Raw genomic sequence first — 72,089 nt, forward strand, 5'->3', positions numbered from 1 at the left:
CCCAATTTTAATAAACTACATAACTCATCTGAAAATCACTTGTTCGTAATTATTCTTCAGAAATGACTTGCTAGGGTATGCAATATTTTCACTATATAAAAAAGTATGTGATATTTATCTCGTAGTAGACAATCGCTTTTCTATAAAAAAAAGCAAACAGCCCCTCCTTTTCTTCTCATCTTAAAAAAGAAGTTCACTCTGTGACTCACAACATATGACACAACGCTCACACTCACATCTCATTACCCCGGCCTGCTCTCCTCGCCATGTCGTCGTCGTTGCCATCTCTCCCATCCACGGCATCTCATTGCCGCCTCCCCTCGACACCATGCCATTCAGTCCGCACCTTCTTTTCACCGTTGTCGTTTCTTCCCTCCACGGCATTGACTGCCCCTCCTCATCTCCCCACAGCATCCTAGGCTGACTCCCGATGCAAAGGAATGAACAGTATCATAGCTGAGGGCAACCACCACAATGTGCTTTTGCTGCCAGGATATGCGAAATGATATATATCATGCGTCGAGGTATGTGCCCGTGAGTTGCCATGAGGCCAAACTTTATTGGGGCAAATCCTGTAAAAAAATCAAATAACTGACAGAATATTATCTTTTGGTTATGAAGCATAAACGGGCACTAGTAGAAAATAGGGCTTTGGTTGGAGCCTGCCAAGCACATTAGTCCCGGTTCAGTCAAGAACCGAGACCCATGGGGGCATACCTCCCGGTTCGTGCGCCCAGGGGCCCGGCCGGGCCTCGAGAGGCATTTGTCTCGGTTTATGTGGACCCATTTGTCCCGGTTCTAGGCACGAACCGGGACCAATGGGCCTCACTCCTGGCGCACAGCCATTGGTCCCGGTTTGTGCCTAGAACCGGGATAGAAGGGGGGCCTTTATTCCCGGTTTCAGCCACGAACCGGAACCAATGAGGTGGCTATATATACCCCTCGCTCGCGAGCAGAGCACTCCACACTGCTCTATTTTTCTGGCCGGCGAGGGGAGAGCTTTGTGGTGATCTAAAACCCCCGCCGGCTCTCGCCCTGGCTATGACTCGGATGTGGTATATATTATATTTTATAACTATTTTGTTCATTTATTGTTTATGACAATTATGCCCATCAAGTTGACATAGATTTTATTTATCTAGGAGGTAGTTGAACCAGAAATTCCAACCGACCCTATTGTCGAGAGGTTAAATTTAGTTGAAGAAGAAAACAATTATTTGAAGGAAAAAATAAAAAAATCGAGGAGGATAAAATGATATTGGAGTTGCATGTTGCGGATGTCGTCGATGATCACAAGATCAAGATGGATGCAATGTGGTTGAAGATTAGAAAGATTAGAAAATATGCCATTCATACCGAGGCTTGGTATCATTATGCCATTGGATCAATTGTTACCTTGGTTGTATTATGATCGCATTTGTTGTTGCATTGAAAGGTTTTACATAGTTTCAATGTATGGTTTAACTAGATGCTCTGGAGAGCTATATGTTGTTAAGAACTATGTATGTACTTTCGTTTTAATGTGATGATGAACTTCTATTAATTTGGTCACTTGTCTATCCATGTGAATCTGTAATGGTTTTTGACACACATAATTATATATAATGCACGCAGATGAACCGGCAATGGATGTACGGTGATAGACACACCTCCGAGTACATTAAGGGCCTGCATAATTTTCTCAAAGTGGCTGACGCAAATAAGCATAATGGTTTATGTGTTGTCCATGCCCTAAGTGTGGGAATACGAAGTCTTACTTTTATAGAAAAATCCTTCACATCCACCTGCTTTATAAGGGTTTCATGCCACACTATAATGTTTGAACGGAGCATGGAGAAATAGAGGTTACGATGGAAGACAACAAAGAAGAAGAGGACAATGACAACTATGTGCTGTTGGGGAATATAGTAATTTAAAAAGAATTCCTACGCACACGCAAGATCATGGTGATGCATAACAACGAGAGGGGAGAGTATCGTCTACGTACCCTCATAGACCGTAAGCGGAAGCGTTATGACAACGCAGTCGATGTAGTCGTACGTCTTCACGATCGGCCGATCCTAGTACCGAACGTACGGCACCTCCGCGATCTGCACAAGTTCAGCTCGATGACGTCCCGTGAACTCACGATCCAGTAGAGCTTCGAGGGAGAGTTTCGTCAGCATGACGGCATGATGATGGTGATGATGTTGCTACTGGAACAGGGCTTCGCCTAAGCACCGCTACGATATAACCGAGGTGGATTATGGTGGAGGCGGCACCGCACACGGCTAAAAGATCAATGATCAACTTGTGTGTCCATGGGGTGCCCCCCTCCCCCGTATATAAAGGAGTGGAGGAGGGCGAGGGCCGGCCCTCTCTATGGCGCACCCTAGGGGAGTCCTAGTCCCTCTGGGAGTAGGATTCCCCCCTTCCAAGTAGGAGTAGGAGAGGAAGAAAGGAGGAGAGAGTGAGGAAGGAAAGGGGGTCCGACACCCCTCCCAATTCGGATTGGGCTTGGGGGCGTGTCTCCCTCTTTTCCCTTCCCTCTCCTCTATTCCACTAAGGCCCAATAAGGCCCATATACTCCAGGGGGGTTCCGGTAACCTCCCTGTACTCCGGAAAAATGCCCGAACCACTCGGAACCATTCCGATGTCCAAACATAGGCTTCCAATATATCAATCTTTATGTCTCGACCATTCCGAGACTCCACGTCATGTCCGTGATCAAATCCGGGACTCCGAACTACCTTCGGTACATCAAAACACATAAACTCATAATACCGATCGTCACCGAACGTTAAGCATGCGGACCCTACGGGTTCGAGAACTATGTAGACATGACCGAGACTCACTTCGGGGTCAATAACCAATAGCGGAACCTGGATGCTCATATTGGTTCCTACATATTCTACGAAGATCTTTATCGGTCAAACCGCATAACGGTATACGTTGTTCCCTTTGTCATGGGTATGTTACTTGCCCGAGATTTGATCGTCGGTATCTCAATACCTAGTTGAATCTCGTTAGCGGCAAGTCTCTTTACTCATTCTGTAATTCTACTTCCCGTAACCAACTCATTAGCTACATTGCTTGCAAGGCTTATCGTGATGTACATTACCGAGAGGGCCCAGAGATACCTCTCTGACAATCGGAGTGAAAAGTCCTAATCTTGATCGGTGCCAACTCAACAAACACCATCGGAGACACCTGTAGAGCACCTTTATAATCACCTAGTTACATTGTGACGTTTGGTAACACACAAAGTGTTCCTCCGGTATTCAGGAGTTGCATGATCTCATAGTCATAGGAACATGTATAGTTATGAAGAAAGCAATATCAACAAACTAAACGATCATCGTGCTAAGCTAACAGATGGTTCAAGTCAATCACATCATTCTCTAATGATGTGATCCCTTTAATAAAATGACAACTCATGTCTATGGTTAGGAAACATAACCATCATTGATTCAACGAGCTAGTCAAGTAGAGGCAAACTAGTGACACTCTGTTTGTCTATGTACACTAGTAGAAAAAAGTTCAAATCTGAGACACATTAGTCCCGGTTTGAATTTGAGCCGGCACTAATGTGTCCATCAGTGCCGGTTCCAAAGGCTAGGCGGGAGGAGATCTTTAGTACCGGTTCATGCCACGAACCGGTACTAAAGAGGCAGTGGCTGGCTGTTGTTGGGCTGGGGCCTGGCCAGCACCTTTAGTACTGGTTCGTGGCATGAACCGGTAGTAAAGAGGTAGTGGCAGGCTGTTTTTAGTCCCACCTCACTCCCCTAGAAGGATTTTTACCACCTTGAATATGTTACTTCTCAAACTATCACAAGCACATGGTCTTCATTGAAGTCTATGTGTAGAATTTGTGGTCGCAATATGAGTCTTCACCGGTTTCTAACCGTTGAGGACTCATATTGACAATTCATATTGTACACAAAAAGATCATTGATAATCAATGTATTTTTGATGTATATTTTTATATGTTTAAGCCCTCACTTTCTCCTCTCTCATCTCACACTCACACTCACTTGGTCTCCCCCTCAATCCCCCCGCGCCGGTCCTCCCCCGCCGGTCGCCCCAGCTAAATTACCGTGAAATTGAAAATCACTACAAAATGAACTCTGAAAAATGTTGAAACTTGTCATGGTATCATCATTTCACCCACATAGCATGTGCAAAAGAGTAGAGAGGGTTACGACAAAAACTGGACGCACTTCGTGTACAAACTGGACAATCTCTTTCGGAGTATCAGGGTTTCGGACAAGAACTCATCTGTGGCACGGGCACTTCATTTTCTAAAACTTATTTGAACTCTAGACTTTTTTTGCGTTCCATATGCACCATTCAAAGCGACGTCATCAATTTTCAACACGTTCTGACATCATTAGCTATTTTTCAGTCATTTACCGATTTGTTTAGAGAGCTAAATGACCGTGAAACCGAAAATCACTACAAAATGGACTCTAAAAATGTTGAAACTTGGCACGGTATCATAATTTCACCCACATAGCATGTGCAAAAGAGTAGACAGGGTTACGGCAAAAACTGGACGCACTTTGTATACAAACTGGACAATCTCTTTAGGAGTATCAGGGACTCGGACAAGAATTCATTTGTTACACGGGCACTTCATTTTTTTAAACTTATTTGAACTGTAGACTTTTTTTGTGTTCCGTATGCACCATTCAAAGCGACGTCACCATTTTTCAACACGTTCTGACATCCTTTGCTATTTTGAGTCATTTACCGATTTCTTTAGAGAGCTAAATGACCGTGAAATTGAAAATCACTACAAAATAAACTCTGAAAATGTTGAAACTTGGAATGGTATCATCATTTCACCCAGATAGCATGTGCGAAAGAGTAGAGAGGGTTATGGCAAAAACAGGATGCACTTCGTGTACAAACTGGACAATCTCTTTCGGAGTATCAGTGTTTCAGACAAGAACACATCTGTTACACATGCACTTCATTTTTTTAACTTATTGGAACTCCAGACTTTTTTGTGTTCCGTATGCACCATTCATAGCGAAGTCATAAATTTTCACCATGTTCTGACATCATTTGCTATTTTTCAGTCATTTACCGATTTGTTTAGAGAGCTAAATGACCGTGAAATTGAAAATCACTACCACATGAACTCTGAAAATGTAGAAACTTGGCATGGTATCATCATTTCACCCACATAGCATGTGCAAAAGAGTAGAGAGGGTTACGGCAAAAACTGGACGCACTTCGTGTACAAACTGGACAATCTCGATTTCGGACGAGAACTCATCTATTACACGACCACTTCATTTTTTAAACTTATTTGAACTCCAGACATTTTTGCATTCCGTATACACCATTCAAAGTGACGACATCATTTTTCAACATGTTCTAACATCATTTGCTATTTTTTAGTCATTTACCGATTTGTTTAGAGACCTAAATGACCGTGAAATTGAGAATCACTACAAAATGAACTCTGAAAATGTTGAAACTTGGCATGATATCACCATTTCACCCATATAGCATGTGCAAAAGAGTAGAGAGGGTCACGGCAAAAATTGGATGCACTTTGTGTACAAATTAGACAATCTCTTTCGGAGTATCAGGGTTTCGGACGAGAACTCATCTATTACACGGGCACTTCATTTTTTAAAACTTATTTGAACTCCAGACTTTTTTGCGTTCCGTATGCACCATTCAAAGCGACATCATCAATTTTCAACACTTTCTAACATAATTTGCTATTTTCAGTCATTTACCGATTTGTTTAGACAGCTAAATGACCGTGAAATTTAAAATCACTACAAAATGAACTCTGAAAATGTTGAAACTTGGCATGGTATCATCATTTCACCCACATAGCATGTGCAAAAGAGTAGAGAGAGTTACGGCAAAAACTGGACGCACTTCGTGTACAAACTGGCTAATCTCTTTCGGAGTATCAGGGTTTCGGACGAGAACTCATCTTTTACATGGGCAATTCATTTTGTAAAACTTATTTGGACTCCAGACTTTTTTGTGTTCCGTATGCACCATTCAAAGCGACATCATCAATTTTTAACACTTTCTAACATCATTTGCTATTTTTCAGCCATTTATCGATTTGTTTAGAGAGCTAAATGACCGTGAAATTCAAAATCACTACAAAATGAACCCTGAAAATGTGGAAACTTGGCATGGTATCATCATTTCACCCACATAGCATCTGCGAAAGAGTAGAGAGGGTTATGGCAAAAACTGGGCGCACTTCGTGTGCAAACTGGACAATCTTTTCGGAGTATCAGGGTTTCGGACAAGAGCTCATCTCTTAAACGGGCACTTCATTTTTTTAAACTTATTTGAACTCCAGACTTTTTCCGTTCCATATGCACCATTCAAAGTGATGTCATCAATTTCCAACATGTTCTGACATCTTTTGCTATTTTTCAGTCATTTACCAATTTGTTTAGAGAGCTAAATGACTGTGAAATTGAAAATCACTACAAAATGACCTCTGGAAATGTTGAAACTTGGAATGGTATCATCATTTCACCCACATAGCATGTGCAAAAGAGTAGAGAGGGTTACGGCAAAAACTGGACGCACTTCATGTACAAACTGGACAATCTCTTTCGGAGTATCAGGGTTTCAGACGAGAATTCATCTGTTACACGTGCTCTTCATTATTCTAAACTTATTTGAACTCTAGACTTTTTTGCGTTCCGTATGCACCATTCAAAGAGAAGTCATCAATTTTCAACACTTTCTAATATCATTTGCTATTTTTCAGCCATTTACCGATTTGTTTAGAGAGCTAAATGACCGTGAAATTGAAAATCACTACAAAATGAACCCTGAAAATGTGGAAACTTGGCATGGTATCATCATTTCACCCACATAGCATCTGCGAAAGAGTAGAGAGGGTTACGGCAAAAACTGGACACACTTCGGGTGCAAACTGGACAATCTCTTTCGGAGTATCAGGGTTTCGGACAAGAACTCATCTCTTACACGGGAACTTCATTTTTTTAAACTTATTTGAACTCCAGACTTTTTTGCGTTCCATATGCACCATTCAAAGCGATGTCATCAATTTTCAACATGTTCTGACATCTTTTGCTATTTTTCAGTCATTCACCAATTTGTTTAGAGAGCTAAATGAGAGTGAAATTGAAAATCACTACAAAATGAACTATGAAAATGTTGAAACTTGGAATGGTATCATCATTTCACCCACATAGCATGTGCAAAAGAGTAGAGAGGGTTACAGCAAAAACTGGACGCACTTCATGTACAAACTGGACAATCTCTTTCGGAGTATCAGGGTTTCAGACGAGAATTCATCTGTTACACGGGCACTTCATTATTTTAAACTTATTTGAACTCCAACCTTTTTTGCGTTCCGTATGCACCATTCAAAGCGAAGTAATCAATTTTCAACACGTTCTGACATTATTTGCTATTTCTCAGTCATTTACCGATTTGTTTAGAGAGCTAAATGACCGTGAATGAAAATCACTACCAAATGAACTCTGAAAATGTTGAAACTTGGCATGGTATATTTTCACCCACATAGCATGTGCAAAAGAGTTAGAGAGGTACGGCAAAAACTGGACGCACTTCGTGTACAAACTGGACAATCTCTTTCGGAGTTATTCAAGGTCGGACGAGAACTCATCTGTTACACGGGCACTTCATTTTTTAAACTTATTTGAACTCCAGACTTTTTTGCGTTCCGTAAGCAACCATTTCAAGCGACGTCATCAATTTTCAACACTTTCTAACATCATTTGCTATTTTTCAGTCATTTACCGATTTGTTTAGAGAGCTAAATGACCGTGAAATTGAAAATCTCTACAAAATGAACTCTGAAAATGTTGAAACTTGGCATGGTATCATCATTTCACCGACATAGCATGTGCAAAAGAGTAGAGAGGGTTACAGCAAAAACTGGACGTACTTCGTGTACAAACTAGACAATCTCTTTCGGAGTATCAGGGTTTCGGACGAGAACTCATCTATTACACGGGCACTTTTTTTTAAACTTATTTGAACTCCAGACTTTTTTTGCGTTCCTATGCACCATCAAAGCGACGTCATCAAGTTTCAACACTTTCTAACATCATTTGCTATTTTTCAGTCATTTACAATTTGTTTAGAGAGCTAAATGACCGTGAAATTGAAAATCACTACAAAATGAACTCTGAAAATGCGTTGAAACTTGGCATGGTATCATCGTTTCACCCACATAGCATGTGCAAAAGAGTAGAGAGGGTTATGACGAAAACTGGACGCACTTCGTGTACAATCTGGACAATCTCTTTCGGAGTATCAGGGTTTCGGACGAGAATTCAACTATTACACGGGCACTTCATTCTTTTAAATTTGTTTGAACTCCAGACTTTTTTGCATTCCGTATGCACCATTCAAAGCGATGTCATCATTTTTCAACACGTTCTGACATCATTTGCTATTTTCCAGTCATTTACTGATTTGTTTAGAGAGCTAAATGACCGTGAAATTGAAAATCACTACAAAATGAACTCTGAAAATGTTGAAACTTGGCATGGTATCATCATTTCACCCACATAGCATGTGCAACAGAGTAGAGAGGGTTACGGCAAAAACTGGACGCACTTAGTGTACAAACTGGCTAATCTCTTTCGGAGTATCAGGGTTTCGGACGAGAACTCATCTGTTACATGGGCACTTCGTTTTTGAAACTTATTTGAAATGTAGATTTTTTTGCGTTCCGTATGCACCATTCAAAGCGACGTCATCAATTTTCAACACTTTCTAACATCATTTGCTATTTTCAGTCATTTACCGATTTGTTTAGAGAGCTAAATGACCGTGAAACTGAAAATCACTACAAAATGAATGGTATCATCATTTCACCCACATAGCATGTGCAAAAGAGTATAGAGGGATACGGCAAAAACTGGACGCACTTAGTGTACAAACTGGCTAATCTCTTTCGGAGTATCAGAGTTTCAGACGAGTACTCATCTATTACACGGGCACTTCATTTTTGAAATTTATTTGAACTCCAGACCTTTTTTGCATTCCGTATGCACCATTCAAAGTGACGTCATCATTTTTCAACACGTTCTGACATCATTTGCTATTTTTCAGTCATTTACCGATTTGTTTAGAGAGCTAAATGACTGTGAAATTGAAAATCACTACAAAATTAACCCTGAAAATGTTCAAACTTGGCATGGTATCATCATTTCACCCACATAGCATGTGCAAAAGAGTAGAGAGGGTTACGGCAAAAACTGGACGCACTTCGTGTATAAACTGGACAATCTTTTTCGGAGTATCAGAGTTTCGGACGAGAACTCGTCTGTTACACGGGCACTTCATTTTTTTAAACTTATTTGAACTCTAGGCTTTTTTTGCGTTCCGTATGCACCATTCAAAGCGATGTCATCATTTTTCAACACGTACTGACATCATTTGCTATTTTTCAGTCATTTACCGATTTGTTTAGACAGCTAAATGACCGTGAAATTGAAAATCACTACAAAATGAACTCTTAAAATGTTGAAACTTGGCATGGTATCATCATTTCACCCACAAAGCATGTGCAAAAGAGTAGGGAGGATTACGGCAAAAACTGGTCACACTTCATGTACAAACTGGACAATCTCTTTCGGAGTATCAGGGTTTCGGACGGGAACTCATCTGTTACACGGGCACTTCATTTTTTTAAATTATTTGAACTCCAGACTTTTTTGTGTTCCGTATGCACCTTTCAAAGCGAAGTCATAAATTTTCAACATGTTCTGACATCATTTGCTATTTTTCAGTCATTTACTGATTTGTTTAGAGAGCTAAATGACCATGAAATTGAAAATCACTACAAAATGAACTCTGAAAATGTTGAAACTTGGCATGGTATCATCATTTCACCCACATAGCATGTGCAAAAGAGTAGAGAGGGTTACGGTGAAAACTGGACACACTTCGTGTACAAACTGGACAATCTCTTTCGGAGTATCAGGGTTTCGGACGAGAACTCATCTGTTACACGGGAACTTCATTTTTTTAAACTTATTTGAACTCCATACTTTTTTTGGGTTCCGTATGCACCATTCAAAGCAATGTCATCAATTTTCAACATGTTCTGACATCATTTGCTATTCTTCAGTCATTTACCGATTTGTTCAGAGAGCTAAATGACCGTGAAATTGAAAATCACTACAAAATGATCTCTGAAAATGTTGAAACTTGGCATGGTATCATAATTTCAGCCACATAGCATGTGCAAAAGAGTAGAGAGGGTTGCGGCAAAAACTGGACGCACTTTGTGTACAAACTGGACAATCTGTTTCGGAGTATCAGGGTTTCAGACGAGAACTCATCTGTTACACGGGCACTTCATTTTTTTAACTTATTTGAACTGCAGACATTTTTTGTGCTCCGTATGCGCCTTTCAAAGTGAAGTCATCAATTTTCAACACGTTCTGACATCATTTGCTATTTTTCAGTCATTTACCGATTTGTTTAGAGAGCTAAATGACCGTGAAATTGAAAATCACTACAAAGTGAACTCTGAAAATGTTGAAACTTGGCATGGTGTCATCATTTCACCCACATAGCATGTGCAAAAGAGTAGAGAGGGTTACGGCAAAAACTTGGGGGACAAAAAATATCATCTTCATCAAACATAGCTTCCCTAATCTTGTGGCTTTGCATATCAAGGGGCACCGTGCCGGGGGGAGACAGTCCCGGAGGCGCCTCAAGGCGACCTTCCGGACTCCAGGAGCAAAGGGAGCAAGGCTCCCGGGGGTGATGTCCACTACACAACCTTCTTCTTGTAGATGTTGTTGGGACTCCAAGTGCAGAGGTTTGTAGGACAGTAGCAAATTTCCCTCAAGTGGATGACCTAAGGTTTATCAATCCGTAGGAGGCGTAGGATGAAGATGGTCTCTCTCAAGCAACCCTGCAACCAAATAACAAAGAGTCTCTTGTGTCCCCAACACACACAATACAATGGTAAATTGTATAGGTGCACTAGTTCGGCAAAGAGATGGGGATACAAGCGCAATATGGATGGTAGATAAAGGTATTTGGAATCTGAAAATATAAAAACAGCAAGGTAACTAATGATAAAAGTGAGCATAAATGGTATTGCAATGCTAGGAAACAAGGCCTAGGGTTCATACTTTCACTAGTGTAAGTCCTCTCAACAATACTAACATAATTGGATCATAAAACTATCCCTCAACATGCAACAAAGAGTCACTCCAAACTCACTAATAGTGTAGAACGAATGAAGAGATTATGGTAGGGTACGAAACCACCTCAAAGTTATTCTTTCCAATCAATCCGTTGGGCTATTCCTATAAGTGTCACAAGCAGCCCTAGAGTTCGTACTAGAATAACACCTTAAGACACAAATCAACCAAAACCATAATGTCACCTAGATACTCCAATGTCACCTCAAGTATCCATGGGTATGATTATACGATATGCGTCACACAATCTCAGATTCATCTATTCAACCCACACAAAGGACCTCAAAGAGTGCCCCAAAGTTCTACCGGAGAATCACGACGAAAACGTGTGCCAACCCCTATGCATAGGTTCATGGGCGGAACCCGCAAGTTGATCACCAAAACATACATCAAGTGAATCACGTGATATCCCATTGTCACCACAGATATCCACGGCAAGACATACATCAAGTGTTCTCAAATATTTAAAGACTCAATCCGATAAGATAACTTCAAAGGGGAAACTCAATTCATTACAAGAGAGTAGAGGAGGGAAGAAATATCATAGGGTCCAAATATAATAGCAAATCTCGCGATACATCAAGATCGTATCACCTCAAGAACACGAGAGAGAGAGAGATCAAACATATAGCTACTGGTACATACCCTCAGCCCCGAGGGAGAACTACTCCCTCCTCGTCATGGAGAGCACCGGGATGATGAAGATGGCCATCGGAGAAGGATTGCCCCCTCCGGCAGGGTGCCGGAACGGGTCTAGATTGGTTTTTGGTGGCTACGGAGGCTTCTGGCGGCGGAACTCCTGATCTATTGTCTGTTCTGGAAGTTTTAGGTTACGTAGGTATATATGGGTGCAGGAGGTACGTCGGAGGAGCTACGGGGGTCCCACGAGGCAGGGGGCGCGCCCTAGGGGGGCGCCCCCCACCCTCGTGAGCACCTCCCGTATCTCCTGACGTGGAGTCCAAGTCTATCCGGTGGCTTTCGTTCCAAAAATAACTTCTCCAGTTGATTTCATTCCGTTTCGACTCCGTTTGATATTCCTTTTCTTCGAACACTGAAATAGGCATAAAACAACAAATCGGGGCTGGGCCTCTGGTTAATAGGTTAGTCCCAAAAATAATATAAAAGTGGAAAATAAAGCCCAATATTTCCTAAAATAGTAGATAATATAGCATGGAGCAATCAAAAATTATAGATACGTTGGAGACGTATCAATCACCAACTACCTGCAACTTGGACTGCCTATTTCAGTATGCGTCAGGAGATCCGAGAACCACAGTGTAACACCCACGATGCGGCTATATCTCCCATGTGTCGGAGCACGACTTAGAGGCATAACCGCATTGTAGGCATGTCGCAAGAGGGGTAATCTTTACACATCCCATGTACTGAATAAGAAAGAGGTACAGAATTGTCTTACAATCGCCACTTCACACAATTCATGAATAAAGCATTACATCATTCAGATACAATCAAGGTCCAACTACGGAACCAAAATGAAAGAAGACTACCCCTAATGCAAAAGATCCCCGATCGCCCCGACGGGGCTCCACTACTAATCAACTGGAAACGAAACAACAAAATGAACGAGATCTTCATCAAGCTCCTCCTTGAGCTCGGTTGGGTCACCTGCACGGTAACATCGGCACCTGCAAACTGGTTTTTGGAGTAATCTGTGAGTCATGGGGACTCAGCAATCTCACACCCTCGTGATCAAGACTATTTAAGCTTATGGGTAGGAAAAAAGGTATGTGAGGTGGAGCTGCAGCAAGCACTAGCATATATGGTGGCTAACTTACGTAAATGAGAGCGAGGAGAGAAGGCAAAGCACGGTCGTGAACTAGAGATGATCAAGAAGTGATCCTGAAACTACTTACGTTCAAGCATAACTCCAACACCGTGTTCACTTCCCGGACTCTGCCGGAAAGAGACCATCACGGCTACACATGCGGTTGATGCGTTTTAATTAACATAAGTTTCAGGTTTTCTACAATCGAACATTAACAAATTCCCATATGCCCATAACCGTGGACACGGCTTTCGAAAGTTCAAAACCTTGCAGGGGTGTCCCAACTTAGCCCATCATAAGATCTCACGGTCAACGAAGGATATTCCTTCTCCCAGGAAGACCCGATCAGGCTCGGAATCCCTGTTACAAGACATTTCTACAATGGTAAAACAAGACCAGCAAAGCCGCCCGGATGTGCCGACAAATCCCGATAGGAGCTGCACATATCTCGTTCTCAGGGCACACCGGATGAGCAATCCGTACAACTAAAACCAACCCTGAAGTTTCCCCAAGGTGGCGCTGCAAGGGGCTCTAGTTTGTACCAACACTCAGAGGAGCACTGGACCGGGGGGGGTTAAATAAAGATGACCCTCGGGCTCCGGAAACCCAAGGGAAAAAGGCTAGGTTTTTAGTGCAAATGGTAAAACCAAGGTTGGGCCTTGCTGGAGGAGTTTTATTCAAGGCAAACTATCAAGGGGTTCCCATTATAACCCAACCGCGTAACGAACGCAAAATCAAGGAACATAACACCGGTTTGACGGAAACTAGGGCGGCAAGAGTGGAATAAAACACCAGGCATAAGGCCGAGCCTTCCACCCTTTACCAAGTATATAGATGCATTAGTTAAATAAGAGATATTGTGATATCCCAACAATAACCATGTTCCAACATGGAACAATCTCCAATCTTCACCTACAACTAGCAACACTATAAGAGGGGCTGAGCAAAGCGGTAACATAGCCAAACAACGGTTTGCTAGGACAAGGTGGGTTAGAGGCTTGGCATGGCAATATGGGAGGCATGATAAAGCATGTAGTAGGTATCGTAGCATAGGCATAGCAAAAGAGCGAGCAACTAGCAAGCAAAGATAGAAGTGATTTCGAGGGTATGGTCATCTTGCCTGCAAAGTTCTTCGAGAAGACGAAAGCTTGATCCTCGTAAACGTACTCAACGGGTACCTCAAACACGAACTCGTCTCCCGGCTCTACCCAAAGCAAGAACACAATAAAAAGGGAGACACAATCAACCACGGTGCAATGCGCAAGCAACATGACGCAAAACATGGCACGATATGCGGGATGTGATATGCGATGCATATGCATGCTTCGGAAAGGAAATATTGAACCTGGCCTCAACTTGGAAAACCAAGAGTGCCGCTGGAAAGATGAGATGATTTCGGTCGAAATTGATATAAAGATCACCGGAATCGGATGCATGGTTTGCAAATGGCAAGCAAAACAATAATGGCACAAAGCTGCGATTAACAGCACGAGGCAATCTAAATGCATCAAGAACAACAAGCTACTGCACTCTAACATAATGACAAAGCACATTGCAGTGATCCACTCAACATGCTTGACAAAAGATGAACACTGAGCTACGGCTAAATCACACAATAGCAGGTTCAAACAAGCATGGCAAAAGTGCAAAAGATAACAGTTTACAGACTTAGTGAAAATAACATGGCAGGATTTGACATCAGGAAGCAATGTTTAGAGCAAGGTAACAACATGCTACAGGAACATATCATGGAAAAGCATGGCATGGCATGAAGCTACTCAAAGCATACAGCAAAAGTCTCTAACTGACCATAAGCCAAAAGGGATCAGAAAATACAATGGCAACCATGTGAACGTGGCAACTTTCGTTAACAGATTCAGACTTTGAAGAAATCTGGAACATGGCAAAACAAATTTACGTAGGCATGATTACGAGCTCGATGCACTCACCACAAGGCATTGCATGACAAACTAAGCATACACCCAGCAAGTAGACATGGCATAGAAGCTAAACATGGAAAGAACAACCTCAAAGCATGCATGGAAAAACAACAACAACCTCGGCAAAATTGATTAACACGTAAACAATCTGCCAGGAACATTTTATAGCAAAAGTTGAGCAAGATTGAGTCATGCTAGGGCACTCCATAATTGCAAACAAAGACATGGATGGATAGAGCATAACAATATCTCCAAATGATCCTTACTGAACATACTCAAACAAGGTATGGATCACTCTGTAGCAACATGAATACATGGCATAAAAATATCAGCAGGAAAAGGACTTAGTGAAATTCTAGGTCCCTGAAATCAGCAACATCACGAGAGCTACTTTGCATGCTTGTGCTAGTCACCACAGAGATCACAAAAATACATGGCATACACCCCTGTAAAGATGGCATGGCATACTTCAAAACACATGTAGGGCTCAAGTTCATAGGAGGCACACATTAATCATGGCAAAAATGACAAATGTCCAATTACTGATAAGAATCTAAAACTAACATTACATATCACTCTTGCAACAACATTTAGGGCATCAAGATGAACTCAAATGAACATGGTGCAATGGAATGAAATGAAGTACACGCCGAAACGAACAATCTGATATGCTACACGACCAAAACGGAGCCACGGGTGCAAAGTTATGATGCGATGAAAAATGCTAAAAATGCTGGGGACTTAGTCGAAATTATACCCCTCCGAGAAGTCAACGGGATGGAGCGGAGCGGGACGACGAGATCCGGGACGGAGGGTGCCGTTTGGTTGGACGAACTGGTGGCCTCGGCGTGGGGCGATGGCCGGCTGCGGGCGTGGCCGGGAGGGGAGGCGGCCGGCAGCGCGCGAAGCTCTGGCGGCGGGGCAGGCGGCGCAGGCGGCGGGGCAGGGCGCGCCGGCGACTCGGGCGGCGTGGTTGCCCGCGGGCGGCGGCGGCAGGGAGACGGGCCGCGGGGGCCGGCCTCGGGCTCGGGCGGGCCGGTGGTGCGGGCGCGGAGGCGCGGACGTGGCGGTGTCCGATTGGGCGAGGAGGCGGCGGTGGACACGTCCGGCGGGCGCGGACATGTCCGGCGGCGTGGAGGGAGAGGAGGTTAGGGTTTCATCCGAGATTTATAGGTAGAGGGAGCTAGGAGAGTCCAACTGAGGAGCTGTTTTCGGCCACGCGATCGTGATCAAACGACCGAGATGATGGAGAGGGTTTAGGTGGGTTTTGGGCCACTTTGGAGAGGTGTTGGGCTACAACACACACGAGGTCTTCACGGTTCCTCGGTTAACCGTTGGAGTATCAAACGAAGTCCAAATGGCACGAAACTTGACAGGCGGTCTACCGGTACTAAACCAAGACTGCTTGGCAAGTCTCGGTCCAATCCGAGAACGTTTAACACCCGCACACGAAAAGAGGCAAAAGAGGACGCCGGAGGACATAGGAGCGCCGGATTGCAAAACGGACAACGGGGAAAATGCTCGGATGCATGAGACGAACATGTATGCAAATGCGATGCACATGATGACATGATATGAAATGCATGGCACACAACCTACTGACGAGGCAACAACAGCGAATAACTGGACGACACCTGGCACATCGGTCTCGGGGCATTACACACAGGTGCATCATCAACTGCAGCAAGATCTGATAGAGCACCTATGGAGGCTCAACGGCGATGCCGGGCGCGACGTGTGATGAAATCTGAGTTTTTATTTGTTGAACTATATAATGTGTATTGAACTATTTGTTGTTGTACTATTTTGTTGAAGTATTTGATTTTTCTGTGATGAAATATGTTATAAAAAAATTATGTTGATAATTGGACGCCGAGCAACGGCGAACCACGCCGAATATGGGCCTATTCTCGCCCATATGGGCCCTTTATTCGCCGAAATGGGGATGAAAAGTGGGCCAATATCGGCGCCTGGGGGCGAGGTGGGGGCGACGACTGGGCGCAAAGCCACCCCCAGCACCGATTGTATCGCCGGCTCGCCCCCACGGGGCGATTTTTATGCGTCCTAGAGGGCCAACGGCTGGAGATGCCCTAAGCGATCGCCAATGGGAGATGCCGAAAGTGTTGCATCCCATGTTATTGGGAGTGAAACACCATCCTAAGCAACCAGATGAGATTAAGTCCCACATTTACTCCTTCTATAAGGGGCTCTTTACGGCGGAACCCCGGCCCGGGGTTTCTTTGGCAGTGAACTTCTGGCCGCCTTTGGATAGGGTCTCTAGCAACAACAATGCGGAATTGACTCTCCCATTCTCGCCCACCGACGTGGGTAGGGCTATCGCATCTATGAAGGCGGGGTGATCATGCCAATGTTCCATGAATTTTACACTGGTGCTTTTGACATGTCGCCAATAAATTTTGGTGTCATTACCTTGATCTCCAAAGTAGTTGGGGCTACAGATATTAGACATTTCAGGCCTATCACAGTGGTCAACGTACTCAAACACATATTCTCTAAAGTCCGTGTGACTCAACTAGCCCCTATAGCAGAGCAGCTGGATCACCCCTTCAAACGACATTTCTGAAGGGACGTTGGTTTCATGACGGGATCCTTGCCCTTCACGAGATTGTTCATGAGGTCCGGGCCCGGGCAGAGGGGCATTTTCCTCGAGCTGGAATTCCACAAAGCATATGATCGTCTGGACTGATCCTTCTTGCAGTTAGTCATGCAGCATCGGGGCTTTGATGAAAGATGGTGCTCATGGATCATGCAGTTGGTTCAGTCTAGGAAGACCTCGGTCTAGCAAGACAACAACCAATATTAATGGCGAGGTGGGACCATTCTTTACGTCTTCGATGGGGGTGAACCAAGGGGACCTGGTATCTCCTCTCCTCTTCAACCTAGCCGGTGATGCACTAGCTGGCATCCTAGATAAAGCTTGGTTGGCAGGTCACCTCTCGAGGGTAGTTGGGCACCTCATCCCTGGCGAAGGTATCACCCACCTACAGTATGCAGACGACACCATGATTATGGTGGAAGGCTCCAACTTGGACATCGTGAATCCGAACTTCCCGCTCCTCTGTTTCGAGGCGATGTCCAGACTCAAGATTAACTTTGATAAGAACGAGGTGGTTGTCTTGGGATTCCTTCCAGAGGCACAACAGCGGATTGCAGACAACCGGAACTGTAAATTGGCCTCATTCCCCATTACGTACTTGGGAATGCTGATGGCTGACTCGAAGATCTTGTTGAGTGCTTTCGACCCGTTGATGGGACGAGTGGCATCTCAGGCTAAGCCTTGGCATGGGCGATTTACTTCCAAGAGGAGCAAATTGATCCTCATTAGTGCTAATCTAACGAGCCAGCAAGGTTTTGGGCGGTGGAACATCCAATTCCGTTGCACCTTTGGTCTAGATGAAGCGATTAATGGACTAGACCACGGAACGCCTTACCACTAGTTCTACCAGAATATTCGGACATGTGAAGTTGTGGCTTACCCCAATAGCGGAGTACTCGGTGGGCACGGCATTCCATGCACTTTGCGAGTCCCCTCCCGCTCCTTGGCTTTCACACCTATGGAAATCCCCCTGACCACTCATGATTAAGATCTTTGTGTGGCAGTTATTACGTAACCACATCCCTTCGAGGACCGAGGTACTTAAGAGGTACGACCCGGGCAATTGCATGTGTCCCCTGTGCATGGTACTGGAGACCGGGACTCATATCCTATTCTCTTGTATGGCGGCGTGGGTTCTATGGACGTTCGTCCGGGAGGCTTCGGGGCCCGACTAGGTGGCCCTGGATCTCGCGGAGTTCCTCCAATATAGGGCTACACAACATATACAACATTGTTGGTTGTTCTGGCTTGTCTTTGTGGCATTGTCTTGGACACTTTGGACAAAGCATAATAAAATGGTGATTGAGAAGGGTTTTGCGAGGAATGCCTCTGACTCCTCCAAATTCCATGATTTTCTGCAACACTTGCACTGATTCTCAAAGCAGCGTGATCGGGATCGCTTCGGTCTCATAATGGATGCGCTTCTGGCTACAGCGCGTCGGCTAGCCTCATCGTAGTGCCGCGTAGCGGCTGCCACTAGGTGGGTTTTTTTTCCCTATTTATCCTATGTTTTCCTGGGCATGACTGTGTTGTTACCCCAACCGTTGATTCTCGTACTTTGTCCGGATGTTGTGTGTGTGGACCGCTGCTTTATCTATAAAGCGGGGCGAAAGCCTATTTCAAGAGGAATCGCGAGAGAATGAAAAAAATTCTCCAAGAATGTTAGGCATCCTAGCTAGGACTAAACTTCAACAATCGCTCTCACGTGTGCTTATCATCACGTTAATTAGTCCTGCCTACATAAAAAGTTAGGACCGGGATAACGATCTGATGTTGGATCTGGTAGCTATATATATATATATATATATATATATATATATATATATATATATATATATATATATATATATATATATATATATATACCTAGCGAACCTTTTGTTGGCGCTAAAGGGCGACCAGATGGAATTCGCTGGACGTTGCCATTTCTAATTCTGATGATATATTCAGCTATGTGGCACTAAAGTACTGAATCAGTCGGCTTCTTTTCACGCAGCTTGATCCACGCCAATACCATCTAATTGGGCATAGATCACTTCAAATAAAGTTCAAGTGATGAATCGGTGCGTTCTGGAAGTCGAAGTGTCGGCTCCTGATCTTCTTGTCATGGAGCGGTGTCGACATTGGTCACTTGGGGCCAACATGGATGTCATAGCAACGGCTCCGGAGATGGTTGTAGGGTGTCCGCTCTAGTCGCTCGGGTGACCGAGTTGACAGCTCTCCTGGTGCGCAGCGTCGGGGTTGGCATGTGTTGTTTACATTGTAAGTTAGAGCGGCGGCTCCGGAGATGGTTGTAGGGTGTCGATTCTGGTTGCTCGAGCGACAGAGGAGATGACTCGCTTGGTGCATTAACTTAGGGTTGGAGTGGATATTGCAGTGGCGGCTTTGGAACTGTTTGTCGGCTTTGTTTTGCTCAAGCGACAAAGGTGGCCACTCGCATGGGGTACGAAGCCTCGGGGACTGGTGCGCAAGTATGATTATAACAATTAACTTAGTGGTTGAATATATTATCAAGAATGCTACATCTACAGGCAGGTGGTTACTGAATCCCACCTATGGACGTAATTCCTCCTTATCCTCCCATTAAATTTTCTTTGTGGGGCCTGTGATATCCAACCAAATAGTGATATGTCATTCATGTAAGGTAATTCCATAAGCAAATTCCAAAGGTGTAGCAAATCTCTTACATTATTTTACTTGGTTTAATCAACTTGAATAAAAGCTCCAATCATCATCTAAGTGTTATTCATAGAATATTAATGATTAATTTTCCTAGTGGATATTTTCATTTGCTAAAAGAACAAATAAAGTGAGTTCGAAAAGTTTCTTTGCTGAATTTGATTTCAGGTCTAGGTAAACTCAAGAAAAGAACATTGTACGATATGCAAAAAGTTGAGCCGCTTGCTAACGTAAAGATTTTCAAACAAACAAAACTATTTCGTCATGTGTAAGGCTAATGCTTTCATACGCTTATGTGACGTCTCTGATCCTATGTATTGTACGACCAACTGTTCAAAAATAACATGTGAGAAAACCATTATCTCAAGGAGGACGCCATTAATGGGATGGAAGAGATGACCGGGATTGTATTGTAGGCGAGTGAAGAGTCATGCTTTCATCATTCATGATGTAAAGATCATATCGTGTAGGCCCGAGGCAGCAGATCGGACACACTCCCTTGCGAGAATTAGATCAAAAGTTGGATGTGTAACGGACCTAGAAGAATAACTAGCTGAATACCCGTGCATTGCCATAGAATAAAAAGAAAAGATTAAGAGCGATTCATAAGTTGAAATGTCGGTTTCATGAATGTTTGTCTCAAGGGAAATGTGTATCTGATATTCAACATACAGGTTTATTATTTACATTCCGGAAGCCAATATGGCTATAGGGATAAAAATGTTTATGTTCTAATATACTGCAAGTGTCAAAAAAATTGTAAAAAAATTGGATGTGTTCATTGTCACACTAAAATGCTACATGCAAATTTTTAGGGGGAAAACTTGAGAATTTTGACCTGTACAAAAAATAACATGTCAAACAACAAATGTTACCTCCAAAATTTTACATTTGATTATGTTCTTTCATCGACAAAGCATCGTTCTTCTGTTTCGCATGAGAATTGTCAAACATGCTTGTTACACCAACATAAACATCTACATCAAAAAATAGATTTTTTTTATACAAAATTACTTCTTATTTTCAATTTACTGTTCATCCAAAACGGCACTCCCTTTACATGCAAATTTCACAAGATTCAGCATCGGTAAGAGGAGCAATTGGAGTGCTAAGGAAATCACTATTATTGGTATTGGTGAAGTCACACAATTTGATAGTATCTTGAGCCATCGCAACAAGCAAGCAATCTAACACACGAGCAAACAAAAAGGCAAACGGGCAAAAAGAGGCAAATAGAGAGGGAGGATAGGGATAGAGAGTGCGAATAAAACGGTAAGGGTGAATTGGGGGGAGAGGAAAACAAGAGGCAAATGGCAAATAATGTAATGCGAGAGATAGGGATTGTGATGGGTACTTGGTATATTGAATTTTTGCGTAGACTCCCCGGCAACGGCGCCAGAAATCCTTCTTGCTACGTCTTGAGCTTGCGTTGGTTTTCCCCGAAGAGAAAGGGATGATGCAGCAGAGTAGCGTAAGTATTTACCTCAGTTTTTGAGAACCAAGGTATCAATCCAGTAGGAGGCCACGCTCAAGTCCCTTGTACCTGCACAAAACAATAGCTACTCGCAACCAATGCGATTAGGGGTTGTCAAGCCCTTCACGGTCACTTACGAGAGTGAGATCTGATAGATAGAATATTTTTGGTATTTTTGATATAAAGATGCAAAGTAAAAAGTAAAGGCAAAGTAAATAGCAAAACAATATAAAGGTGATGGAGATTGATATGATGAGAATAGACCCGGGGGCCATAGGTTTCACTAGTGGCTTCTCTCAAGAGCATAAGTATTCTACAGTGGGTGAACAAATTATTGTTGAGCAATTGATAGAATTGTGCATAATTATGAGAATATCGCATGATCATGTATATAGGCATCACGTCCATGACAAGTAGATCGAAACGATTCTGCATCTACTACTATTACTCCACTCATCGACCGCTACACAGCATGCATCTAGAGTATTAAGTTAAAAACAGAGTAACTACTTAAGCAAGATGACATGATGTAGAGAGATAAATTCATGCAATATGAAATAAACCCCATCTTGTTATCCTCGATGGCAACGATACAATACGTGCCTTGCTGCCCCTTCTGTCACTGGGTAAGGACACCGCAAGATCAAACACAAAGCTAAACACTTCTCCCATGGCAAGAACTACCAATCTAGTTGGCCAAACCAAACGGATAATTCGAAGAGACTTGCAAAGATAACCAATCATACATAAAAGAACTCAGAGAAGATTCAAATATTATTCATAGATAGACTTGATCATCAACCCACAATTCATCGATCTCAACAAACACACCGCAAAAAGAAGATTACATCGAATAGATCTCCACAAGAGAGGGGGAGAACTTTGTATTGAGATTCAAAGAGAGAGAAAAAGCCATTTAGCTACTAACTATGGACCCGAAGGTCTGAGGTAAACTACTCACACTTCATCGGAGAGGCTATGATTATGTAGAAGCCCTCCGTGATGACGGCCCTATTCCGACCGAGCTCTGGAATAGGCCCCAAGATGGGATCTCGTGGATACAGAAAGTTGCGGCGGTGGAATTAGGTTTTTGGCTCCTCTTCTGATCGTTTGGGGGTACGTGTGTATATATAGGAGGAAGGAGTACGTCGGTGGAGCACCAAGGGGCCCACGAGGCAGGGGGCGCGCCCTAGGGGGGCGCCCCCTACCCTCATGAGCACCTCTTTGCTTCCTTGCAGTAGGGTCCAAGTCTCCTGGATCACGTTCGGTGAGAAAATCACGTTCCCGAAGATTTTATTCCGTTTGGACTCCGTTTGATATTCCGTTTATCTGAAACACTGAAATAGGCAAAAAAAACAGCAATTCTGGACTGGGCCTCCGGTTAATAGGTTAGTCCCAAAATAATATAAAAGTGGAAAATAAAGCCCAATATAGTCCAAAACAGTAGATAATATTGCATGGAGCAATCAAAAATTATAGATACATTGGAGACGTATCAAAGGTCTGCAATCAAACAAGACAACACTGATTAGTACAATCACTAGGTAGTGTTGATTTTTAATTCCGTAAAGGAGAAATTACCCAAAACCGACGGAACACAATGTCAGCCACAGTCTCGCACAAGACACCGTCGACCCTCTCCTCTGGCGGGGCCGGGGCAACCGAGTGCAACTCCTAGGTCAGTGCTAGCTGTGGAACCTGACCCTCACCGGGCAACGTGACCCACCCAGGGAAGTGCTGCCGGCAAAGCACACCAAGGAGCTGGTTGGGCCTACAGGCACCACGGGGGCGTACCCAGCCCCTGCAGTATGACAAGGCCAACACATTAGATCTTAATTTGGAGGAACATGAAGGCAAAAGGTTAAAAAATAGTAAATGCACTTACTTCAACCCTTTAGGCGCAATCAACCAGCTCTGGTCGAGGGTTGTCGGCACGGGCGGGAGCTTTGACCAGCCACACTTGTAGACCTTCTTGCCCTTCTCAACCAGCTCGTCGTCGCTGTAACTATCATCTGAAAAGGTGTCCTCGGTACCATCCTCCGGGCCACTAGCCTCCGGAGTCTCGTGGAACGAAGACCCCGTGACCGGAGTCTTCTGGGACAAAGACTCTGGGACCGGACTCACGTGGGGCGAAGGATCGGCGACCCGAGTCTGGTGGGGGGAAGGATCAGCGACCGGAGGCTCATGGACCGGAGTCCGAGACGGGTCCACGTCAGACGGAGCACTCCTGTGGTCGGGTGAATCAGCTGAGGGTGGCGGCGAGGAAGGTGTAACAGCCTTCCTACCTCTCCCGCTGCCACGTCCACCTCTAGCAGGCTTCTTCGTCCTCCCCCGACCTCTCCCAGCCGAAGAAGAAGCGCTCGCTGCAGTTGTCTGCATACTTTCTAGCAGCGCTCTCCGGAGGGGCTGGGCTGGAATAATGGAACCACCCCTCCCAGTAGCGCTCGCAGGATGATCGGCACACTCTGGACCCTTGCCCACCATCCTGTCAACACCTGCAATGACAAAAAGTAAACGAAATTAGTACAACATAAAAAATTTGGATACCTGACATGAACATAATAATATGTATATAATTTAAGTGTATCATAATCATGAACATAATAAAAATACACCCGATCAACACAAATATATATATGGGGTCGGGGTGTGGTGTCAGGGTGTAGGGGTGTCGGGCTTGGGGTGCCATGTCGGGGTGTCATATCGGGGTCGGGGTGTGGTGTCTGGGTGTCAGGCTCGGGGTGTCATGTTGGGGTGTCATGTCGGGGTCGGGGTGCCAGGTCGGGGTTGGGGTGTGGGTCGGGGTGTGGTGTCAGGGTGTCGGGGTCGGGGTGTCATGTTGGGGTCGGGGTGTCAGGGTGTCGGGCTCGGGGTCGGGGTCGGAGTCGGGGTCGGGGTGTGGATCGGGGTGTGGTGTCAAGGTGTCGGTTGGTCGGGGTCGGGGTCGGGGTGTTGTGTCAGGATGTCGGGGTTTGGGGTCGGGGTGTCGTGCCGAGGTGTCGGGTGTCGATCGGGTGTCGGGGGTCGGGTCGGGGTCTCTTTTTTCCTTTTCTTCTTCTTCTCCTCCTCTCCTCTCTTTTCTTCTTCTTCTTCTTCTTCTTCTTCTTCTTCTTCTTCTCTCTTCTTCCTCTCCTCCTCCTCCTCCTCCTCCTCCTCTTCTTCTTCTTCTTCTTCTTCTTCTTTTTCTCCTTTTTCCTCTTCTTCTTCTTTTCTTCTTTCTTCTTCTCCCTCCTCCTGTCCCTCCCTCCTCCTTCTACTTCTTCTTCTAAACTAAAAGTAAAACTAATCTAAAATAAACTAAACTAAAATAAACTAAAACTAATCTAAAATAAACTAATCTAAAATAAATAAACTAAAATAAACTAAAACTAATATAAAATACACTAAAGTAAAACTAAACTAAAACTATAACTAAAACAGAAACTAAACTAAAAGAAACAAAAAGAAACTAATTAAACAAAAAATGGGGGAGGAGCTCACCTGGTGGAGGGTGAGGCCGGACGGCTGCGGCGGCCGCTGGAGGAGGCGGCGACCCGGTGGATGGGAGGCCGGACGACCGCAGCGGGACGGGGCGGGGACGACCACGGCGCGGCTGCCCGACGTGGAAGAGGCGGTGGGGCTACGGTGGAGGTCGAGGAGGGGTGCGGGGAGGCGGGGCGGCCGGCTACGCCGGACGGGGTCGGCGGCGGCGGCGCGGGCTGGTGTGGGTGGGGGATGGCGACGGAGGGGAGGGGGCAGGGGGACGGGGCGACATGGAAGGGCAGCGGGGGTGCGGTGGAGGTCGGGGGGCGCAGGGGAGGGGTGCAGGGCGGCGGGGCGGCCGGCTACGACAGACAGGGTCGATGGCGGTGGCGCGGGTGTTGGTGGGGAGGAATGGGAGAGTGGAGAGAAGAGACAGAGGACGGGGGCGGGACGGCCGTTAACGTACCCGCCTCTTTGCCGTCAGCCAACGGTCGACAAAGATTTTTTGTCGTCCGCTTGCGGACGGCAAAGAGGTGTGGCCGATGGGTTTGAGTTGGTTAAAAAATAACTGGACCCACCCACCTCTTTATCGTCTGCTAGCGGACGGCAAAGATTCTTTGCCGTCAGCCAGCGGATGGCAAAAAACTGGCTGATGGCAAAGACCTTGTTTGCCATCAGCCTTATATTTGCCGTGCATTTTCTTGTGGCTGACGGCAAAGACTTTCTTTGCCGTCAGCAAGTGGACGGCAAAGAGTCGGCAGATAGCAAATAAGCTAATTCCAATAGTGTATGCAAAGGGGATTGTGATGTCTACTACTATAATCATGACATGAATCAAACTAATGTTTAGTCTTGATTCTAAATATAGTTAGTACTCCCTCCGTCCAGGTGCATAGGGCACCTAAGAAAATCCTAAAATTCCAAAAGTGTTAGGCATAAGTCAATTAAATGCTTCTCGTTGTTCGCTCCACCAGGACGTGCTCCTTCTACTAATCTCCCACCGGTCCACCTCCTACTAGTAATCTCATGTGTGTGAAAGCAAACAACATGCATGTTGCTTCTTCTCTCTCCTGTGTAAAGCAATCATGCATGCTGCATGTTCCCATGGCGCTCCTTCCCAACACTAATGACAGGATTAATTTTCAAATTCAATTTCGATTTTGAGGGAAACTTGCGCGCTCTCTCGTCCAATCTCAAGAACCGACCTAAATCGCAGAGCTTTTTCTTAGACGCCCTATACACCTGGACGGGGGGAGTAGTAGTTATCTCATAGCAAAAAACATACATACGTTAAATTCGGCCTACCACATTGCATGGTTCCACCTGTCTTCCAACTTAACATTACCATCAATTCGGCAAAACTTCGGACGTTTCTCAGACAAATGGTAATCAAGGAATTCCAAAATCTTTGCCCATTGCAAAAATATTATGACCTAAAAATACATCAACTGAACTATAATACAGATCTGAAAAATAGACATCATGAAACATGTGCCACAAACATATCTATTGAATTGCATATGAAGACTATGGAACAAGAAGACAACCCCCAACCTTGTGATTTCGTTTGATTAGAGCATTCAGTAACCTGTCCAACAGCTGAAATTTGCCACACTGTTCCAGAAACTTATCAACAGGTGGATAGAGACCTGCAAAGATGTGAAACAAATGACAATGTAGATAAACGTACAAAACAATCAAATAGAGCATGCAAATAGGACGTGTCCAATGAGACCACGAACTATTTGAGTCAAAAGCAAAATGGAAAAGATCAGGGTGGCCACGTTCTAAATGATATATCCATATTACATTATCCATCGGCATACCACATACATCTTAGCAAACGAGACATATTAACAGACAACATAAAAATAGTACAACTAAAGCTCGACAAAAAATTAATACACGAATCGACAGACATGTACCCTGTCAATTAATACACATGTTATTACCTGTGCTGTTATTACATGTGTTAGGGAAATATGCAACTTAATATTATTAGGAGGCCAAAGCCATCATATATACATGTACAAGAGAATGCCAAGGGGCTAGAATACAAAAGGCCAAAGGCCATCATCTAACTCTAACACCCCCCCTCAAACTCATGGTGGATCCACAACACTGAGTTTGGAGAGGTGAAATCCATGCTGCGCTCTAGTCTGGGCCTTCGTGAAGAAGTCTGCTACCTGTAACTCGGAAGGCACATGCTGAAGACCAATAACATGATCCTGCACAGCAGCGCGCATGAAAAAAGCATCAACACCAATATGCTTGGTAAACTCATGCTTCACTGGGTCCCGCGCGATACTAATAGCACATGTACTGTCTGACAAGAGGGTGGTAGGTGTAGTGAAAGAAACACCAAAATCCTCTAGTAACCATCGTAACCAAGTCACCTCTGTTGTCAGAAGAGCCATAGCCCGCAACTCGGCCTCTGCACTCGAACGAGAAACTGCAGCCTGTTTCTTCGTCTTCCAAGCAATGAGAGAACCACCAAGAAAAACACAATAAGCAGAAAGTGACCGGCGGTCCGAAGGATCACTAGCCCATGTAGCATCTGAATAGGCCCGGAGTTGTAACGAGATGGAACGAGGGAAAAAGAGACGGCGAGAGATCGTGCCACGAAGATATCGTAGAACACGAAGAAGGTGACTATAATGAACTGAAGTGGGAGCAGAAATAAACTGACTCAGAATATGAACAGGATAGGAGATATCTGGACGTGTGACAGCAAGATAGACAAGACTCCCAACGAGATGACGATAACGCGTCGGATCAGACAAGGGCTCACCATCAGAAGCACGAAGGTGGAGATTGAGCTCCATAGGAGTCTCAACAGTGCGCTCATCACTAAGAGCCGCACGAGTAAGAAGATCATGGATATACTTTTCTTGGGAAATAAAAGAGCCATCAGAGGTGGATGAAACCTCAATCCCAAGAAAGTAACGAAGACGACCAAGATCAGACATAAGGAACTGCTCACTGAGACGGGCCTTGACAAAGGCAATGTACTCAGAATCGTCGCCAGTGATGATCATGTCATCAACATACAAAAGAAGAAGAGTTCTACCACGAGCAGAAAGATGGACAAACAACGCTGGATCATGAGCAGTGGGCAAAAAACCAGCGGCAATCACAACAGAGGTGAAGCGCTCAAACCAGGCACGAGGGGCTTGCTTAAGGCCATAAAGAGAGCGACGAAGACGACAAACCATGCCATCAGGAACAGAATACCCAGGTGGTGGCTGCATATAAACCTCCTCACACAACTCACCATTTAGAAAGGCATTCTTCACATCAAGTTGAGACACGGACCAATGGCGAACAGAGGCCACGGCGAGAAGTGTACGGACAGTGGTCATATGGGCCACGGGAGCAAAGGTCTCATCGTAATTGCGACCATGCTCTTGCTGAAAGCCGCGAGCCACAAGACGAGCTTTATAACGCTCAAGAGAACCATCAGAGCGAGTCTTTATCTTATAGACCCACTTACAAGTGATGGGACAAACACCGGGAGGAAGAGAAACCAGATCCGATGCTCCAGTATCAAGAATCCATGGAGATGTACCTGAATGAGTAGAAGGTGGTTTCTCAGTGCCAGAAGAGTCAGTCACGGAACTTGCAGAACTTTTCGGTGAAGAATCCCAAGTAGCAAGCAGAGATTGCAACTGCGCAATCTCATGTGGAGACAGGGACACAGCGGAAGAGGTCGAGGTAGAAACACCTGCTGATAATAAGCAGTCTTCACCACCCGTGGAAGCCGCGTGTAGAGTCGACCGAGAGTAGCGAGTCGACGTAGAGCCATATGTGGAAGCCACTGGGGGAGTGGACATAGAGCGATCACCATCGCGCGCGAAAGCCGCGAGAGGAGTCGACGTTGAGCGGTCACGGCCGCGCGCGGAAGCCGCGAGAGGAGTCGACGTAGAGCGGTGACCACCGCGCGCGGAAGCCGCAAGAGGAGTCGATGTAGAGCGGCCAACAACACTGGTGGAAGTCGCAAAAGGTGTCGAAGTAGAGCGACAACCACCGTCTCCAAGCGGGCGAGCACCAAGCACCGAGGAAAGACGCATGTGCGAGACAGGATCAATGTATGAAACACCGCCAAAAAACATCGAGCGGCGATGAAGAGGTGTACCCGACGAAAGCATTGTATCTCTTTTTTTACTCTTTTTTTTCTAAACTCAATCTCCAATCCAACAGAATACGCCCCAAACAGGGCCAAAGGTGTCAACAGCAGCCGAGGCCCAAAACGTGGCCCCAGTTGCCCACGTTCAGGATAACACACGAAGCGGCCTCGTTCACGGACGGTCAAGCGGAAGAGGCACAGGCAAGCCTGCAGGGGTCGCCGGCGGCACAGGCGTGTCCGACGAGCGAGATGGAGCGGAGCCGGTGGCGGCCAGAGAATCAGCCCCGGATAGGCAGCAGGCGGCGGCCTGATTACCGGCGGCGGCGGAGGGCCTTCTCGCGGGCGGCTTGCTCCCAACGATGGCGGACGGCCTTCTCGGGGGCGATCTGACAGGGAGGAAGGGCCGGCGCCCTAGGCCCTCGCTCCCTGGTACTCCCGATCTTCCTGGTACTCCCGATCGTCCCTTGGCCCTCGCTCTCTTCTTCTCTTCGATCTGGTTGTGGCGTGGTGAAGAGAGGTGGCTAGATGTGGTGGTGCTGGAAGATAGACCAGCAGCCGGTGATGGTGGGGCTGGATTGGGCGGGTGGGTGTGGCAAAACAGCAGCAGCGATCAGCCACAGGGAAGGAGCAGTGGCTGCCGGCAGGGAAGAGGACAGTGACGGGCAAGAGTACTGGCGGACGCGAGATGGGATCGGATGAAGCACGAGTTGCGCGTGCGGAAAAAAAAACCTAATGCTCTAATACCATGTTAGGGAAATATGCAACTTGATATTATTAGGATTCCAAAGCCATCATATATACATGTACAAGAGAATGCCAAGGGGCTAGAATACAAAAGGCCAAAGGCCATCATCTAACTCTAACAACATTTACATGGACCCAAATTGGGGGCCCTTGGATTTGAGGGGCCCTGTGCGAGCGCACAGCCCCTTCAACGGGCCTGTGCAGATAAAATGATCTTGCATTACAAAAAAAATGTTCATCAAATAAAAAAACTGGTTGTGAATTTCAAACAATGTTCCACAAATTTACAATAAATGTCCGCCGATTCTAGAAATGTTTGTGGATTCAAAAAATAGTTTATAAAATGTTCAAATTTTTAAAAAAATGTTGGAAAATATTATAAAATGTCCATGAAGTCAAAAAGTGTTTGAAACTGTAAAAGTGTTCCCAAAATTTGAAAAATATTCACCATTTCAAATATGTGCACGAGATTCAAAAAATATTCATGGCTTCAAAAAATTTCCATGATTTCAAGAAATTGCGAGTGATAGTGCATCTGGGTGATGCAACAAAATATGATTATGGCCACTGGAGATTATGAGTTTTTTTCTCCCTTTGCAGTGCACGAGCCCTTTTGCTAGTGAATACTAACATCCTTTCCTTATTTTCTTCTTACTACATTTATTTTTTATTTTTTTCTCGAATGAACATTTTATTTCAAAGTTGATGAACGTTTTTTTCAAATTCAGATAAACTTTTTTCAAATATGATGAATTGTTTATCAAATTTGATGAACTTTTTTCAAAAGCAATGAACTTTTCTAAGATTGATGACGAAGCGGGAAACCAACGAAAAGGCATAGTGACCCGCGACCAAAGAAAACACTCGAGAAAATAGTTAGCCACCAACAGGGCCGGTCCTGAGATTTTGGGGGCCCGGGGCTAGACAATACAAAGGGGCCCTAAAGCCACATTTTTTTCTCTATCTCTATTGCATCTAAATTTTGCCTAAAAAAAATTGCATCTAATTTCTCAATGCACTATAATTTTTGTCGCATTGTCATGTCGACTGTCCAACAAACTGAGGTCATAAACATTCATAGAGAAATTGGTCGCTGTTTTCAATCGGCACTTGTATGTTTCTATAAGGTTCGTGCCTACATAAATTATTATCATCCTATATTTTGTCACTGTTTTTTTAACAGTAAAAAATGCATTCCTTGGAATTTTTAGCAGAAGTAATTGTACCTCTTCTAGAAAAACGCCAAGATCTCCTTTCTGAATCTCAATCAACTCATATGCAAGTATATTTTCTTTAATCATTACCAGATGGATACTTTCTAGATAACATCTTGCCCGTTAGCACACAAACATATGATACAAGAAATTAGAAACACTGTTAGGTAAATAAAAATTGCTAAGGATGGCTTGGAACAAAGATCTGGATGTCTGGAAAATTTAAAATTGCAAGATATTGCTGCTGCTTAGTACTAGTCACGGACAAAAATCCAAGCTCATCTTTTATAATCCCAACCAACACAAGAAATCAAAGTGACAAAGATATATGTGTGGGCTACGGGTGCAAGATGAAGCTGCTTACGACATTCGGCTCTTCGAGTTGAGATCTCTCGCCTGCCATAGGGAACCGGCGGGTGGCGCGGTCTTTGGGCTCTTTTTGCACTAAGATGGTGTTTTGTTGGTCGTTGGACTTCATGGATTTTGCCATTGACGAGTTCCGGAATGCTCCACCGGATATCTTGATTGGGTGATTCACGCGTGTAGATTGCTTGACCAGATGGGATTCGTTCGTCTGCATCCCTCTTTCAGCTCGAGTGGCTTCAGGAGGGTGTGACGCGAAGCTTCGGTATCTGTTGACATTATAGGACACGTCGGTATTTCGATTTCCATGGTTAAGACAGTGGCGGAGAACGTCATGGCGGTTGAGGTCTAAGGCCTTGTAATTGCGGATGAAGTCTTCCTGGTGATAAGGACTTTGGTGATTCGTGACTCGTAGCAGTGACATCGGCAAGTGGGGCGGCAGCACAGGCGGAGTACAGAGTCTTAGGTTTCAGGGTGAAAACCCAAGGCCCGGCCTTAATTGGTTGTGTCTGGCAGTGCCCTTATTGAAAGCATTGTTTTGAGAGCGCGGATCTTCTTCAGGGTCAAAATCTAAGATCTAGGATCAGGCAATGACGGTGCATGTGCACTATTTTCTTTTTGGAGGCGTCGCTTTTGGAGAATCTGGACTTCGTGTGTTGTCTAGGTGGTGTTTCATGCTGCAGCTACAAGGAATTGATCACTGTAGCGGGATCTTTCATTTTATTTTTATTTTTTTCTTTTTGTCTTTTGGCTGTGTGCATCCATAATATCTTTACGATATTGCGTTGTTGCAGAGGCTGGATGTAATTGGTATCTTCACGACATTAATATATTTTCCTTATCAAAAATAATAATTTTGTAGGCTACGGGGATGATCTTCATGAAATGAATAAACGGCCTATAAATAAAGACTAGAAAATGAGGGTTTGCATCGAAGAGCGGGTTGGTTGGAATATGAAAAACTGTATTACCTTCTTCCGGTAATCACTCATGGCAGCAGAAAATCATGATTAGAAGACATGGGCGGGGGCGCAATCAACCTTGGGGTTGATTCGTTGCCAATTGGGAAAGCGGAGTTTATAGAAGCCGAGAAGATTGCGCCCGTGAGGCAAAGCACAAAAACATAGTATGGCAGCAGAAAATTACGATTAGAGGCTGGATGTAATTGCGTTGTTGCAGAGGCCGGATGTAATTGGTATCTTCACGACATTAATCTATTTTCCTTATCAAAAAAAATAATTTTGTGGGCTACGGGGATGATCTTCATGAAATGAATAAACGGCCTATAAATAAAGACTAGAAAATGAGGGTTTGCATCGAAGAGCGGGTTGGTTGGAATATGAAAAACTGTATTACCTTCTTCCGGTAATCACTCATGGCAGCAGAAAATCATGATTAGAAGACATGGGCGGGGGCGCAATCAACCTTGGGGTTGATTCGTTGCCAATTGGGAAAGCGGAGTTTATAGAAGCCGAGAAGATTGCGCCCGTGAGGCAAAGCACAAAAACATAGTATGGCAGCAGAAAATTACGATTAGAGGCTGGATGTAATTGCGTTGTTGCAGAGGCCGGATGTAATTGGTATCTTCACGACATTAATCTATTTTCCTTATCAAAAAAAATAATTTTGTGGGCTACGGGGATGATCTTCATGAAATGAATAAACGGCCTATAAATAAAGACTAGAAAATGAGGGTTTGCATCGAAGAGCGGGTTGGTTGGAATATGAAAAATTGTATTACCTTCTTCCGGTAATCACTCATGGCAGCAGAAAATCACGATTAGAAGACATGGGCGGGGGCGCAATCAACCTTGGAGTTGATTCATTGCCAATTGGGGAAGCGGAGTTTATAGAAGCCGAGAAGATTGCGCCCGTGAGGCAAAGCACAAAAGCATAATATGGCAGCAGAAAATTACGATTAGAAGACATGGGCGGGGGCGCAATCAACCTTGGGGTTGATTCCTTGCCAATTGGGGAAGCAGAGTATACATGGGCGGGGGCGCAATCAACCTTGGGGTTGATTCCTTGCCAATTGGGGAAGCGGAGTATATATGGGCGGGGGCGCAATCAACCTTGGGGTTGATTCCTTGCCAATTGGGGAAGCGGAGTATATAGAAGCCGAGAAGGAGCTTTCTTGGATTCGAACCAAAGACTTGCTGCTTGCGCATGAATCTACCTAACCAGTCCACCTACTCAGTGATGTTGACATAAGAAGCAGAGCAAGTCTAAAATTTATCTGCGTAAACTGAACAATACTTAAAAAATTGCAAACATTGTTTCGAATTTCGAACACCTTGAGTTACGAATAACTCTTAACAAACACGGACAATTTTAGAAATTTCTCATCAACTTTTGGAATTATGAAGAAATTTTCAAATTCCTGAACATGGTTGGAAAACCTGAACGGTATTTGAATTTGTAAACAAAACTTGAAAAATGGAGCATCATTAAAAATCTGAACTATTTATTTAAAACTCGAACTTTAAAAAAAATTAGAACATGTTTTAAAAACATGAACATTTTTTGGATTTGTGAACAAAATTTGAACACATGGAACAAATTTAAATTCAGAGCAAAAAAATAAACTGAGAACAATTCAAAAATCCTTAAAAAATTAAAATGTGAAAACGTTTTATATAGGTGAACAAAAAATTGAAACGGATTGTATTTCTAAATCTTAGAACATTATTCGAAAACATGAAAGTTTTAAGAATTGGTGTACAAAATTTGAAAAGGGGACAGCTTTCGAAATCTAGAACAAAATTATGAAACTGAGAACAATTAGGAAATCCAGAATTTTTAAATAGGAACATTTTTAGAACCCCCGAACAAAAATCATAAAGGCGAACAATTTTTGAAAACACGAACATTTTTTTAAACTCCCAAAAAAATGAAAAATAGGAACAAATTTTGGAAGTAGGAACATTTTCTGAAACTCCAAAACAAAATTCAAAATGCGAATATAATTTGAAATTGCGAAGATTTCTTGAAAACTGGAACATTTTCTGAAACTCCCGAACAAAATTTTGAACACACGAATATTTTTTGAAAAAGGAACAATTTTTTGAATTTCGTGAACAAGTCTTTTTGGAAAACATGGATTTCTTGAAAATTCTGCAACTTTTGGAAAGGAGAAAAAAATTGAAAAAAATAAAGCAAAAAGAAATAGAAACAGAAACAGAAAAAGGAAAAGGAAAAGGAAAAAAGAAACAGAAAAATAAAAAATGAAAAGAAATTACAAAACAAAAACCCGGTTCAGGAACCTTCTAGAAGGTTCCCAAAACCGGCAAGAACCAGCTCGGATCATGTAGAAGGTTCCCAAAACCGTTCACGAGAAAGCTACGCGGAATGTTATACACGGATCAGCTGCCTGGATCGCTTCGCCGAAATTAAAAGGCTAAACAGGCTGGCCGGCCTATTTACTCGCATGGGTTATTGGACGGAACAAGAAGGTTCACGCCCCTGAAACCTCTCGCAATCACCAGCAGACAGCAATGGGGCGACGAGGCAGGCAGCGATGCCGGCGTTCTTCTCCAGCGAATTTAGCCTCGACCTCGACGGGGCAACGAGGTAGAAGGCGTCGCCACCCTCCTCCTCCCCAGCGAATTCGTTTGTCAGTATAGGTGAGTCACCGCCCGACGCCGTTCTCTACTTGATCCCTCGAACGCCAAAAGAAACCCTAGCTTATTATACCACATGTAGATACGGCGAGGCTATTTCTGCTCTAAGGAGACACATCAAGTTGGCTTGGATCCCATTATATCTTGAGTTCCTTGGTTTGCTTGACTTGTGTATCCGCAGCTACTGGTTTGGGGAATCATGGGTTGATGATGGTGTTGTTTGAGACACCCTCGGGCTTCGCAATTTTCTATCTTGACGGGGTCAGCCTCTACGAACCAGATGCCATGGAGGTGATTGCGTTGTTCTTCACTCTTTCCGTAGCACATGCCTGGTTGCTATTGTTATCTTTGTTATTGACCTAATTTTTGTGGATTCATTAGTAGAAAATGGAACTTTAAAACCGGTTCGTAAGGGTCTTTAGTGCCGGTTCCATAACCGGCACTAATTGGTGGGCACTAAAGGCCCCTCCCCTTTAGTACCGGTTCGGCACGAACCGGCGCTAAAGTGCCATCACGTGGCGTGAGCTCGCGCCCTGGTATGGGGGACCTTTAGTACCAAAGGTTTTTTTTTTAATTTTTTTTGAAAATTTTGGAAAACAATTTTGATTTTTTTTTATTTTTAATTTTTCTAAATTATTTGGTGATTTAGTCTCTAATCACCTCTTTTAACTACTCAAGTGCGGATCACTCATTTCAAATCATCTAACTTCCCGACCGGTCACCCATCCCTCTCACTATTCCAGCCCGAGCACGCTTAACTTTCGGGTTCTATTCTCCTTCGTTTCCAAGTCTACACTTGTTGTTTTCCTGACAATAGTAAGATGTCAATCCTATTAACCCTCAGGAGTTTAGCTTGAGCATTAGGTCACACATTTCACTGTTTGAGTTTGAAATTATTATTCTAAAAAACAGTAATTATTTAGTAACACTAATATTTCTTGAATAAGTTTGACCATAGTTTGACCACAGTTTGACCATAGTTTGACCAGATTTCACCAAATTTCAAAAAATTGAAATAATTATTTAGTAACACTAATATTCTTGAATAATTATGTAGTAACATTAATACTTCTTGAATAAGTAGTTTGACCAGATTTAACAATTTTTTTTAAAAAAACTTAAATTTGACCACATCTTTTTTTCTTTTGGAATTTGAGGATTCTAAAAAATTGCAAATAGGCCGTAGGCTGTTTTCATCGGATGCGGATTTTTGTGCTGAATTTTTTGATATACTATACCTTTTTTTCCGACATCGTATGCAAAAGTTATAGCCATTTTACATTTTCCCTACACTTTTTGCAAAACATGTCCAAATTTAAGTTTTCAAATTTTCCTAACGTGTAGATGTAGTAATATAACTACCTCTCGAAGAATTTTATTTGAAGAAGTTTTTATCATTTTCTTTTGATTTTTTCAAAACTGAAAATGGCGATACACGCGGGGGGGGGGGGGGGGGGGGGGGGGGGGAGGTGAGGGGGGTAGAGTTTGAAAATTGCCCTATAGTGCCGGTTTGTGTCTTCAACCGGGACTATAGGTTAAGACTCTGTAGTGCCGGTTGGTGACACAAACCGGTACTATAGGTTAGACCTTTAGTACCGGTTTGTGTCACAAACCGTCACTAAAGGTGCTCGTGGGGCCCTGGCCTGACGCCAGTCTGCCACCACCTCTTTATTACCGGTTCGTGACACGAACCGGTACTAAAGATTCATTACGAACCGGCACTAATGCATAGCCATTCGAACCGGCACTATTGATCACATTAGTATCGGTTTTTTTACAAACCAGCACTAATATGCTTCACGTTTGATCCTTTTTCTACTAGTGATTCTATCTATCTCCTACAGAATATATGGGGGCACTTCGTCACGGAATACAGAGCAAGCCATGTAGGTTCCGCCTTTTCCTCTTATCATTTTATTGCAATTTCTTAAAACGAATTACCTTAGCAAGTAGTAACTGCTTGATTGAGCACAGAGCCACAGAGTCGGTACTATCCAAGAAAACTGCCACATAATATTTTCGAAATAAATCACATTGGTAACTGCTTGATTGAGCCCAAACATGGGCCGGCGTAGGCGGCAGAGGGGCCACCCCTTCCTCTCCGCGCGGGGTCTTGGGCAGCCGCGGGACAGCCTGCCATCGGAGGCGTCAAGTTGCAGAAGGGCTCGGCGGCACTTCATCAGGCACTTGGGGTGGTGTCGGCGGCGGCGCGGCGGTGGCCTGATGCTCCGGCGTGGTGTGGTGGCTGCTAGCTTCGGTGGTGGCGGGTTGGTCTCATCCCGGCCAGATATGACGCGGGGGATGGCGGACGGCGCAGGGCCAGGGGTTCGGGGGCGACGGGTGCGTGATGCCGGCATGGATCCGGCAGGGCAGCATGCGCCCGACGCGATGGCGTGGCTCGGGGCTTCCCGGTCGACGGTGGGGCGGGGATACTGCCCTGGTTGGCAGCGGTCTATCTGGGGCTGCGCGGCTCAACATGGCTCGTTGCGAGCTGTTTCTGGTCGGCAGCGTGGATCTAAAGCGTGGGGGAGGATGGCCATCAGCGCCATGCAGGTAGAGGGCCGACCTGGTCCGCGTTGGTGCTTGCCGTCGCGTTTGTGCCAATGTGCCTTGCTGCTCCGTTGTGTGGTCGGTCCGAGTTGGCGCCCGTGTTGCTGTTGTGCCGTTAGTCGGAACGACATCGGTGACCAGCAGTGTGGCGGGCCTGAGCTTGTCTCGACTAAGGTCGGACCTTGCTTGGCGGTGGCCTTCGGCAGCTACTAGGCAGTGTCCCCCTCAGTTCACAGGGACTGGATGGGGACGCGGACGTGGACGCCTCCAACGGTAGAGACGATCACCCAGGCCCGATGGCTGATGCCGGGATAGGAGCAAAATGATGTCTCTTCAGCTCTTCCCACCGTGGTCTATGCGTTGCGATGGTGATGGCTGGCGGTGCCTCGGGACATGGATGTCGTGGTAGAGGCCTGGATGGTGGACCATATGGTGGCTTTCCGGCAGGCCCCATGGCGGCAGTGGTGGCTATGTCTCTCGCTCACCGGGTCGGTGAGGGATGTAGCGGTGGGTGGTTCGGGCACACTTTCTGTTGCCCAGATCTGGATCTGGAGGCCGGTTCTTGCGGTGACTGATCTGGGTGCCTCGTGGTGGCACGAGTGAGCTGCCGAGCGAAAACTCTGTGCTTTGGTGCCGGCGATGACGACATCCGCGGGCGCCGTTATCTTCTTGAAGACATCGTCGTGGTTCTCCTCTCTGTGTCAGAGTCTCCGGATGAAAACCCTTATCCGCCTCGGCCTCGGCAGCAGCGGTGCCCGCGTTCCTCTCTTGAGGCCGGTGTCGTGGAGGCTAGGTGTCCTAGATCGTGTCATGGTGTTGTAATCGGGTTGTCCTGTGTTAGTGGTTCCACAGAATAGTCGCATGCATTGGCCAGTTATCTAGGGATCTGCTGTCTCGGAGGACTACCTCTCCACATTGTATCGTTTGGCTGTGTAACTTTGGTGTTGTTGCTTTATATATAAAGCGGGGCGAGAACCTGTTTCGAGAGACCTTAGTACATCAACCAAACAGGCCAATAAATCTTTATGATTGAGATGTAACTACTGATCCTGATCTGATTGAGACATTTAGATGATGTTTGAGTATTTGTTTTTTTCCTCCTGTTTATTAAGCTTGTCCTTCTTCATTTCTTTATCAGGTCATTTGGCGAAAAGACTTTCAAGTTTTTAAAGACAAATCTGATGCCATTAACCATGATACTGGTCTTAACAATCAGGTTACTAACATGCTCTTGAAGTGGTACCAACCTGGGCAGAAACTTGCTGTTGGCAAGACTGAATATAAAATAGTCATTGAAGCAAAAATGGTAAGTGTAAGCTCCCTTTTGTCCTTGCGTATGTCGACAATTTTGAGCACCATCATTTAGTTTTTTTTAATAAAAGAGGTTTCCCTCCGATTTCATTAACGAAACCAAAAGCAGAGTTTAGTAGTCTCATACAACGCACCCAGGGACACCACACAATTTTATCGATTACATTTGTCCCGACCCCCTACGACCAGGGCAAGGAGTCGATCCTTACATCCATCACCAACAACTAACCGAGTCACCAGTATGAAGAAACACAAATCGACATAAAGGAAAAAAGAAGCTGGTCTTCATTGGGACTCCAAGCGACGAACCCCCAGCCTCCATCCTTGCGTCGCCTTGTAGATTTCATTTGCCACCCGCTCGATTAGTCTTGCTCCCAGCTGCATTATTCTTTCCTCCGGCTTTTTTTTCTGCAAAATTGACCAATCCACAATCCAGTTACACATCAACTGTACAAAAATCATTGGGTCATATATCTTTTTTTTCGACCTGAAAATTATATCGTTTCTACATTTCCAAAGAGCCCAGAAAATAACTGCGCTCCCCACTAAAACCATTCCTTTTTCTGGGGTTTTAAAGGATTTTAACCATCTCCCCAGAAAATCGTCCAGGTCCGTGGGGCATCGCCTGAGATCGAAAGCGCATTTGATCAGACTCCAAACTAGTCTAGCTGCAGAGCAGTCAAAGAATAAGTGGTCGATAGTTTCTATCTTACCACAATATACACATTCCTTCGCACCTTTCCACCCTTTTCTAAGTAGATTATCTTTTGTCAATATGCTTTTTTTGTTCATCAACCAAAGAAACATTTTGATTTTCGACGGCACCTTAGTTTTCCACAGAAATTTATGTGGGTACCCCACACCCTGATTTATCAGAAAGGAATATAAAGATTTAACTGAAAATTGTCTATTTTTAGTCAGCATCCACACAGGTCGATCTGTTCCTCCATGCATCCTGACAGATTCACATCTCTGCTTAAGGCTAGTCCAGAGTTCCTTAGCCTCTGTATTTAGATTGCTCCTGAAGCTAAAACCCTGCCACCCTTTGTTTACTGCTTCTGCCACAGAGATATTGTGGTCGAAGCTAATGTTATATAGTCTGGGGTATACGTCCTTCAAAGGTCTAGCCCCAACCCACCAGTCCTCCCAAAACCTGGTTTCTTTTCCATCACCAAGTCTTTTTTTACATGTTGAAAATAAATTCTCTTAATATCCATTAGACTGCACCAAAATTGGGAGTCTCCTGGCTTTTTTTCCAACCCTGCCAAGCATCTGTTTTGGATATATTTAGATTTCAAAATGTTTACCCAGGTTCCAGATTCAGTTTCTATTTTCCATAACCACTTAGCTAAGAGGGATTTGTTCATAATATCCAAATTAATGATACCCAGCCCCCCCAAATCTTTTGGCATACAACAGGTCTTCCAATTAACCAGGTGATATTTCTTTTTATTTTCATCTTCCTGCCACACTAATCTGGCTCTGAAAAAAATCAGCTTTCTTCCTTACTCCTACAGGTAGAGGATAGAAAGACATCATGAATAAAGGTATATTGGTCAGGCAAGCTTGCACTAGGGTTACCCTCCCAGCCATGTTGAGAAGTCTCCCCTACCAGCATGCACATCTTTTCTCAATTTTTTTCAGTAACCCCCTTCCAAAATTTGTTACCCAGCCTGACATCTGCTACTGGTAAGCCTAAATATTTTATAGGCATCCCCCCAACTTCACATGTGAAAATGTCTTGGTATATTTTGGTTTTTTAGTTGCTTCCCCAAATAGGAAAATCTCACTCTTGTGGAAGTTTATAGTCAATCCTGACATCCGCTCAAAAGCAGTTAAAATGAATTTTAAGTTTCTTGCACTGTTCTCATCATCTTGTAACAGAAAAATTGTATCATCTGCATTTTGGAGCATATTTACCTCACAATCATTTAATTCAGAGAGGACTCCCTTCACGAACCCTCCTCTTTTTGCGTTATCCAAAATAATAGCTAAGGCATCCACAGCAATATCAAAGAGTAATGGTGACAGGGAATCCCCTTGTCTCAACCCTTTAAATGTTTTAAAGTAAGGTCCTATTTCATCATTGACCTTTACTCCCACATGTCCCCCTACCATGGTTTGCATAACCATATCACACCATTTATCAAGGAATTTCTTAAGTTTCAACATTTTATATACAAAGGGCCATTTTATCTTATCATATGCTTTTTCAAAATCTACTTTGAACAAGAGAGCACTCTGTTTCTTTTTGTGTATGGAGTTAAGTGCTTCATGCAGCACCACAACTCCTTCCATAATATATCTTCCCTTTATAAAGGCTGTTTGATTTGGGGAGATAATTGGTCTGATCACTTTGCTCAATCTGTTCATCAGCACTTTAGTAATAATTTTAAAGCTCACATTTAGTAAGCAAATAGGTCTAAATTTTTGGATTTGTCTAGCATCTTTTATTTTTGGCACCAAAGTTATAATACCATAATTCAGCCTAGAGATGTCTAGCTTGCCAGAGTGGAATTCATCTAATAGTTCTTTTAACTCCCACTTCACCAGGTCCCAAAATTCTTGATAGAATTCCACTGGCAGGCCATCAGGTCCAGGACTTTTGTTTCTCTCCATGGCAAAAACCACCTCATGAATTTCTTGCATATTAAAAGGTTCAATCAGAGTTTTACTCTGTTCATCTGTAATGCCAGGGGCCTCTTGTATATTTAAGTTCACAGTAGAAACTTCAGGTTGGCCAAATAATTCTTTGTAAAAATTAGTAATGTATTTGGTCAGTTCATCATCTCCCTCAATCACCCCTTCTTCCTGGTTCAAGGAAAAAATTCTATTTTTTCTCCTTCTTCCATTTACTTTGGCATGATAATACCTAGAGTTATTATCTCCATCTTTAATTTCCTTGTCTTTATATCTCTGTAGCCATTTAAGTTCCTCCTGTTTCAGCAACCTCCCCAGTTGTTTTCTTAGTTCCAAACAACAGAGGCCCAGATGGGTTTGTTATACATGCTATAGGACCAACCTGCCGTGCTCGCAGTGAAAAGGGATGATATCCAAACAACGTCTAGCTTGCCAGAGTGGAATTCATCTAATAGTTCTTTTAACTCCCACTTCACCAGGTCCCAAAATTCTTGATAGAATTCCACTGGCAGGCCATCAGGTCCAGGACTTTTGTTTCTCTCCATGGCAAAAACCACCTCATGAATTTTTGCATATTAAAAAGGTTCAATCAGAGTTTTACTCTGTTCATCTGTAATGCCAGGGGCCTCTTGTATATTTAAGTTCACAGTAGAAACTTCAGGTTGGCCAAATAATTCTTTGTAAAAATTAGTAATGTATTTGGTCAGTTCATCATCTCCCTCAATCACCCCTTCTTCCTGGTTCAAGGAAAAAATTCTATTTTTTCTCCTTCTTCCATTTACTTTGGCATGATAATACCTAGAGTTATTATCTCCATCTTTAATTTCCTTGTCTTTATATCTCTATAGCCATTTAATTTCCTCCTGTTTCAGCAACCTCCCCAGTTGTTTTCTTAGTTCCTTCTGTTCAATCCTGTCTGTAGCTGATAAACCCATAATCTCTACCTTTTTGTCTATATCATCCAATCTACTCATTATATCTTTTTTGATTTTTCTATCTACTGCATCTGAGTTTAGTATCCATCCTCTCACTTTTTGTCTAAAAACTCTTAGTTTCTTTTGCCATCTATCCAATATACCTCCCCCCACCTGCATATTCCATATCTTATAGACATATTCCTTAAATCCCTCTTTGAGCATCCAAGCATTCTCAAATCTAAAAATGACATTACTATTCTTTTTGTCACCAGAGTCCACAATCAGTGGTGTATGATCTGACAGCTCTCTTTCTAAAGCTTGAACAGTAGTTAAAGGATACTTCTCTTCCCAATCAGGACAGATGAGTACCCTATCTAGTTTTTCATAAGTGGGATCTTCTTGGTTATTGGCCCAAGTATATTTCCTCCCCCCCCAAAGGTATTTCTCTCAATCCATCCTGTTCAATAATAGCATTAAACACAAAACTCCAGTGGTCAGTACCAGTGGGTTTGTTTTTTTCAGTGCTGTTTCTGATAATATTAAAATCTCCCCCAATCATCATGGGTACTGAGGAACAGCCCTGATATAGTCTGGACATCTCTGCCAAATAGGCATTTTTGCTAGCAGGCTGTGCATCCCCATATACTACTATAAGGTTCCATTCAAATTTACTTTTTTTTGTCAAAAACCAATATCCTAATAAAATAAGCCCCCATTTCTGTGTTAATAACATCAAAATTGTCACAATTAACACCCACTAGGATCCCTCCAGATTTTCCCCTTGGTTTGGACCATTTCCATTCAAAGTTTCTTCCCCCACACAAATTGTGTAGTTCATTCTTTGAAAAGTCCCCTTTAATAGTTTCTTGGATCCCAACAAAATCCAGTCTCCTGTTAATAATGCTTTCCTTAATAAAATTGTTCTTACTATCTTTTCCAATTCCTCTAACATTCCAGAACATCCCTATCATTGTCACCCTTCTAAACTATTTTATGTTTCTTCTTCCCTTTTCCAAATCTACTAGTTGTCTTCCCACAGGAAAATCCTAGTGAGTTCAAGCTATTTCTTTTTGTTTTAGTAAAGAATTTTTTAAGATGAGTGAAGTGGTCCATTTCTAGCTCAGCATCAGAATTGTCCTCATTAGAACATATTTCTGCGAGGTCTGTATCTCCAATATCAATAAGGTTAGGTTCATCAGAATGACCTTCCTTCTCTTTCTGTTTGCATATATGCTGTAAGTAGAAGTCTCTTCTACATTGTTCCATTTTATCTATCATATCCAGATTGGATTCAATCATGTTAATGGAACACCCCAAATCAATCCCAATCTGGTCTGCCATATCTAGCAATGATGTTTTGTGACAATTTAAATTCTGATACTTACCATAGTTGTCCTTAGCAGCAGCTCTTTCTTTGGCCAACTCTTCAATCTTGGCATTTTGTTTGCCAGCCAGTCTCCCACATCTCCCCAGCTGCTCCTCTTCTGTCTCATTATTGTCTGTGTCTTTCTCCCCTGTCTTCACACCCACCTTAGTGCCAAAGGACACAGATTCCTGGCTAGCATTGTAATCCACTACCTCGTTGTAGTTATTGTGATCATCTTCTCCCTTTTTTTCTGAGTCCAAAATCCTCAGATCAGCATCAGTGATCTCCTCCATTTCTTTTTCTCCAGCTTCCCACATTTCTATTTTATCCACACATTTATCAATCATACCCTGTTGTTTGTTAATAAGATCCATAAGAGTTTTTTTGTCCCGTTCTAATTCCATAATCTTCTTTTCCTCTTTCATTCTGAGTGCTTTTTGTCTTGCCTTGTCTTCTTCTAGGTCAGCCCCCTTTTTCATGATCATTTCCATGCAGTTTTCCACTTTCTTTCTTGCCTCCATCTCCAGCATTTGTTCTTTTTGAATTCTTACAATCTCCTCATTCTTCTTTTTCATCTCCTCAAATTGAGCTAATCCCAAGCTTCCCAAAGATATCATCTCTTTATTTCCAAGTCCTTCCTCATCTCCTCCCTTGTGTCTTTTTCTCAGAGTCTCCTCATCATTGTCTCCATCTGAACTCTCCTTCCCCTGTCTTTTATGTTCTCCATACCATCCCATTTCCACCACACTCTCCAGCTCAGGAACAATCTTATATATCATCAAGTCTTTGTCAGTGATTTCGGTGAAGGCTGGTATTTTGTCATAGTCTCTTATTCCAACCTTAGCTCTGATCTTCTCCTTGGCAATAGTGTTCATATCAATTTCTAGCACAGGCCCCAGGGTTGCAGCCACTTCACACATCCCAAAGAAGTGCCTAAAGCATTCTGGAACCTTCCCAAACAGTGCCCATATAGCGTGAAGCTTACCTACTGCCTGTGAATCAAAGCTCCATCCCTTGACATTTATCACAGCTCCAGAACCCAACAATGTGAAATCATTGCACTTACTCAGCTCCACTAGTCTTCCTTTATTTGGGAATCTGACCAAGAAGGCATTTTCTCCTTGTTTCTTGCACCTCCACTGCCAATTCCAGTTAAACATATAATGCAGTCTGTCAACCAACTGTGTTTCATTGATTGTCCCTGAAACCACTGTGATTATGGCCATAGGGTTAGGGTTTTCCATTTCCAAGACTTCCTTAGCACTCTGAACCAGTAGCACGCCCAGCCCCCTTGCAGCATATCCAACAAATTTGGGTACAGGCTTGATTTGTTTCAACCAGTTGCACTCATCTGTGACATGGTTTTTCTTGCCACATATCACACAATGTCCCAGAGGGCAATCTTTAGTCAAGTGATTGATTTCCTTGCATTTGTTGCAAAACATTTTGTTCTGCCCCCCTATTCCTGTCCTTCCTCCCTCCTGCAAGCTTTTGTTAGTATAGGGATCTCCATCCCCAGCACCAAAGTTCCTCTGCCTTTGAGTCCCACCTATGTGCCTACACTCCTGGGGTCAGGCATCCCTCTGTTCATCCCACTGTCTCTGATTTCACTCCCCCCGCTGCCTTGAGCAGTACCACCTTCAGATCTGATATTTGCCTCACCACCAGCAAGATTTTTTCCTTGTGAGATTTGTGCTAGTAGGGCATTGAGCAGTACCTGTTGTTGTTGGAGTAACTCTTGTCCACCTTTCTCCAAAGCTCCAGACGCACTCCCCTGCTCAATCCTCTACCCTTCCTCTTTCCTTTTGTCCTTGTTCTTCACACCTTCCTCATCTTCGCCTCTCCCTCCTGATGCTGCTTCTTGCCGGGCCTCTTGTCTCTCTTGGCTCCGTCCTGACTCTCTTCCTCTAGCAAGATCTCTTCTTTCTTCCCAAGGTGGCAGGTTCCTGTAATGATTTTCGCCCTCTTCTTTCCTTTTGTACTGCCATCCCTCTCTCTCCCCTCTATTGAATCTCCCTCTTCCTCCATCAAATCTTCCCCCAAACCTATTCATCTCCACTCGCCCTTTGTTCTGCGGCGGCCCGATGAACCCTAATTTCGAGTCTCCCCCTTCCCTGTCTTTTATATAGGCCGTAGGGTAGAGATAAGAAAAGGATCCTGAAAGCGTATTCTCATAGCCCGCTTTCACTTGTATTGGGCCGGGCTGACCATCATCCCAGTCCAGATCCGCGGCCCAGCTTTCCAGTTGGGCATCAACTTCAATTTTTTTATTTCGATACTTTTTCCCTGTGTTTCTACTGTAATTTCCAGTATTAATTTCACAGGTAGATAGAACCATAATCTCTTCCTCTAATCCTATCTCAGACCAGAAATCTGGTATATCTCTTTTTTGTTTCATCTTATTCATAACTGAAATTCCATCTATATTGTTTCGCTGCTTATTAGCAGCTTCTATATTCAGATTCATCCTCCCATCTGTCTCTCTGGTCTTACTAGAGTTATGATGAACTTCTATCTTTTTTGTTTTACTTTTCACCTTTTTACTTTCGCCCCCAATGTCTTTACTATGAGAAAAAGTCATTTTGTTTTGACATTTATATAACAAATATTTCTAGTATCCTAAAATCTCACCTTGGCTATCTGATGAGTCGCCTCTTCCTCACCAGACTCCTCCCCAGCCAGCAACCAAAAGCGGTTGCCGGCAGGGGAGAAGCCTAGCCCTCCGCCGTGAATCTGGCTGCCTCCTGGAGTCTTGGCGAGCGGCGCAGGAAGCGTGGAGATCGGCGCGGAGTGACATTCTTCTCCTTCGTCTTCTTTCTCTCTTCCTTCTCCTTCGTCTGCTGGCTAGTCCCCTCTCCCAGATCTGGTTCCTCCTCCTCCGTCTCTGTCTCGCTGTCTTCGATCTGGATGGGTACCCAGCGAGTTCCAGGAGTGGGCATGGCCATCACAGCCCCCATCACGAACTCCTCCGGGCCAGCGGGGAAGCGGCGTCGAGATCTGAACGCCCACCACTTCCTCCTCTGCGCCTGATTCTCTCCCTCTGTTTCCTCCATAGCCCACACCAGCGCCGCCAGCGAGCTCACCGGCGCACCAGTCGGAGTGGTCATCCTATTCGGGGTGAGCTGCTCGTCCTCCTCCACTGTCAGATTTCTGAAGACTCTCTTGGCCGCTCTCCTCATCGCCTTCCTGGTGGCGAACCAAGACACCACCTCTCTCGCCCTCTCCAACTTTGCTTCGTCTCCACTTGCAAGCTCCATCATCGCTCTCTCCATCTTCATCCGCCAGTCGGCCATGGTCGCCGAGGTCGCCCTTCTCGCCCTCTGGATCTGGATATGACGAGTCATTGGTGTTGGGGATTTTTTTGATTCGGGTGGGTCGTCTCGCCTCCGGGGGTGGGGGATTTATTTCCCCCCCCCCCCCCCCCCCCCGCATTCATGGCGTCCGCCTCCCTCGGAATCCCCCCTGCCGCTCTTAATCCCCAATCTGGCCTCCTCGCTCATCCGAGCCACGTGGCATGGAAACCAAACCTCCGAACTCCATGAAAATTTCTCTCGATCTCTCAGACCCCGGCTGTCGATAATTCTCCCCTCCTCATCCATTAACAGAATTCGTCGAATCGTACCTTGAACGAGCATGATTCCTCTCCTGTATCTCAAAAGCTCTGCATGGAGCAGGTTAGGGATGTACTGAACTCGCCAAGCTTCGTCCTCGACCGCGTCATCTCCTCCCGCGTCGCCGCCCCGTGAATCGTCGGCGAAAACGCGGTCATCGTAGACATGGCCGTCGTCGAAGTAGGCGTCATCCAGTTGAAGACCGTCGCTATCCCCTCGAGATCCGCCGCCGAATTGGAGATCTCCTCTCCCCTTGCTTCGATCTCCTCTAGCACGAGATTTGTCTCCCGCTCGAAGCTCGTCGTCGATGAGTCGATCGCCGCCCGTACGGGGAGTATCGTCGTATCGGAGCTCGTTGCTGTCGCGGGAATCGACGTTGATGTGGTGGTTGCGGTCGCCTCCCCATTCGCCTCGCGAGTCGCGTGCCATTTCCAGCACCATCATTTAGTGGTGGCCTTTTTCAGGGAATATCCTGCCTGTTTGATGAACCTATAATGGAGCCGATGCGTGGCCTGAACCATGGTTTTGGGTACCGGGCGGAATATTCGGATACCACCCGGTAACCGTGTTTATCGCCACCCCACGAGAAACCTTTGTACCGAGCGAAAAAGTTTGAATTTTTTTGAAATTTTTGAATTTAAACTCCGAAAGTTAAGTTAGATATGCTAGGAACTCAGAACGAACAGCTAGGCTGCGGTGGCGTACTTGTAAGCACGGGCGTGTTAATTATATGCCCTGTGGTCTCGGGTTCGAGTCTCTAGGATGCACATTTTTTGCACAAATTTTAGGAAAAAAGGAAGATGCATGTGAAAAATAAATGTTGCCTGAGTGATTCGATCCGGCAACCTCAAGGCAGGAGAAACACCCACAAGACGTAACCATTGCGCCACAAGGTGGTTCACGATAAAATGGAGTCCAGGCCTAATCTATAGTAGAGGAAAGAAAACTGAATTCAAATTTCAAATTCAGTTTTCGTTCGAATTTTTTTCGGGATTTCACGGATACCGCGGTAACCGAGAATTTCGTTGCCCCGCGAGAAAAAACATGCACTTGGGATCCAAATCCTTGGCCTGAACTATCTCATGCATAGTTTAGTTCCTGAAGAAAAATCAAAGCTAGCCAAGGAGCACTGCCTCCAGATGAGTCAAGGGCTGAAAATACTCCTTCGTCATTATGGCTTTGATGTGAAACCCGAGATGGTGAGGTCACCACTTTGCCTTCTCATATGCCTGATATAGTGATATGAAATATATAGTGATCTGAAATGCTTCGTGCTTTATTGCTCACTGGTCATTAACGCACATTCTTAAAGTTTGCAGCACTTTGTTGTTGACCAAAGCTTTCAGTGCAATCATTTTGCCTCGTTGCTCTATTACTGACGGAGCAATGCTCTTTTTATCCAGGTTAATGATTGCATTATTGTGACAGCATGCATGGGAAATTTTCACGTGTAAAATTCTTATTGGCCGGACAAAACACGTGTCAGCTCGTTAGTGGGTCAGATAGGCGCCTATGATACGTCGACACGTGGCACAACCCAACAGAGGCCCATTCCTGTGAAAAGGCCAGCCCGTTTGATTTGGTCAAAAGCTGGCGGGCTGGCCATGGAAAGCCTGTTAACGACCTGTTCGAATATAGCCCATTTACAGCCCGCTAACCCAAGGCCTGTTATGCCCTATCCGAATTAGGCCCAGTAGCGTCATCCGGGCCATCCAATATGATTCCAGCCCGTTTTCACTTATGGCCCATGTATGGCCCATGACGTATTTGGGCCCATATGAGGCCCTATGTAACTCCTGGCCTACTAACGGCCCGTGGTGAAACTGGCCCGTAATGAACAGTGTATCACTTTACACCCATTAACGGCCCGTGATGAAACTGGCCCGTAATGAACAGTGTATCACTTTATACCCATTAACGGCCCGTTATTCCGGTGGGCCGTTTCCAGCCCATGTTATCTTTCGGACTTCTGAGAGCCCATTTATCATTGGGCTCATTTCGAGCATTCGTTTACTTACGGTCCGTTACTGTCATTTTCTGCTTGTGGGCCAAATTCAGCCCGTGGTTACAGTCGGCCCGTTTGTGGTCCGTTAATATGTTGGGCCGATTTCATAGCGTCATCAAATACGGCCTATTAACGATGGCCCGTTATGGTCGGCCCATGAACGGACGATTCCAACTCTAGCCCGTTTACGGCCATAATGCGGTCTGTTTGGCCCATGTTTGGCCAATCGATTATACGGCCCGTATAAGGCCCATTGATAATTCGGCCCGTAGAAGGCCCATTGTTTCTACGGCCCGTAGAAGGCCCACTATTTCTACGGCCAGTAGGAGGCCCAGTGTCACTACAGTAAATATTAGCCCATGGTTATTGTGGCCTAGTTTTAAAAAATAGATTATTGCAGCCACTAGCTAACCGCGGAAAAAGAACTGCAATGACTACAAGCAAACAAATAAACAAGACAACAAGGAAATAAATACGCAAGCAACTAATTCTAGGCTATCACGACTATTACATATATTACATCCACTGGGCATCAAAGTTTGCCACCAGTGCAAATATAGGGAACAAAGCAGCATATCATATACACTCGTTGTCAAAGTTGGCGACCAGCGCAAATAAATGCCGCAGCAAAACAAATCTAGAACTCAAACCACTTCAGAAGATCTCAAGAAATAATATCCTGGGTACCCATAATGCTGGCAAGATGCTTAGCAAGCTTATTAACTTTCTCTTGTTTGGCGCTTAAATCCTCCAGCGCTTGCTGTTGCACCAGAAAATATGCATCTGAATTCTGCAGGGACTTCCTCAGTCCTTCAGCTTTCTGTCGCAGCACATCTGATCGATGTCTTTCAACTTGAAGTTGAGACTCAAGAAGACGAACTGATTCAGGTAGCGAGTTCGAGGAGCTTGTGCCGGCAGTAGTGGCCAGTAACTCGAACACTACATGAAGACAGGACTTTTGGGTTCCCTCACTGTCGTCAAGATAGTTTTTATCAGCTTTCTTGGAGACCAATAGGGATGTCTCGCTATCTTGAACCCTATCTGCATTACTTCCTTTACCATTGGATAATGCGGTACTATTCTCCAATATTTTGTCCGCATTCTAAAAGAGAAACAAGCAGACACATCACATGTTTACCATGTTGTATATGAAACTCATTTTGGTAAATGAGTTCAGTAGTAAAGTGGACATGATAACAGCATGAAACAAACATATATCTATGTACCATGGTCACTTTATGGTCTATATCATTCTAGTTTTTGTTGCCAAATCAAGATAGAGACACAGTTCAAATAATATTTGTTCAAGACAAAGCAGAATAGACAGAATATAAGTGTGGGTAACTATAGAGCAATAACAACACTTGTAATATGCATGACATGAGAACATAACTGTTTATTCAATTGAAACTGAAATCAACATAGAGCAGGTTACAACAGCAAACCAGTTAAATAAACAAGGTTAAAACATACCTGTTGCGTCATTGGAGTTTCAATTCCATCCTACAAATTTGAAAATAGTTGGTATGAGTAAATACAGTCATGCAAGAGCAAAGGAGTATGAACCATAGTTACAGAACCTGACCTGAGAACAAATCTTCTTCTCCTTTAAGCGTTGAGTTGGGATTCAGAGTGGTGGTCCTCGTGCTTTGGGCAATGCAGTTCCCTTACTAACTGCTCGTGTTTGGGTGCTCTGTGGTGGAGACGGTGTTGTGTCAACTGGAACTGGGTTACTATCTGCCGAGGTTGGGGTTAGAAGGGGTGTAGCTGGTTCTCTGTCCAACTGGGTAGGGGTACAATCTACGAGAGTCTGGGTTATGCACTACTAGGAAAAGGGCTATAGATAGGATTGATACTAATGGCGCACCATGGAAGCAGTGCGCCACTACTATATACTAATGGCGCACCGGTTGGTGATGCGCCATTAGTGTGGAAGACACTAATGGCGCACCAGAAACATGGTGCGCCACTAGTATTAAATTATTATTTTTTCATTTTTCCATACATACTAATGGCGCATCAGGTCGAAGTGCGCCATTACTAGTTCTAAGTAGTAATGGCGCACCAAACAGACAGTGCGCCATTACTGTAAATTTTTTTATTCTTTTTTTTTTGCAAAACTACTAATGGCGCATCGTTTCACAGTGCGCCATTACTAGTTTAAACTAGTAATGGCGCACTATTACCCGGTGCGCCATTAGTATATATATATATATTTTTTTTTACTTTTTTGCAAAACTACTAATGGCGCACCACCTGCAGGTGCGCCATTAGTAACCATTTGCTGGTGGTGCGCCATTAGTAACCTGAGACCCCAACAAGATATTTTGGACAGCCCCACACCTACCCACTCACTTTCGCCACTTCACTCCCTCCACCTCCTTCTCCAAGCTTTTGCCCATCTCCTCCTCCTCACCTCATTTCCACCATAGATTCATCAAAATTAAGTGGTGAAATTACCTTTTTTTGATAGGTAAGTAAGGGGAAAGCTATCTTCATGATGTAGATCTACTTTTTTTCTCCCTAGCTCGCTCCAACAACGTGCACACGCACTTTTTGTGGCCTAGCTAGATCTATGTATGTTTGTGGTGTTGGATGTGTTTGTGGTGTTGCATATATGTTTGTGTTTGAAGGTACCGGTATTTGAAATGCGATAGTTGCCAATATTTTGCCGGAATGTTTTGATTCATTTCCGTTTCGGCGAGAATTTTGGCACTATGCATTCTTTTTGGTCCTATTTTTAGGGAAGGTCATGCCAAAATTTTTCTTGGTTCTAAAATATCCTTTTGCTCTACCCGCAGGCGACCATGGTCCGCACGATGACAGAAGGCATCGTGAATAGGTTTTTGAGCTCCGCGAAGGCCGAGATGCTTCAAAAGAACGAGACGGAGATAAGATGTCCGTGTCGAAGATGCAAGCTGAAGAGCCTTATTGCGGACCCGGATTCCGGGTAGGTGCGGGACCACCTGCTCTTGCGTGGTTTCATGGATGGCTATCGGTGGCAAGGTGATGAAGATGACTATGAAGTCGTCCATGGGGGCCGGGCAAGAAATGAGGAAGGGTAACAAGACAAGTACCACCGCGGCGAGGGCGGGCGAGAAGACGAAGAATCTCCAGGACATGATCACGACGGTGATGCTGTACACAGTCATCATGTAGAAGATGTCGTACATGATGATGAGGAAGATCAAGACGAAGGGCATGCTCATGAAGATGAAGATGCCGGAGCAGACGACGATGGAGGATGGGTGCAGGACCCTCATATTCAAGAGCTGCTTCTCAAGCAGATGGATAACGCAAGAGCTGCCGCCCGAGAAAAAGCCAAGCTGGATCAACTGGAGATAGACGCAGTTACTCCATTGTATGAAGGATGTAGGCCCGAGGATACCCGCCTGAAAGTAACGCTCATGGCTCTGGAGATGAAGGTAAAACACAAAATGACCGACGCATGCTTCGACGAGAACATGTCATTCTGGCACGAACGTCTTCCCAAGGGGCACGCGGATAGGGAGGAGAAGAAGCGGGAAGATGACGGAAATGATCCGGAGATAAATAAAAAATACAAGATGCTGAGTCACCCTAAGGATGCGAGCCAGTGGCAAGCGTTGAACTTTGAATACCCAGAATTTGGGAAGGATCCAAGGAACATCGTTCTTGGCGCGAGCACCGATGGAGTCAATCTGTTTGGCAGCCAGAAAAGCACACATAGCACCTGCCTGTGTTTGTGTGGATGTACAACCTTCCCCCTGGTTGTGCATGAAGAGGAAGTACATTCACATGAGTATGCTAATTGAAGGGCCGAAACAACCAGGTAACGACATCAATCTGTATCTGGGGCTGCTGAAGGAGGAGCTAGACACGCTGTGGAAAACGCCAGCCAATATGTGGGACGCCGCAGAGAAAGAATATTTCCCTATGAGAGCCGCACTGCTCACGACGGTGCACGACTATCTCGGTTACGGATATCTCGCGGGGCAGGTAGTCCATGGATTTTCTGGATGCGTAAGGTGCATGGATGACACAACGTATCACCAGCTAGATAGAGATCCCGGGTCTTTGAAAACCGTGTTCATGGGACATCGAAGGTGGCTTCGCGACGATGACCCGTGGAGGAAACGCAAGGATCTGTTCGATGGTGAAACCGAACCCCAAAAACGCCCGTGTACGAGGAGCGGCGAGGAAATAGACGAGCTGTTGAAAAATTGGAAAGACTGCCCACTGCCGGGAAAGAAGCAAAAGGCACCAGAGCCGGGAAAGAAGCGAAAGGCGCCAGAGCCGCTGCTGAAGGTATGGAAAATGAGGTCTGTTTTCTGGGACTTGCCGTACTGGAAGATCCACCGTGTGCCTCACAGCCTTGATGTCATGCATATCACGAAGAACGTGTGCGAGAGTCTGTTTGGTACCCTGCTCAACATGCCAGAGGGGACCAAAGATGGGCCGAAAGCAAGGGCAGACTTGAAATCAATGGGCATCAGGCAGGAGCTTCACGCTAATGATGATGATGATGATGATGATGATGATGATGATGATGAGGCGAAGCAGGACACAGAAAGTCGTCGCAAAGGCAAAAAGGCCAAGAAGACCGGAAATGACTACCCTCCCGTGTGGTTCACTCTAAGTCAGGAGGAGATCGAGCAGTTTTTCACCTGCCTCCTAGGAGTAAAACTTCCTTACGGTTACGCGGGGAAGATAAGCAGATACCTAGACCCAGCGAAGCAGAAGTTCAGCGGGATGAAGTCTCACGACTGTCACGTGCTGATGATGCAGATACTTCCAGTTGCAATCCATGGGATCATGGACGCGCACGTCCGTGAAACGCTATTTGGCCTATGCAAGTTTTTCGACGTCATCTCTCGGAAGTCGATTGGCGTGAGGCAACTCAGAAGGCTACAGGAAGAGATCGTGGTGATACTATGCGAGCTTGAGATGTACTTCCCGCCCGCATTCTTTGACGTTATGGTGCATCTGCTGGTCCATATCGTGGAGGATATCATCCAACTCGGGCCGACGTTCCTGCACAGCATGATGCCGTTTGAAAGGATGAATGGTGTCATCAAAGGATACGTTCGCAACATGTCACGTCCAGAGGGAAGTATAGCCAGGGGCTTTCTGATCGAAGAGTGCATCTCCTACTGCACGAATTATCTAGGCATCGAGAACCCCGTTGGTCTGCCCGTCAACAAGCACCTCGGCAGGCTCACTGGATGGGGTCACCGTGAGTGTCGCCGCGAAATGCATGTCGACTTCGAGGGTCGACTCGCCGACTTTGAAAGAGCAAACCTAGTTGCGCTACAACACATAAACGTGGTCGATCCTTGGGTGGTAGAGCACAAAACCTTTATTGAGAAGACGTACAATGACCGAGGCCAACAGAGGACGGACGGAGATATAATCAAAGAGCACAACTCATGTTTCACGCGTTGGTTCAAGCAGAAGCTTCTGTCGTACCCTTTACATGAGGATTCTTCCGTGGAAGAACAACTCATATTCGCCTTGTCACAGGGCGCCGAGCACAACCTGATGACCTATGAGGCGTACGATATCAACGGCTACACATTCTACACCGAGAACAAGGACATGAAGAGCGATGGTTATCAGAACTCCGGGGTAACGATGGAATCCTACACCGGCAACGACAAGGACAGATACTACGCTGGAGAGAAGGTCCCAATGTTCCGTGTCAGATGGGCCAAGAGTGTCCTAAAAGAAGACCGGTATTTCACCACCATGGTTATACCCGAAGCCAAATCCAAGACCGCGGGCGCAAACGTCACCGCGAAAAATGAGCCATGGGTACTGGCTTCCCAAGTGGACCAATGCTTCTTCATTACCGACCCGTCAAAGCCTAGTCGTGTTGTCGTGAGGAGAGGAAAAAGGAAGATCATCAGAATGGATGGAGTAGCCAATGAGCAAGACTTCGACAAGTATGGCGACCCGAAGATCGAACATGACGACGACGATGAAGTAGCAGCACACACCACAAGAAGAAGCAGGACCACCCTACCTAAAGGACGTCCGTTCCACAGAAGAACTCCATTTGCGAAAAAGAAGGGCAAGAAGATTGTGAACAAATAGCTAGCTAAGATCGATTGTATTTAAATCGTAGTATTCATTTCTCGATTGTATTGCATGGGCACTTTTTGATATCATGAATATTTTTAAATTTCATGGGCACTTTTTGAATTCATGAGGACACTTGATCTCGATCCCCCTCCATCTCGATCTCGATTCCCCCTCCATCTCGATCTCGATCCCCCTCCATCTCGATCCCACCCGCACCCTCCCCCGCTAGCTCCACCGTCGCCGACGACCCACCGCAACCCTCCCCCGCTCCACCGCCGCCGACGAGCACCCGGCCCCCCGCACCCTCCCCCGCTCCACCGCCGCCAACGGGCACCCCCCGCACCCTCCCCCGCTCCACCGCCACCGCCGATGATTTTTTCAAGTAACAAATTTGAACATATTTTTAAAAAAATTATTACTGTTTTTATAAAAAAATATTACTGTTATGATTTAAACAAGTTTGAACATATTTAAACACAAATAAATATAAAAAACAGCATTTAAAAACTGAATGTGGGTTTTTTAAGTCTGTTTACAGCTCATGTGGGTTTTAACATCATGTGGGTTGGTGAATGTGGATGATTTTTTTATCCTGTGAACTTGAATGTTGCAATGCTGTTTTCTGCAGAGGCTACTGTCAAAAACTTGAGCTAGTGTCTTGCAAGGATGATGATCATCTTGCTAGTTTGCTGGGTTTTGTCTCCGACCATTGTGTCGTGATGAATTTGCAGGTACCCCGAGTTGCCCTTGAGTTTGCCGGAATGTCGATTAACTTCCGTTCCGGCAAATTCGGGTACTCCATATGTCCTATTTTCAGCAAAGGTCATGCTAAAATTTTCCGTGAATTTTAGCATGACTTTGCTAAAAATAGGATATATGGGGTACTTGCGACTAATGCATGGGCCGGGGTATCTTAGTACTTAGTTAAGTAGGATCAACTGCCCTGCCATTCTTGCTGCATTAAACCATAGGTGGCAATAGAGCCAAGTTATTAGGCCCAACTTAGAATTCTCCTTAGCATCGATAAACCCTAGATGATAAACCCAACATAGGTGGCAATAGAGCCAAGTGATTAGTGACAAGTGATTAGGCCCAACCTAGGGTGCCTCGGCATCGATAAACCCTAAATGATGAAAACTTAACTTGGCTGCCCCGGATGCCTCGGTGTCGATGAGAACCTAAATGATGTATGCTTAGGCTTTTAGGGTGCCTCGGCGTCGACAAACCCTAAATGATGAAAGCTTAGGCTTTTAGGGTGCCTCGGTGTCGACAAACCCTAAATGATGAGACCATGATCTTGTTCCTTGACAATAACCAACTTTTTGACCAAACTTTTTTCCTATTTAGAGCGAAACATGGCCCACAATGATGAGGCCGGTGGTTCGGGCGGCAAGCAATTCTGGGAGCTGTCCCAGGAGATGGAGGAACAACCTCACCGCTATGAGGACGCCGCGGAAGACACCGATCCTGATTACACAACCCCTAGTGGCGTCGGGGATGACACCATTGATGGTGTCGCCAAGGATGCCACCACTGATGATGGCGGCGCACACACAGATGGCAGCCAACCGAAGAAGCAAAGGAAGGACCGGCACCCGAATGCGCTCCGCACCGTCAAGGAGGAATTCACTCAAGTGGACTCCGACGGGAATCCAATGGAGCCCAAACATATAGTCAAGGGGTACTCGGTTCAGCTCGGGTGCATTCTCCGGAGCACCGTCTCGATCAACACCGAGAACCTTAGGCATAAGGACCGAGGGAATTTGCGCAACCTCCTCTTCACGAAGCAGCACGAACGATACAAGTTCCCCGCCGAATGTGAAAACACACGCCTCTCAAGGAATAAAGTGAACAGTGCCGCCCTCACGAAGATGAGCACGGCCCTGTCTACTTGGAAAAGCGCGGTGAAGAGAATGATTGATAAAGGTGATAGTTATGAGAAGATCAAGGTGAAATATCCTTTGATGAGCGAAGATGAGTACAAGGAGTTCAAGATCAAGTGCGAGAGTAGTGCAACCTCCGAATCAAGTCAGTGGGGGAAAGAAATGCGGGAGTTGAACTTAGGGGAACACAATCGGTCCCGGCGGTTACAGAGTGGAGGAGCCTATATGGGACAAGGAGGACGCGGAGCGTGACGAGCAAGGCCTACCGCCCCGCTTCGAGAAATACAGCGGTGACAAGCAGACCAGGAACTATGTCAGGGCCCGGTACAAGGAGGACCCGATAACAAAGGAGCTTACCACGGATCCGAAGACCAGGGCGCTTGAGCTTCTTCTGGTAAGGAATACACCCCCGCGTAATTAGCTCCATATGGTTGCACTCTAATTAATCCCCAATATTTCTAAATGGTTCACGTTCCTTTCGCAGGACACTGAAAGCAGTAGCGCCGGGTCGTCTAAGAGCTCCCCTTTTGACACCCCTTTAAATAGGGCGTTGAACATAATGAAAAACAAGGATAAGCTCACTAAGCCGACGTCAGCTGGTCGTGTGGCCGGCAAAGGCTTGTCCACAAAATGGGGGTCATACTATACCGCTGGTGTGCGGAAGGAGAAAAAGACCAGCTCGGAAAGCCAGACGCGCGAGGTTGAAGAACTCAAGGCACAAGTGGCGCGGATTCCGGAGCTTGTCCAAGAGCAAGTGCAACAACAACTTGGAACGACGCTCAACGCCATGGTGCCTACGTTGATTCATGGGCTGACGACGTGGATTGCGGGCGGCCAACAAGGTCCTCCCCCGGTTCCCAGCTTCATGGCCAGCAACTCGCACAGCACGCAGGGGCTCCATTGGTGTCTCCGGTGGAGGCGGTATTCGTGTCTCTGGCGCCAGCACGGGCATTGGAGCTTAATGCACCCGGGTGTACGCCGACCGGCACCTCGCCAGCAAGCGCCCCCTCCGTCAGTTGCACGCCCGCCGTTGGCGGTGCCTCGACATTAGCCGAGCTCGACGGCATCACGGTAACTAAGCCTCTCGGCCGATGACTTCATCTCCTTGCCTTTGACTGGGCATCCCTGACGCCCTGTACATGTTTTCGCAGGGCACCGCCGACGTTCCTTGCACTCTTCAACAATTCGTGGGCGCCAAGTTGGTCGATGTTGCCAAGGACAGAATCGTTCAACCGGGCAACCTCATGTTCCACGGTAATCCGATGCCACCCACAATGTGTAGGGTTGAAGTGGTTCGGGTGCTGCCAGGCTGCGACGAGCTGTTACCTCCGATTCGACCCGCTGGGGCCGACGAAGAAGATGAGATGACCCTCAGCACCTGCGTAAACTGGCCCCTGCTTTGGCCGAAGAGCCAGATTCGTTTGGGGGCAGGGGACACCACCCCACAGACAAGAACGCCAGTCGTGCCGGTGCCAAGCCATGGCAAGAACGCCGCAACGCTACCGGACCTGCCGGACATCCCTATGGCACAGGATCCGGACAGCCCTATGGCACAGGATCCGGACGGCGACGACAACGACGACGGTACATTTACCAAAGTTGATAAGTACTTTGCCGAACATGGGTAAGCTGACGAGTTCTGCGGGCCTCTTTCTCAAGAACCCAACCAAGACGACCGCGATCTAGCTGGTACGGCGGAGAAATCCAATTGCAACAGGCGTCGTCTGGCGTTCAGTTCTTAGGACACGCCTCCAGCTCCCGCCTTCACCGAGCCTCAGATAGCTGAGGTGCGAAATATTATCAGCCCCAACACGCTCAAGAAGGCGGTCTGTGAGCAAAACTCGGTCCCATTACAGGAGATCAAGAAGAAGGGACGGAAACGAAAGACTAACAAGGGCGCCGGTGCGAGCAAGCCGGCACCGAGTTCGATCCGTGCTCAGGACAGGCCACCTTCACCTAAGGATATCTCGAGGAGGGTGCATGTGGCGGGTAGGGCGATGCTACCGCCAAATATGCTGAATGCTGCAACCGGTGCTATGCGGAGTCTGCACGACAGTGTTCTTTCTTTGGAGAAGCAGCGTCTCAGAGAGAAGGATGTGGCATACCCGGTTTTCGTGGCCAAGGTGCCAGAGGGCAAGGGCTTTATGGATGGCGACATCGGGGGTACGATCGTCCTACAGTTTGATGACATCTTTGCTATGTTTAACCTTCATCCGCTGCAGTACACCTACGTTCGTCTGTTTCCGCTGAGTATGGAGATGCGGATCATTAGAGACAAGACCCTGGACATCATGATAATCGACCCCTTCTACATGCGTGCCAAGCACTTGAGCAGCGCTGGGGACCGCCAAGTTGCGAGTTCACACCTCGAAGGCGTCATTCTGGCAAACCCAGATAAGGATAACTTCCTTGTGGCTTACTTTCCCGAGTAAGTCATCCCTTAACCGCCCCGTAACATATGATTTCTTAGATTTCGATCGTTCTTTTTTTTCTAACATTCTGTGTTCTGTGCAGTGACACACATTGCACACTCATCCTCTTAAGCCCGAAATATTCCATGGCCACGTATTTAGACCCGAACCGTAACTCCAAGATAGACTACACAAATGTCAAGAAAGTTCTTGATGATGTTCTCCCCGCCTACGCCAAATCTGGAGGCACCTTCACCAGGGCAGTTCGTAAGTACGGCAAGCACAAGTTCTCGCACAATACGAAGTTCTGCTGCGTCAAGCAGCCGCCTGGCGGTCAGAAGGATGCCTACTACGCCCTCCATCACATGCGGGCGATCGTAAGGGACCATCATCAACTTCTGCTACCAGATAATCTCAAAGATTGGGCCGCGAGCTTGTCGGCAGTCCAGGACGCGGACCTTAGACAAGAATTCTTTCGCATCCAGTCGGAGTTTGCGGACATCATCCATCAAGATGTCCTTCATACCTCGGGGTAGTTCTTCCTTAGATATCAACCGTCCAACAGTGAGATAGATGAAATGCTACAAATGCAGGGTGACAACGACCGCGATTTCATGACCATCACGACAGACGGCGGCTTCATCCACGTTCCTGTCCGATGAGTCGAGTCGAAAGTAGTGATGTGTAGTTCTGAAACATTGATTGGCTCATGTTGTAATTATACTTTAATGAATTCATATGTCTCTTTGGTTTGGACAGTCATTCAACTTAGATGTAATCGATGCTATTTATTAGTAGGACCATGAATCATGCTATTAATGTCTTGCTTTTCTCTTCCGATCCTTTTGTTGCATACTTACATATTGCTTATGTATTGTCTGTTGTTTGGCTTGTGCATAGAGATGCCGTCGTATGTCGTGTACAAGGGTAAGGTTCCCGGAGTCTACGACGACTGGAAGGAGTGTCGGAGACAGGTACACCGTTTCAGCGGTAACAGTTACAAAGGGTACACCACTAGGGCGGAGGCCGAATGTAGATACGCCCGCTATCTAGAGGGAGAGAGGAGGGAGCGTTGGAGGAACCGGATGAAGACCAGTTTGATCGCGATGATGCTCATCGTGATGACCACAGCTCTCTTCTATGTGATGGTAGTTTAGATGATTGATATCGACTTGTAATGTGAAGGCAAACTCGATACTCGCGGTCTTGAGACTTGTAATGTTTTATCTTTGTTCAGTCTTTTGAATTAGGAGACTAATATGATGAATTGTATTCGGAGACTAATCTTCTATTGTATTCGATGAACCTGATGTTGCTGTGTGCTGCTGTCTATATTCTGTCCAATAATATATTTTGTAACCTATGCAAAAATCAGAAAAGCAAAAAAAACCCTAATATTCATACTAATGGCGCACCACACAAGACACTAATGGCGCACTGTGATCATCACACTAATGGCACATTAACTGCTGGTGCGCCATTAGAATGCCAAAGCACATGGGTACATATGGCCCCCTGGGAGGCATTCTAATGGCGCACTGCAGGCTATACTAATGGCACACTACGTGGTGCGCCGTTAGTATCTGGTGCTCTAATGGCGCACCACCGGTGCGCCATTAGAAGGCAAATCCGGTGCGCCACTAGCATGCCTTTTCCTAGTAGTGATGTGCGGTGGATCTGGTCCTTGGGCAAGTACAACCGTGGTTCTATCTGCATCAACTGGTAGCACTATCTTTTCTGAAGACCGTGTTGTTACTCCCTTAGATACTGCCATCACGCTATCCAATTCAAGTGGCTGATAAACAAGAAAAGTAATTGAAAGTATAGACATTGTATGATAGACAGGTGCAATGGATAGTGGGGAATAAAAGAGGGCTTGAAATAATTCATATTTATGTTGTCTAACCAAACATGATAGCATGACACAATTTCACATATATGATGGCTAACTAAACAGGATAGCATGACACAATTTCACATTATGATGGCTAACTAAAAAAGATGGAAAGACATAGTTCAAAATATGAGACTATGTAAACAGGATGACATGACATAACTATATAATGTGTTTATTAAATAGGTTGGCATGCCATAATTCACATACATTCACAGATAGAATGCCATAATTCAAAATATGATGACTGCAAACACTAAACAGGATGGGATGATATAACTATATGATGTCTTTATTAAATGGGTTGCCATGCCATAATTCATATAGATGATGTGTATGTACTATGTAAACATGATAACATGATATAATTCAAATATATGATTTATATAGTAAGCAAGTAAGCAGATGGCAATCCATATATGATGTAAAAACTAAGCAATGCAAGACAACATGCATGACATGGGTAATATAACCCTGCCAAGTTTGAGCATAGACCTCAGGGGGAAAATAGGACTGGTCATCAGTCTCTGAATCCTCCTCTGAGGAGCTCTCTGTAACCAGCAAGATGTCTGCTTCAGCAGGTAGCATTGTCTACTCTGAATACCTTGTTTTCACTCCAGATACTTCCATCACCGCTTCAAATGGCTGATGCATAGGAAGAGTAGTTGAATATACAAATGTTATCGACAAATGGAACACGTAATACAAAAAAATGATAGCATGATATAATTCACATACATGATGATTGGCTAAACAGCATGGCATTGCATAATTCACATATATAATGCCTTTGCAACAAGATAGCATTGTATAATTCACATATATAATGTCTTGCAACAAGATGGCAATGCATAATTCACATATATGGTAATTAGACACTGAACAGGTGGCATTCACACAAAGCATGTCTAAACTAATCAAATGACATAGCAATGCGAGACACCATACGCACGATATGAGCAACATAACCCTGCCAAGTTAGAGCATACACCTCGGGGGGGGGGGGGAATAGGACTGGTCATCTGTCTCTGAATCCTCCTCTGAGGAGCTATCCGTAACCAGTGAGATATGCGCTTCGTTAGATAGCATAGTCTGCTCTGAAGACCTTGTTTTCACTCCAGAATTTGCCATCACCGTGTCAAATGGCTGATGCACATGAAGAGCAGTTGAATGTAATAACATTTTTGACAAATGTAATATGTAACCGAAAAAAAGGATGGCCTGATATAATTTACATATAAGATGACTGGCTAAGCAGGATGGCATTGCAAAATTCACATATATGATGCCTGGCTAAACAAGATGGCGTTGCATAATTCACATAAACGATGAATAAATTAAATAGATGGCATTCACACAAAGGATGTCTAAACTAAGGAGATGACATATTTGATGTATAAAGTAAACAATGCAAGACACCATATGCATGATAGAACCAACATCAGCATGCCAAGTTAGAGTGAAGACCTCAGGGGGTAAATAGGAGTTGTCTTCTCCTTCTGAATCCCCCTCAGAACAGATATCTTCCTCTCGATTACAATCCGTAATGCGTGGAGGGGGGCTGCCTTTGCGCCTACCACGGAGCGACATCTGCATGAAATTTTATTGCCACGCAAGGCTCGTCTCTTTTGCTCTACATGTTCAGTTCCATTGTTTACAATAATTGTCATGCATAGGAATAAAACATGGTGAGATTATGTATGGAGTGCATGCAGAAATCCAGAGTGATGGTAGCAACCTGTGGATAGACCCAAAACCAATAATAGCAGGAAGATAATGGCTTCAGTTAAAAAATACAGATAATGGCTTCTTTACTGTTTGTTTCCCACCCAACATGAAACTCATAGTAGACACCGGAGATTAACCAGATAGTAGATAGATACTATTGATAGCGGCCCCGATATGTACCCCACAACCATTTAAAAACTCAAGTTTGACCATTAGTTTGGAGCTGACTCAGAGTCTAATCGGTGAACAGGACGATAAAGTAGAATGTAATATTAAGCGATGCATAACGTAAGTAGACACGAAAGAATGAGACGTCTCTTGCGAACACGTGTAGTCCTCGAGGTCATCTGCTCGGTTGATGATGGTAGTGCAGTTTTCATGGCAACCAGTGGCGGGGAAGAAGATCTGAGGCGGCGAAAGACATTCTGCAGGCCGGATCCCTGCTGTGCTGGACCCTTCTGTCGTTGGAGCAGCTGAGCTGGGGTGGACGACGGCACAGCAGGAGCGGGACAAACCACGCAAGGTTTTCTTTGACAACTATCTGTAAGAGAAGTAATTCTGTAAGGGCTCGTTTGAATTGGAGGATTCCAACAATGCAGGGATAGGAAATAGACAGGAATAGGATAGGAATGCACATGCAAAACAGAGAATTTAAAAACACAGGATTTCTGCCAATCTGGGTGTTTGATTCACAACAATTGTAAGATCACAGGATGCAAAGAAGCATGGTGACATTAAGTCAAACCACAAGAAAATGTATGGTTATAATGCTATTATGCTACTATCTCTTAGTCTTGTGCTTCATGAATAGGAATTTGAAAAGGAGGACAAGTGAAAATTAAAATTCCTACATTTTTTTCTTTCAAGGAGACACTAAAGGAACAAATCCGTGTGCTCAGTGGACAATATATATATAACATGTAGAGTAAAAAAGAGATGCAATAAATTTAGAACCTCTTTGGCGAAGCCATGTCGATCTCATCATGATTGGGTTGGCCGGTGAGGATGCTCTAGCTGACTTGGCTGTCGGAGGAGGGGAAGAAGATCTTAGGCGTCTGGAGATGGAGCCCGAGGTACTGCTCCACTATGATGGAGGGTTTCGTCGTTGGAGCAGCTCCGGTGAGTTGTACGACGCCGAGGCTGAAGCAGGACAAGAGAGACAACGAACAACGTTAACCTGAGTGGAATTCTAATAGCATCTCCAATACATGACGTAAAATACATAACCACAAAGTGCTAGATGTAAAATACATCAGCCGCTCATCTCTGAACTTAACTATCGAAACTGAACTTAACTGTCGAAACTGAACTTAACTGTCGAAACTGAACTTAACTGTCGAAACTGAATTTTGCTGTCGAAACTGAATTTTGCCGTCGAAACTGAACGCACTAGTAGGGTGAGGCTACACGCCGGTCGACTGACTTTTTCATCGCTGGTCAGTTGATTTTGCAGCCGTTGGATACGAAATCAAGGGCCTGCGGTTCATCTTCAACCTCCACCCCCTGAGCCGGCCAAACAGCAGCCCCTCGCCGCCCGCGGCCGGGGGTGCGCCGCCCCGCCCTCCCCGAAAACACTCCCCACCGCCGGTCTGCCGCCGCCCCGGCCATCCCTCTAGGCCACCCCGTGCCAAGCTTTTTCTCCGGCGACCCCCACGCCACCGCCCCGCCAACGCCCCGCCACCGCCGGCGACCACCGCCCCCATCCTGAACCCTAAGATAGATAGTGGGGTATCTCTCCGGCGAGCCCCCCTCCCCGCTGCGGCTGGTTCTTCCTTCACCCCGGCGAGCCCCCCACCACCTGAAAATCGACTGACCAAAAAGTCGATTCAGTCGACTGAAGTGTAGCTAAATCGGAGCAGCATCGCAAGCAAGAGCAAGAGCGAGAGCAGCAGCGCGAGCAAGAGCAATAGCAAGAGCAGACCAGGCAGGGGACCGAGAGCAAGAGCAGAGCAGCAGCGCGAGCGAGAGCTAAAGCAGCAGCGGGTCCTACGGATGGGGACGTCGCCGCCGAGGGAGCGACGCCGTGGAGGAAGTGGCCGGCGACGCCGCCGTCATGGAGCCGCGCCGTGTCGGCTCGGGACCGAGCGCCGGCAGCACCGAGAGATCGAATCAAGAAGAAAATGTGGCGATTAGTGTACAACCTCTTTGGTGGCGCCAATTAGGCCGCAACTTCATTCAAGGAAACGGTGATGATGATGCTCTTCCGGTGGTGCAGGTGAAGACAGCGGTGTGGGAATGGAGGTGGCATGAAAGACGAGGGGAACATCGGGGCAGCTCCTTGGAGGTGGAGGACGGGGTGGCTGAACCGGCGGGACGATGTGATCGACGACGGATCCTCATCCCGTACGGTGGATGAGGGACGTCGAGGTGTTGCTGTGGACGATGTCGTCGGGGAAGAGGCTCCGGTTGGGTGGCAGACGGAGCAGGGTGTGGGGTTTCGTCGCGGGTTTTCGCGGCCTCGGTGTACGAATGGGTGGATGGATGGGATGGCAGTGGGGAACCATGGCTTAGAGACGTGCTTGTCCGAAATGTGGGGTATGTTACGAAAGTACCCCCACCAATTTGAGGCGGTTCTTTCGGTTCAGGGGTACCACGGGCGTTTCGCGTGTCAGGATTTCACAGGAGGTGGGAGTTTTCACGCGCGTTGTAATTTTGGAATAGCAAGGCGCGGGGTGAGATGGAGGGGGTTGTCGGAGCACAACGAGACAAAGGTATATCTTAAATATTTCGGGCTAAGAAGGCGCGGGTTGAAATTTCCGGACAAGCCTAACGTGTACTATCCCAAATCAATGCGCCCTACAAATGTCATTCAAAACTTTGAATTCATGTTATGTTCAATTAAAATATTTCGCTACATGTATAATGCATGCAACCTACTACTCAAATGAACGTTTTAGTGCATTCCAAACATATATACTACCGCTTCAATGTGAACTAAATGTGAATTTGTTTCTCTATTTGAATAAGATCTACAGTAATGACTGTTGTGAAGTCAAAGCATTTGAATTCGTTTATCTGTTTTAATAAGATCTACAATCATCATTATTGTCAAGTTAAGCCATCGTTTGTGTATTATCTTCACAGCACACCACATGATTAGTCTCGAGTTACATATGAACTATGTGTACTCCTATATGAACTCCAACTAGATTTTTTGAATCCACTTTATTTTGATTTCAAATCACATTACATTTCTAGCTCTAGCTAGATCTTCATAATCTAAACCATGTCTCATATGTATAATGTGTTTATCACATTATGTATGGTGCCCCGCCCCCTACGCCTACAAGTATTTAGATGTTAGTTGCAAACACCACATATTACCACAAATTCAAATAAAATGTGAGAATGTTCGATATATAGTATTGTTTAGATTTTTTGATATTTAGTTGTAAGCTGCGAACGCCACACATTATCACAAATTCAAATAAAATGTGAGATTGTTTGATGTATAGTATGGTTTAGATTGTTCGGCATTTAGCTGTGAGTTGCAAACGCCATGCATTATCACATTATGGTATAACATGTGCACATCACATGTATCACCGCTATATTCATGCATGCAATGTTTAAAACACTATGATCTCCTATTCAAATATATGAATCCGCTTTCATATCAAATTATGATCTTTGTTAGTCTCTTACACCCACACAATCCTCTAACCTTTGTAGCTACCACTAACTTTCTCTCGTGCATGCACATGCCCTCCTCGCCCTCCCCCTCCCTCAGCATTCTATCCACCTGGCACATTCATTTTTTTCTTTAGGTCGTTCTCCCAGAGTCTCCACAACTCCTTTCCGACACACACCGATCGATAAACCTCTCCAGCGGTGCCTGCCTACAACATACAAACACACCTTCAATCTCCTCCTTTATGTGTCCTTGCCTCGTGTCTCTCATACGGTCAGACACACGTGTAAACTCTCGCCCCTCTTTTCATCGCTCTCACAACCGCACACTCCCCCCTATCTAGCTAGTAGTTGGGCCTCTCGCACCACCTCCTAGCTCCATTCTCTCTGTCTATCCGTCTCGCTGGGCCTTATTTGCCTCTAACAAATGGATGTACACCGACCGATCTCTCGCTATACATATAGCTAGCTAGGTCCTTATAACTCGTTTTTACCCACACGTCAATCGATCTACCTCATTAGTTGTGTCTCTCCCTTCCTCCGACAAACAACAATTGATCTACTGATCTAGTTAGGTTTTCTTACCAAACACATGGTTCCCCTTCATCATCCATGGATGCGTCCCGACAGATCTATCACGCACAGGCACACACAGAAACACATCCCCACTCTTATTGATAACATTGCAGTTCAACCCTCAGTTTGTCTAGTAGGCCTCTACCACCATCTTCGAGAAGCAGCTCCATCACCCATCCAGCACTCTACCCCTCTCCCTCCCTCCCTCTCCCTCCCTCTCTCCCTTCTCTCTCTCTCTCTGTCCCATCATATTTCCCGTCCTTCAGTTATGTATGGATGTCGACCTATCTCCCTCAAGACATAGCTCAGTCTCTCCTTCTCAACACATATACAAGTCGTTCTACCTCTATAGTTAGGCCTCTGCCTACCCCTCCCACCACCACCTCCCCCACACACACCGATACATCAAGCATTCTAGTCATGTCTCCTGCCACACACAAACTTGACGTGTGCCCTCTAACGTTCCGGTAGGCTAGTCGCCCTATATCTTTGACTTGTACACACAAACAATTTCGATGGCTCTCTTCATCGATCTCGCACCCACCCACTTGATCCTCTCTTTGACTTTATCGATAGCTATGACCCCTCCCTCTCTTCTCGTGGATTGCCCGACCCTCTATGTATGATATGGATAGGCCTCCATTTCACACACATTGCATGAAATTTTTTGTTTGAGATGTCATCGACACATATTCCCACAAATAATTCACGAAATCAACCCCCCACCCCACCCCCACCCCAAAACAAAAAACACTCACGAACGCGGTTTGTATCTCTCACACACACCCCACGTAGGTGGGGGACGTGCACGAAGAGAAGAGGTGCATGCACGGCGCACGTACTCCCGTCTCTTTCCCATCCACACCCGCGCGGGTACATAGTGGAGCTCATTTCTGTATGAAAAACGCAGCCCATGTGGTAATTTGGCACGTGTACTGGTTGTCCGCTTGGTGGAGGGAGGATCGTCTACCACGGGTGAACAAACAAATTGCGACTTGACGTGTTATGTTAAAAAAAGAGGCAAACCATGTGGGGCCTACCTTAGAGGCAAGGCTCTATACACTGGGGTACTTTTGATGTGTCCCGTCAACTCGCAGAATGAGGAGAAGCTTGCTTAGTACGCCGTCTCCCCCGCCCATGGGCGCGGTGTCTCGCAGGATGAGGTGAAGCTTGCTTACCACGCCTTACGCCCGCTCCCTCACCGACGCGCGCGATGGCTCGCAGCCTAAGGATAAAATTTTACTACTCCCTCCGTTTACTCCTCGTCCCTACTACCTTGGTTATAGAGATTATACTATCATATTGTTTGGAATATATATGTCCTTTAGTAGGTTTCAATATGAACTACTAGTACATACTCCAAACACTGATGTATATAGACGTATTTTAGAGTGTAGATTCACTCATTTTGCTCCATATGTAGCACTCTCCCTCGCCCCTCGACCCTCGCCCATGTGGTGGACATGCAGCAATTCATTCAGTCTCATATAGCCAGGACGATATATACTGCACTACCATTATTGCTCGACTTCCCAAAGAGGTGAAGAGCCAATCGCAAGGTTAATATCTTGGAGATGCCAAGCGCAAGGTTATAGGATAACGAGTAGTAGGTGCCGCGTCATTCATAAATAAAGATTTTTTTTCTTCAATGGCACGTACGCAATATGATAGGTTCATATGGAGAGAAAAGGAAACCACTCCACTATATACATAGTCAGGACGGGCCAGCCTACACGGTTGCTTGCTGGGGTTGCTCTCTTCACACTCTCTCGCAAAAAAAGACAGTGGCCACATCTCTAACATCCCGGCGGATCACGTCCGCTTGGGGAAGGGGTGGATGCTTAGTGTAGATGCGGTGGCCGTCGCCGACGGCGAAAAACCACTGTCGGCACGTCCCGATCAAGGGTCCCCGCCGTTCTCTCTCACAAAGCCGGTGAGGTTGCCATCGTCCCTTGCTCACTGCCGCGACGTGGGCAGTTGCCGCCTCCCGCCGCCCTCCTCAAGGTTGAGCTACGTCCCTCAGGTACAACTCCCTTTACAGCCGGCTTGCACCACTGCTCCAGCTGCCCACATCACTCCCCGTGGATATTTCTCTACTTCTTTGCCCCGCACATACCTCTACTGGCTTCTACGTACTGTATTTGTGATTAGTTTATGTCTCATCAACTAGTCCCAGTAATCTTATTCTAATCACACTTGTTCAATTTCTTTGCCATAGGGATGCTCATCTCGATTTTGGTGAAACTACACAAAATGATCTGATGGTCAAAAGGTTGCAAACTTCATTTATTAGGAAGCTCGAACGTTGCCAGCAAATTGAAGCCTGGTCAGGGTTCACGGTTCAAGGGCTAGGGACTGCATGGATCGTTTTTTTCTTTAGCTGCCTCTGTTCCAAAATAAGTGTCAACTTTAGTAGTAGTACAACTTTGTACCAAAGTTTGCACAAAGTTGAGAAACTTATTTTGGAACGGAGGGAGTACATATTTGCTATGATCTGTCAATCATTGAGATACAATAGCATGCATGTTAGTCTCCTTTGTATTTGATGAAATGTTGCAACGGGCAACCTTGGACGCAAAATACATGTAACAGAAGCTGGAAGCTTCATAGCATTGTACAAACTTATCTCGCTGATAAATTACAGTACGTACTATACTAGTACTTCCTCCGTTCCTAAATATAAGTCTTTGTAGAGATTTCACCATGAACCACATGCGGATCACTGAGCCTGCGTGTTTTCACTGCTCTTGCACGCCTCCGCTGTAAGAATGGAGAAAATTGTAATCTAGTAGGTATACCTCCTTTCGCCGAAAGCGTGGGACATCCAGCAGTCCTACGACCTCAGTAATAAAGACCAATGAGCCGTCAAATCACATAGACCCAACAGTAAGTTGGACGGACGAAGCAACCATCACTCTTGCGCAAGTGAGAGGTCGCGTCCGCTCTGCCCGGGCATGAATGCGGCACCGATTCTTTGGAGCGGCGCTGACCGTTTCGGGTGGGAAGCGCGCGTGGGCCAGGCTGGTCAGGAGCGGCCGTGGCAGCTGTCCGCATGTCCCTACCGGACACGCCCGGAAACGAGAGGATGCACCAACTCTCGCGGCTAAAATCGTACACTACACAACATCTCTCTGTAGGAGTAGGTCGATCTGTCACTCTCTCTAACACACACATGATGTTAAACACACACGCACACACACACACGCGCACATGCACGCACCTTGGTCCCGTTGCACCTTCTAACGTGACTTATTACACCTAGAAGGAGGGAGTAGTAAGTATACGAGCTACGGTGGCACACTGACTTAAGTCGAATACAAGTGCCCAAAATTTGTGTGCATGTTATAATAAGGATTCAGGAATGTATAAAAGGTTATTTCCCTCTCGTTGAACATAACGGGAGGGTTGTGTAGCTGGTTAGCTTGTTCGCTCATCAAACTTGAGGTCTCGGGTTCGATAACTACACTTGAGCATAATTTGTGCCAGGAGGATTCTTTGACTGGTCAAAATGTTTTCTAGGGTTTGCACGCTTCACACTATCTCTCAAGTATATATATACACACTGCAGCCTCAACGCGTGTAGCTGCTCTCTTCACACTCTCTCACCCTCTCCAGATCTAAAAAAGACTTCGTTGGCCTCTCTCTCCCCTCACTGCTGCTCAAAGAGCCGGCAGGATCCGTCCACCGGGAAGGGAAGGAGGCTTAACGCTGTCGCCATCGGCGAGGGAGTACCGGTGCAGCTGTTCACTTTCCACCCAGCGGCGGCGTGGGAGGGCCTCCGACCCTTTCTTCTTCGCCACCGTCCCGTCGCCCGCCGAACCACGCCCCAAGAACTTTAAGGTATAATTTACTTAATCCGCATGCATTGCTCTAGTTGCATGTATACCATGAATCTAGGACGCGGTTCAAAGAGGAAAGGAGTGGGAAAAGTTGTATATAGCATGAATCTCGGACGTGGTTCAAAGAGGAAATGAAGGGGGAAAGTTGTATAGCATTAATCTAGGATGTGGTTCAAAGAGGAAAGGAATGGGGGAAAGTAGTGGGGAAAGTTGTATCGCATAAATCTAGGACGTGGTTCAAAAAGGAAAGGAAGGGGCGAAAGTACTAGTTCAAAAAGGAAAGGAAGGGACAAGGCTGTAGAGTTTGAGCAGGACTAGATTTGCTGCGCTCACATAGGGAAAGGCGTCTGATAACAAAACTGGGACCAACACGGACTGACACGGATTTTTTTAGTCCCTACACCAAAATGACCCTGTAAACAAACACCCTCTAATAATG

The sequence above is a fragment of the Triticum urartu genome, chromosome 2, assembly GCF_003073215.2.
Source record: "Triticum urartu cultivar G1812 chromosome 2, Tu2.1, whole genome shotgun sequence".
In the NCBI taxonomy this organism is placed as follows: domain Eukaryota; kingdom Viridiplantae; phylum Streptophyta; class Magnoliopsida; order Poales; family Poaceae; genus Triticum; species Triticum urartu.